General features: G+C 43.4%; 2 protein-coding genes across 3 annotated transcripts; both read left to right on the top strand.

Annotated features, from left to right (window-relative positions):
* The first annotated feature begins 19,571 nt into the window (after nucleotides 1–19,571).
* LOC100275003 (uncharacterized) lies at nucleotides 19,572–22,429 on the top strand. 2 transcript variants are annotated; one of them, XM_008657757.4, is made up of 4 exons: nucleotides 19,572–19,709; nucleotides 20,740–20,767; nucleotides 21,140–21,254; nucleotides 22,108–22,429. In XM_008657757.4, exons 1-4 carry the CDS (start codon nucleotides 19,582–19,584, stop codon nucleotides 22,176–22,178), a joined length of 342 nt encoding a protein of 113 aa, XP_008655979.1. In that variant the 5' UTR covers nucleotides 19,572–19,581; the 3' UTR covers nucleotides 22,179–22,429. The 2 variants fall into 2 exon arrangements, 1 of the variants encoding a protein (XP_008655979.1); XR_557263.4 differs by lacking the exon at nucleotides 20,740–20,767.
* A 2,986-nt stretch (nucleotides 22,430–25,415) lies between these two features.
* LOC103635264 (2-oxoglutarate and iron-dependent oxygenase JMJD4) lies at nucleotides 25,416–51,943 on the top strand. Its single transcript, XM_008657756.4, has 9 exons — nucleotides 25,416–25,777; nucleotides 25,859–26,017; nucleotides 48,242–48,404; nucleotides 48,544–48,661; nucleotides 48,931–48,997; nucleotides 49,068–49,148; nucleotides 50,996–51,052; nucleotides 51,137–51,248; nucleotides 51,338–51,943. Exons 1-9 carry the CDS (start codon nucleotides 25,550–25,552, stop codon nucleotides 51,820–51,822), a joined length of 1,470 nt encoding a protein of 489 aa, XP_008655978.1. The 5' UTR covers nucleotides 25,416–25,549; the 3' UTR covers nucleotides 51,823–51,943.
* The last annotated feature ends 20,146 nt before the right edge of the window (nucleotides 51,944–72,089 follow it).

A 72,089-nucleotide genomic window follows, 5' to 3' on the forward strand; every position in this document is an offset into this window, starting at 1 on the left:
TCTTATAGATCCATTTGCATTCTATGGGTCTAACACCATCAGGCGGGTCAACCAAGTTCCAAACTTGATTTTCTCCCATGGAATCTATCTTGGATTTCATGGCGACATGCCATTTCTCGGAATCTGGGTCCATCATCGCTTCTGAATATGTTGCAGGTTCGTCGTTGTCTAACAATAACACTTCCCCATTGCCCAACAATAGCACTTCTCCTCGTGCCTCGCGAAGCCTTGCTGACCTTCATGGTTGTGGTGGTGATTCTCTTGCCATAGACGTCTCAACTTGTTCTGTTACATTAGCATCACTTGTTGAATCTTGTCCCACTGGCTCATCCTGAACTTCTTCAAGATACACCTTTTGTTTACTTTTCTCTCTTTTGAGAAACTCTTTCTCTAAGAACACACCGTTCCGAGCGACAAACACTTTGCCCTCTGACCGGTGGTAAAAGTAATATCCTAAAGTTTCCTTTGGATATCCCACGAACATGCACTTGTCCGATTTTGGAGTGAGTTTATCCGACTGTAGTCGCTTGACGTAAACCTCACAACCCCAAATCTTCAGAAAAGACAAACTGGGAGTCTTCCCAGTCCACATCTCATATGGTGTCTTAACCACGGACTTAGACGGTACCCTATTTAGTGTGAAAGCTGCTGTTTCTAGAGCGTATCCCCAAAACGACAAAGGTAGGTCCGACTGGCTCATCATTGATCGAACCATATCCAATAAAGTCCGATTACGTCGCTCAGACACGCCATTCCTCTGAGGCGTTCCAGGCGGCGTAAGCTGTGGAACAATTCCACAACTCTTTAGATGATTGCTAAACTCATGACTCAAATATTCACCACCACGATCTGATCGCAGTGCTTTAATTTTCTTGCCACGCTGATTTTCTACTTCATTCTGAAACTCTTTGAACTTTTCTAAGGATTCAGACTTGTGTTTCATTAAGTAGACATACCCATATCTACTAAAATCATCAGTGAAGGTTATGAAGCATTGGAATCCTCCCCTAGCTGTCGTACTCATTGGTCCGCACACATCAGTATGTATGAGTTCCAATAAATCTAACGTCCTCTCCGGTAAACCCGTGAAAGGCGCCTTGGTCATCTTACCAAGTAAGCAAGCTTCACATGTCTCGTATGATTCAAAATCAAACGAAGCTAAAAGCCCATCAGAATGAAGCTTCTTCATGTGATTCTCACTTATATGACCCAAGCGACAGTGCCACATGTAGGTAGGACTTAAATCATTAGGCCGAGGCCTTTTAGCACTAATATTACAGATAGGTGCATCATCAAGATTTAAAATGAATAACCCATTCATAATGGATGCAAAAGCCACAAACATGCCATCCTTAGAGATCACACAACCATTGTTTTCACTCGCAAATGAATAACCATCCTTCATCAAACATGAAGGAGACATAATGTTTCGACTCATACTAGGAACTAGATAACAATTATTTAACTCCAAAATAAATCCTGATGGGAGGTGGAGTTGCATCGTCCCGACGGTCAACGCAGCAACTCTTGCATTATTGCCTACCCGGAAATCAACTTCTCCTCTTTTCACGCTTCTACTTCTTATCATTCCCTGCATCGAATTGCAAATATGGGCAACCGATCCGGTATCAAATACCCAAGAATTAATATAAGAATCAGCAAGAAAAATTTCTGTAATGTGAATAGCAAGTGTACCTGCTGCGGCTGTACCCTTACCACCGCGATCCTTAATAGAGGCCAAGTACTGCTTGCAATTCCTTTTCCAGTGACCAAGTTCTTTGCAATAAAAGCACTCTGCATCTACAGCTGGTCCAACCTTGGGCTTTTGATTTGGCTTGGATATTGTATCCTTTGCCTTGCCCTTCTTCTTTTGAGATTTACCCTTGGGTTTGTTTTGGACCGCCATCACATGGCCGCTGCTGCCAGCGCTTTTCTTTATGTCCCCCTCTGCTGTTTTCAGCATGCCACATAGTTCATTGAGGCCCCTCTCCGCCCCATGCATATGGTAGTTCGTGATGAAGTTTCCATAGCTGGGCGGAAGAGATGCCAAAATGAAGTCAGTGGCCAACTCTTGGCTTATTGGGAAGCCTAGCTTTTCCGACCTCTGACTGTAACCAACCATCTTGATTACGTGTGGCCCAACTGCTGCGCCTTCTGCTAGCTTGCATTCCAGAAAGGCTTTGGACACATTGAACCTTTCAGTCCTAGCCTGAGTCTGGAACATATCCTTGAGCGCCACGATCATATCGTGCACCTCATGGTTTGTCTCAAACTGCATCTGGAGCTCAGGCTCCATGCAAGCAAGCATTAGGCAACTCACTTCAAGATTAGCATCCATTGCTTTCTTGTAAGCGGTTTTAGCTGCAGCAGTTGCATTTTCACCAGGATCCTCTGGCAGTGGGGTGTCTAGAACGTCTTCCTTTTTTCAGCCATGAGAACAATTCTCAGGTTACGGATCCGATCCGTATAGTTTGTTCCATTTAACTTATCCTTTTCAAGAATTGATCGCAAAGTAAATGTTGGTGTGCTAGGTGCCATTTATCTACAACAAAATAATGCAAAATACTAAGACAAAAATATCCATGACAGAGTAAATCATATTAAACATTTAATAGTCTACTCCCACTAAAATCAATATCCCTCTATTGATACTTAGTGATTCAGAACCCACAACTAACAAGTCTACTAGTGAGCTTTAGCATCACCGCTAGAAGACAAGGTAGATCGGTAAGCAACTCCTTGCTAATCATATCATATATATGACTTCTGTTGTTGGGTGACATCTCTATGTCTCGGCTCCCAACCTTATGCCCCAAAGTCCTTAACCATTAAGCTGACTTTGTTTAAGTTAACCAACCCTTTCTGCAGTTCGTATCCGATACAAACCTATCTAGTCAAGGAAAACTGGTGGCACCCTAATTTCATAGACCCACCACCAATTGTACAAGACTTATGATAGTGCAAGGTTTGGAGAGGCATTAAAGCTTAAACATTTATGAGGGATCATCCTACTTATATCATCGCACGCAAGGACATATATGCAATATGAACAAGTAGAACATAAAGAATGGCATTCACACAACAGTTGTGATTCGGTATGGCTTGCTGTCACATGGTGATCCCCATCTCCAATAATCTGTCCATCACGATGATCTCCATATCCATGATATAGGTATGCCATCCTCCAGGTGATGAGTCCTTCAAGACTTATCTAACGTATGCTGGTAAACAAATTACATATACGCTTTGGATCATCACATGTTGACACGCAGGTCATTACATTAAATTTGGACAATACATGTGGCTCCAGCCGTATTGCCCTGGTCACGACACGCAGGTCATGAATAATTTATTAACATGCATCATATACACAATAGCCATATCGATCACAAGATGTCCTGCAAAAACAGGTTAGACAAACATGTTTCTATACGTTCGCCACTTCAGCAGATAGCCACGGCGGTCCCAAATCCGAGACTTTCGACCCGAAGAAGATTACACTCATGACGTTGATCTGTTACGTCAATCTGCTGGTTGTGTACGCAGTTAGCCCCGATGGTGATTCCAGCCGGTAGGGGCAAGTCGCGCACATAACAGAGAAGGACGAACTAATCTCTTCAGTCATATCCGATGTAATCTACTTCAACCCTTTATTACCAGTTGATCTAATCAAACCGTGCATCAAGTAGATCCATCACATGAACCTAGATCCAGACCTAAAACTACGCAGAACCTGCTCCGATACCACTGTTGGATTACGGGGAGGCTATGCTAGCGCAAAACAAAATTTTCAACCCCATAATACCAAGAACTACTGCGGTTATAGGTCATGGAATTACCACTAGACGCGTAGAGCAGCGGAAGACGTCTCGATGTAGACGAACGCGTCGAGCAGTGCCGTGCAGTCGTCGGCGTCCTTCACATCCTCGCATGGTTCGTCCCAGTGCTCCAAATGCAGCACCTCCGAGGTATCCACACGTACAGGGAGGAAGCGCCGCGTACCGAACTGCTAGGTTCGCGACGGTGGCTTGGCGAGGGCGAGAGGTGAGCGGCGGCTGCTCGTTTGCAGGTGGCAAATTAGGTTAAGCCTAACTGCGCCCCCGCCCCTCATTATATAGGCGTTATGGTGGGCTTCTGACACCGAGGCCCATCATTAACCCTAAAGCCCAGTCTAATTTCGGATCTAATCCGAATTAGGCTTCCTTCCCCTTAAGTGTGTGACCCTATAGGTTCACGTACAAATAGACATAGCCCGAGTACTCTTACTTGGCCCAATAATTGACAGCGGCCTCTAGCAAGACATGTCAACTCCTATGTGCACGTAAAGATCATATCAGACGAACCATTGCGACATTACGTACATGTTGTTCCCTTTGTCTCACGATATTTGGTCTAGCTCTAAGCTGACCTCTCTTTCTCGATACTGTGAATTGGAATCCTTTCAATGGTTAACTCTTAACCCTAGCACGGCCATGCATTTCTTGATCCAATCACTCGAGGGGCCCAGAGATATCTCTCTAACAAAGAGAGGGACAAATTCCATCTTGACTGACCATGCCTCACAGCATGCTTCCTAACAAACCCAAAACTACCTTTATAACTACCCAGTTACGGGATAGCGTTTGATAGTCCCTAAGTAAGTCAATTCACATCTTGAGAACATGCGACAATCTCAGGTCTAAGGATACAGTATTCATGTTGCAAGAAGAGAACTATATTACAATATCTCACGTTGGGTCAGTCCAGCCTCATGTCATACATGCGCCCACATTATTAGTTTAACATCTCCATGTTCATGACTTGTGAAATGTAGTCATCAACTAATACATGTGCTAGTCATCGACTCTGACTAGGGACATCATTTAGAATAACCATATAAGTAAAGAATCTCACAAACAATTCACATAATTGCTAATCAATACAAGGTGCCTTCCATGGATATTCAATTAAGCAATATATATATCATGGATACAAAGAAATATGCCCATCTCTATGATTATCTCTAGGGCATATTTCTAACACATCCCAGCCTTACTTCCGTGCTTCTTTATGAACATCAAATTGTAAGGGCGAGAAGCTCCAAGTTGTGGAGATTCCTCGCAAAAGGGATATAGTGAAACAAGCAAAACACTGTGGTATTCAAGTGGGTCTTTGGACCGCTTGAGAGGGGTTGATTGCAACCCTCGTCCGTTGGGACGCCACAACGTGGAGTAGGCAAGTGTTGGACTTGGCCGAACCATGGGATAAACTACTGTGCCTATCTGTGTTGATCCTCTTGTTGTTATCGTGTCTTGCAAGAACTCTTCTCTAGCCACTTGGCTTTATTGCACTAACTCCTAATCAAGTTTTGTGGCATTAAGTTTCAAGTTTTACAGGATCACCTATTCACCCCCCCCCCCCCTCTAGGTGCTCTCAGAAATCCAGTGACTACTATGACTTTGTGATCGTCGAAGTAGTGACGGAGCTTGCGTGCAGTTAGAAGTACTGCATACAATAGTTTCTGAACTTGAGGGTATTTCTTCTTCGAGGAACCTAGGACTTCACTGATGAAATAGACAGGATGTTGCACTGGGTACGCGTGTCCTTCTTCTGCTTGCTCGACTACTAACGCGGTGCTCACCACGTGAGTCGTGCAAGAGATGTATAACAGCAGATCTTCAGCCGGTTGAATCGGCGTGGCTCGGCGCAGCGGCTTTAGCACTGGCGGTGTTGTCAGGAATTTCTTCAGTGCGTCTAGAGCTTCCTAAGCCTCTGAAGTGCACTGGAATTTGTCTACCTTCTTGAGCAACTTATAGAACGGTAAGCCTTTTTCTCCCAGCCTTGATATGAACCTGCTTAGGGCTACCATGCATCCGGTAAGTCTTTGTACTTTCTTCTGTGATCGTGGTGCTTCTATTCTCATGATAGCTTCGATCTTTTCTAGATTGGCCTCAATTCCTCGGTGGCTAACAATAAACCCGAGCAATTTTCCTGCTGGTACTCCGAAGACGCATTTTTCAGGATTAAGCTTCCATCGATATCGTCGTAGACTGTTGAAGACTAGTTGTAAATCTTCAATGAAGTTTTCTGAGTTTTCTGTCTTGATCACCACATCATCCACATAAGCTTCCACATGCTTGCCCCAGTGGTCGGCTAAGCATGTCTGAATAGCCCTCTGGTAAGTCGCTCCAGCGTTTTTGAGGCCAAATGGCATGGAGGTATAGCAGAAGGCTCCGAACGGGGTGATGAATGTTGTTTTTTCCTCGTCTTCTTTTGCCAGGCTGATATGATGATACCCGGAGTAGCAATCCAAGAAAGACAACATAGAACATCCGGCGATCGAGTCTACCACCTGGTCTATTCTAGGAAGTCCGAAGGCATCCTTCGGACAGTGCTTGTTGAGATCCGTATAGTCGACGCACATACGCCAATCCACTTTATTCTTTTTTAGTACAAGAACAGGATTTGCTAACCACTCAGGGTGTAACACTTCTCTAATGAATCCGGCCGCGACCAAGCGAGTCAACTCTGCACGGATGGCTTCTCTCTTGTCGGGCGTGAAGCGACGTAATTTTTGTCGGATTGGCCTCGCCTGGGGGTAGACCTTCAATTTGTGCTCGGCCAGTTCTCTCGGGACTCCCGGTATATCCGCAGGTTGCCATGCGAATACGTCTCGGTTATCTTGCAGGAACTGGATGAGCGCGCCTTCCTATTTGTCATCCAGGCTAGAACTGATGATGGCAGTCTTGCGCTCATCGGCGAACCCGAGGTTGATTCTCTTGGTTTCTTCGGTCGGCCGCATAGAGGTCATGGCTTGAGCTTCATTCGCGGGTACCGCGAGGTCTTCCTCGGGCTTTGAGATTGCCTGCGCAGAAGAAGTCACCGACGGTTTGGTGGTGAGGGCCGCCTGAATGGCCACTCGGAAACATTCTACGGCGCCTTGGAAGTCAGCGCGCACAGTTATGATTCCTTGTGGTCCTGGCATCTTCAATATCATGTACGTATAATGTGGAATGGCCACGAACTTCGCCAATCCTGGCCTGCCGATGATGGCGTTATACCCGTAGTCGAAGTTTGCCACCTCGAACCTCAGGAACTCGGTTCTGTAGTTTTCCGGAGTTCCGAAGGTGACTAGCATGTAGATGTGTCCCAGTGGATATTCTCCTTCAGTCGACACGATGTCAAAGAAAGGAGTGTCCGACTCATGGAGCTCTTTGAGGGGGAACTCCCAAGCCTTGGAGCGTCCGGGGGAAGGTGACGTTGATGTTGCTTCCCCCGTCCACTAGTACCTTTTTTACCCTACTTTCTCGGATCACCGGATCGACGAGGAGCGGGTACTTGCCCGGGTGATCGAAGTTGAGCCACTGATCCACCCGAGTGAAGGTGATCGGGTGCTCGGACCATCGATACGGGGTGGGAGGTCAAACGGCCGCCACCAATATCTGACGGTCGTTGAGCTTTTGTTGCCTCTTGCTTTCTTGTGACCCATGTCCGCCGAAGATGACGTTGACTTCTCCATCGACGCGTGGGAAGGCTCCACCTCCTCCCCCTCCTGCTGCTGGGGTTGTCGAGGTTCTCCAGGTCCTCCTCGTGGTGGGGGAGGCGGCAGAGGTTGGAAGGGTCGGCCGTTCCCCACAGAATGCTTGAAGTCTCTGCAGTTCCGAAGGGTGTGGCGCATGTCCTTATGGTACGGGCACTGGGCGTCGAGGATGTCGTCCAGCGTGTGTTCGCCTCCACGAGGTCCTCCTCGGGCATGAGAGTCGGGTGGTCCGACGGCGTGGACTTCTTCACGAGGCCTCTTTTCCCAACGTTTGTCGGGTTGTTGGTTCGTGTCGCGTCGCAGTGCCGCCGGCGTAGGCTTTATTCCTCCGATGAGGTCCTGAGCTCGTTCGTCGGTGGTGATGTAGAGGTCGGCTTCCCGGAATAGCTGCTCGGAGGTAGTCGGCGCTTTCTGCAGTATGGCGCGGACGAAGGCTGAGTCATTAGATCCCCGGTAGAAGTCCTCGATCACTGCTGCTTCTGCGACCTCGAGGATACGATTCCTCATGGTCTGAAATCTTTTGAGGTATGATCGGAGAGTCTCATCCCCTCGGCGATTGATGGATTTGAGGTCCCATGGCTGCGTCGGTTTGTCGGAGAGAGATTGGAAGTTGGTGGTGAAGCGCCGACTGAAATCGCTCCAGTCGTCGATGCAGTGTCGGGGTAGGTGTCATAGCCATTGCAGTGCATCCTGCCCGAGAACGATAGGCAAGTATGCGGTCATCACGTCTTCGGTTGCCCCAGCGGCTCAGGCGGCGGTGGTGTAGACGGCCAGCCAGCCTCCCGGATCCTGCTTAGGCTTGTACTTGTCGACGTTGGAGACTTTAAAGTTAGGGGGGCATTGAATGGCCCTAAGGTGCGGAGTGAGTGCCGATACTCCACATGTGTCCTCCTGTCGTCGATGATGATGTCTGTCCTGGGGAGGGGAGTTGTTGTCGTAGTGCCTCGACTGTCCCCGGGTCGTGCCACCAGTCGAAGCCGTTGCCGACTCAGTTCTGGTGGCCTGACTCCGCGCAGGGATGCCGTGGTCCCGGTCATATTCTTCCCAGCGCCGGATCTCGTTCTCGTGTCGTCGTTCGCGCGAGGCGTTGATGGAGCTCCGCGCGTCTCGCTGACTGTTGATGGCATGTCGTAGGTCGCTCGGCGGATGAGCGAGAGGTAGAAGGTGGTTGGCCGCCCGAGTGAACAGGCGCCGATAGCCCTCGGTGTCTGGAGTCCGGGGGAGGCCATCAGCTATCCGACCCAATACTCCACCAACTTCGCTCGGTGTGTTCATGGCTCGGGCGAAGTCGGGGTTCAGGTTGCGTCCGAAAAGTGGATTTTATCAATGTTGCCTCGCTTCCTGCTCAGCCTGCTCTTGAGCTTGCCGACGGTCACGTCGTCGGGAATTCCTCCTTTCCCTGAAGACCCGTTCTTCTGGAGTTTCTCCTATCTCCGAGACCTCATCTCGTGATACGGGCTGCGCCGGGTCCCGCTATCTGGCCTCGTGATGTTGTCGAATATTTCGGCGTCGGTTCCTTGAGATGGTTCATCATCTCGCAAACATGCGTAACCCCGGGATTCCCGCTGAGGAGGTTCTTCCCCGGGCGTAGTTGGTTCATCGTCGGAGACGGGGGACGACTCCACTCTCCCGATGAAGAGGACGTCAGAGTAGAATTGAACTGCCGCTGTGACGAGCTTCTTTCTGTTCTCCTTTGAGGATGGAGGCACCGAAAGAGCAGTTTGGCAATACTTTACCTTGTTCACTTCTTTTTCCTTGTGATCTGTGTCCATTTTTTCGTCGGAGAGGTGGACAACGGAGTTCTCTAGGTAGACGAACCCTCGGCTCCTAGCTTGCTGAAGGTGGTCTTTGCTCAGAGCGCTGGAGGTTGCGCTTTTTCCTGTTTCGCTCCGATTTTCCCAGACATTTTTGAGGAAGATTTTCTCTCCGGCGGATCCGTGATGCGATGTAGAGTTCCTTCTTCATCTGCTACGGACGAAATGGTTCTGAAGCAGAACACGGACCCGGGGCGGAGGACGATCTTGTGTTGGAAAGTGATGGTCATTGAGCTAGCTTGCATTAATGACACACCCCCTACCTGGCGCGCCAGCTGTCGGTGTTTTGGGTCCTACCGCGCACCCGGGGTTACCCCTCGAGGTGCTTTTTGGAGTAGGACGGTGTTACCGACTGTAGCTCGATGGTTCGCGCTGGATGCACGAGAGACAGTGGATAGTTTTGTACAGGTTTGGGCCGCTTTGAGATGCGTAACACCCTACGTCCTATCGTGAGTACTTTATGTGGTGGATTACAAGGAGGCTCTCTAGTGTCGAGGATGTTAGAGAACCGAGTGGATGGCTAAGTAGTGAGATGATTTCGAGGGGGTGCCCCCTAGGCCTTATATACTCGACCGTGGGGCATTACATGTGGATATGATAACAACGCGAGCCTAAGTAATAGTAAACCGACTGAGTATATCTCCCTATAATTCAGCCGACCTACCCCTACTCTTTTCCGATGTATGAGGCCCCTGCGTGGGAAGGTCAGGTCTCTGTTGCGGTTGTAATTCAAGCTCGTCGGGCCGTCTGGGCCTGCGTCGATCTGGTCTTGTGTCAAACTGCTTCACTAGACGTTCCTCCCCAGGCCCACGAAGGAATGACCTTGCGAATTATTGGGCCCATGGGCCTTTCGTGAGGTCTTTTATCCTTCTGGTGGACCCGGGGGATATTCGTCCCCCACAGTGCCCAAACAAGCGTGTTTGACTTAGAGATAGCAAAATGAATTTGATTTGCAAAAACAAACCAAGTGGTGGCAAAGAATGATCCAAATATGTCAAATCTTGTGCAAAAATGATTTAGTCCTCATTTGCATTGATGTTGCACTTATTTTGGTTGCTTTTTGATGTGTTGGCATAAATCACCAAAAAGGGGGAGATTGAAAGGGAAATGTGCCATTGGGCAATTTCTATGATGTTTTGGTGATTAAGTGCCCAACACGTTTAATTAAGTACTTATGTGCTAAATGTGTGAAAGGTGCAAATCAAAGTAAAAGGTACGTTTCTAGACTTAGTACATTATTTTTGTTAACTAACATTTGTTGTCTAAGTGCTAGAAACAGTGCCGAAAAGAGAGGAATCGGATTGCAAAATACTTGGCTGTGAGCAGCCAAAGTTCAGCTCGGACTGGCACACCGGACTATCCGGTGGGGCACCGGACAGTGTCCGGTGCGCCAGGCTGGTCTCCGGTGAAAGTGCTGCTCTTGGGAATCGACGGCGGCGTACGGCTAAAAATCACCAGACTATCCGATGGTGCACCGAACTGTCCGGTGAGCCAACGGTTGCCAGCGCCAACAGTCGGCCGCGCAATCTTCGCGCGACACGTGGTCGCGCCAACGGTCGGCAGGGGGCACCGGACTGTCCGGTGTGCACCGAACAGTGTCCGGTGCACTAATGGGCCCGAAGCTGCAACGGTCGACTGTGCCCGATTTGGAAGGAAATCGAGCACCATACAGGCTACAATAGCTGTCTGGTGCACCACTCGACATAAGGAAAGGATGGTCTTCCAAGTTTGCCTCCAACGGCACCTAGCTGCCTTGGGGCTATAAAAGGGACCCCTAGGCATATGGAGGAGCCACCTAAGCATTCACTAAGCATTCTAAGACTCCCACACTCCGCCTCCGCGCATTTGATCAATTGTGTTAGTGATTTGAGCTCCGTTCGAGTTGTGAACTCTTTGTGCTACGTTTCGAGCTCAAGTCTTGGCTTGTGTGCGTGTGTGTGCTGCGGATTTGTGTGCTGTGTGTGTTGCTCTCCTAGCCTTACTCTTCTGCCTTCTTTGTGATCTTTATTGTAAGGGCGATAGGCTCCAACTTGTGGAGATTCCTCGCAAACGGGAGAAAGACTATAAGGAAGAAAGTCATGGTATTCAAGTTGATCATTGGATCGCTTGAAAGGGGTTGAGTGCAACCCTCGTCCATTGGGATGCCACAACGTGAAAGTAGGCAAGTGTTACTTGGCCGAACCACGGGATAAAAATCGCGTGTCTCTTGTGTTGCTCCTCTCTATGATTATTTGTGTTCGCAAGAGCTTGCCTCATAGACTTGATTAACTTGCGTTAATATCTCTTTAATCAAGCTTATTGGAATTTAGTGTTGAATTTTACAGGATCACCTATTCACCCCCCCCCTCTAGGTGCTCTCAATCACCCCAATATGCCTTAGTTGATGTTCTGTATGCAAGCAACAATGGATTTCCGAGGTATGTTTTCTCTAATATGATATGATTTCAGAAAATCATATATGTCATAGTTTACTCTCCGCACAACATCTAGGCTTAGTGGTTTAATATATATTTGGGCACCAACATTTGTGGGTGGATTGATACAAGATAATGACATAGCCGTTGAAGTATGTTCTATGTAGATTTGTGTACAAAATTACTCTCAATCCTTGGGAAATCATTAAGGGCAACTGAAGCACTTCGCTTTTTCACCATCATGCAGGTAGACCTTTTTTGTACAATTAAATAACAATTCAACTTGTTTCCACAAAAAAATAGAAAAACTAATGGCTTAACTTTTTATTTTTGTTCCATAATTTACATTAGGGAGATGCTCAGATATATCATGATATGTTTGCATACCATTGTATTGTTGTTACTCTTGGCTGAGCTGGTATTCTGAAGGAGTTAATCAAGATTATTGAGTATATGATATGAGACAGAAGCCCTCAAAATGAGTAATGAAGATGTGGCACAAGGATTGGGATCCTTCATTGGAGCCTGATGTACTTGTTTATAACTTGGTGAGGATTGCCTCTTGCCCTTTTATTTTTTTCTTTTTACCTAATTTCCTATTTGCAGTAATATTTTCCTTAAAATATATTTGTCTTGTCCCTTGATGTTGTTGGTGTTCAGTGCACATGTTCTGTCACAGCAGTGGAAAGGCGTATTTTGGGTGTTCTAGCAAATGAGAATTGGTGGTTTACCATCTGCAGCTACAGGAGCAACATTTGGGTTGGACATGGAAGTAAGCTTCATTTTTTGTAAACAAAAAACTACAAACCGACTAAAAGCTTTATGCTGCTTGCATTGCAGTCTTGCTGGGTTGTGTTGTTGCTACTTGTTGGAGCGATACTACATCTGCTAAGGAGGATGACAGAGTGTGGTGAAGTGCTGCCTGGAATACGCATGTAGTGTGGTGAGTGGAGACATGCTGTGTGCACTCTACGAAGCAGGGTTGTGCTGTATTTTTGAATCATTTAAATATTTGGTTCCTTTACTCTTATCTTTACAATTGTGTGCCTAGCATTGGAATGGACACAATATTTACCTTGGTGTATGATGTGTCAATTTTTGGCTTGCTATTTCTTTTGATGCTCTTTCTAGAGGTTTGACCATTGTCGCGTCTCATGGTCTCCAAGCCCCTCTACAACAGCCCCAGTCAACCCCTCCGCTTTCGTCCAGTTCAATTGACACTTTATTTAAAGTTGCATTGCCATATACATCCTCCTTTTCTATTGTACGGTGTCACACCATTTATCCTGTTCCATTTGTTATTTTCTCCACTTATTCAGGGCACTACTGTCAGGGTGGAGTATGGTGACGACGCAATTGCAACTGACTCGTCAGACGCTCATGTGATCAGCCATGTGTTCCCTCACACCTATGGGTAGCCCCTTGCACATTTCCTCAAGAAGACCGTTGTCGTGGTCAGGTACAATGCCTTGCTAAGGTCATATCTTAACACCTGGTGGTCAAGTACATCTTTCGTGTTCCTGTACATGAAAAATCTTTTGCCTCACAAAAATCATCTTTCTCAAAGATCTAATCCCTTATGTTCCAATTGCAGGGTTGGCATTGTCTTTATGGCAGGCAATCCCCAGGAGGACACAATGTTGTTTGGAGACTCTATGAGGATATCAAGGCCCACTACCAAAACATCAAACTCACTAGTTTCCTCGATGAGTAATTTGCTACTTTTCAGTAATCACCTAGGAGCATCATATTATCTACATTGTGTTCACTTGTTAATTCCATTTTCCCCCTGATTAGCACATGCTTCAACGCATGAGTCCTAATAAAAACTTAGTGTGTTTGATTGTCACTGAAATTTTGTAGCAATGGTTGTTGTTTTGGCTCATACAAATAACTTTGTTTGAATTAGATTAGCAGATATGTATTGTTTTGTGTTTAGTCATAAATGTGAATGGCAATTGAAAATACTCGACCCAACTTTCATGGGTTCATTTCATTCAAACTAGCAGCATATGCAGGCATTTATTAGGTTTGCAGTCCGAAGTAGATGGCATCACTGATATGCATATAGACACTAACATATTTGGCCTATGTTGAAACAGGTGGATCAGATGGTTTGGTAGCACAGAGAACCTTGGATATCACTAATGAAGTTATTGCTTCATATAAAAATCAAGCTGGATATGACATGCTTGGTCGGACAAAGGATCAGATTTTGTTTCTCACCCTTGTCTATCTGTTCCTGCAGAGGCTATCATGGAAATGATGGTGAAAATAAATTCAAGTTGTTGTTCTGTCCTTGAGAATCCCAGCTGAGTCAGAAAAGGATGGTGAATATTGTTCACCTGAGAAAACTAAGTTTTCGATGCAGTTGGAGAGGCTTTATTCAAAATGTTTGGGCATTAAAATTTGCTGAAGCCCACAGACAGACTCCATACCACCTTATCAGATATACTAGCTTCCCTTCATTATTTGCTTGATTGATGTTTGGACATTAATATGATCTCGAACATAGGTCTTTGACCATAATTTTTTCTAAGTTATACATATTGGAGTATATTGAAATACAGTAAGGACCAAACTGGTATAATCTTTTCCATATGGCAAATCTTCAATTTTTTTATGTGCATTAGTGGCCAATTGTCTGATTACATAGTCCCTAAGTTTCATCTATTTGAGAACTGATATTTTTACTTTTAACAGATAGACAAAGAACATGAGGGTGAACAGATTGATCGGGCTGTGTTGAAGAATGTCTTGGATATTTTTGTTGAAATCGGGTTGGGTCAAATGGAGTGTTATGAGAATGACTTTGAAGATTTCTTGCTCAAGGATACTACAGAGTACTACTTTGTCAAGGCTCAAAGCTGGATTTTTGAGGACTCATGCCAAAATTACATGATTAAGGTACCTAGAATCAAGAAGTTTTTGTCTGTTTGTATCTGTATTTACGTGTGGCTATTTCTTAACGTCCGATGCTTCTTTCAAACGGCTGAGGAATGTCTGAAGCGAATGAGGAGCAAGTTGGTCACTATTTGCATATTAGCAGTGAACAAAAGTTATTGGAGGTATCTGGAAACTTTCCTTTTCCAGTTTTGTAGTATTTCTCAATTAATATTTTATTTGCAGCAAGTATATCGGTTTTGAATTCAGAATGTTGCTATGTCTTTCTTAAATAGTGCTCAACATATTTCCCCATATGGCCCTTACATTGTTATAATCTTGAATTTCAACAGAAAGTGCAAAATGAATTGCTTTCTCAGTATGCAACCTGTTGTTAGAGGAGCATTCTAGATGTTCTGCTTTGCTTAGCGATGATAATGTTGGTTTTTAAACCTTATTATTATTATTTAATGAATGCATGGCTTCCTAACAATATTGAATATTCACTACATCCCTCTATTACTGTAGGTTGAGGATCTTTGTATGATGTACAGGCTCTTCTCCAAAATCTCCCATGGTCTGATGCCTATTTCAAACATGTTCAAAACGATATTAGTTTCCCTTGTAGGGTGCCTCAGTTCTCTTTAGCTCACTCATTTTATTCCTTTGAGCCATGATGTGCATTTTTTATTGAATTGTTTGTCTGCAGCATGTTACAAATGAGAGAACAACCTTGGTCAAGCAAGCATATGGCTGCCTCCAACCTCTCTATCAATAGTTGTTTCACGTCCTGTTCTGGCCCTATGTATTTCGTAGTGTTTATCTCTTGCAATGTCATGTAAAATAGCTCCACTTAGTATTTTTGTGCCACCATGTAATTTCTTGTCATGTAGGAGTGACTGCTTCGTTTTCTTCCTTGTATGTATTGGCTTTGTAAAAATGATGCTTTATAGTAGTGTATATTATGTTGTCAAAGAATTTACGAGATATTGAGCTCGATGATAATATATGTTGTTTGTTTTTATAATTATTTTACACTAACATATTATTAAATAATTTGTGTATCGTTGCTGTTGATTTTTTGCACAGGGTGGGCCTCACAGCCAGAGCTGGTCAATCTGGTATATTATTAAATAATTTGTGTACCGTTTCTAAGATGTGTAGAAAATACTGAGTGATTTGCATTGTATTCATGTATTGTCTCGTAGGGTGTATTCATGCATTGTAGAAAATACTGAATATAAGTGGAAAATTTTACTTTGTATTATTCTAAAAAGGGTAAGATACATTTTCTGTTTTAGTATGATATACATTTGAATTATTGCAATTGAAATATGTTCAATTATCTTCATGCGTAATATTAATATAAAGGTTTGGAACATATTTGAATAACTTACCTAAGTGATATAGAAACGTAGCAACGCACGGGCACACAAGTTATATAAAGATGTAATCGTTGCCTTTACATGAAGCGAAAGTAGATAAAGGTAACTACTATTAAATAGTCCAATTCTAAAATGTGTACTTATTTTGAAACAAAATGTCTATCTCTACTACTATGAAGAAGGTAAAGCGTAGGCTACCTCCCGTGGTTATGTCCCACCTGTTCTGTCCCCTAATGTCGTCTCCCAGCCCCTCCCCCGGCGTCGAGATCCAACACCCTCGGCGACGACGACGAGCGTCACACCCCCCTTGGCTAGATCCACGTCCCACGAGGACACCGCAGGTGAAGAAGCTCTTGGCGTGTCCCCACCCACCGACCCCCCCCCCCGCTTGGTGATGTGGCACCCAGATCCCACGCCCCACTCCACACCCACGATGAGGAATGAAAATGGGAATCAATCGGTGTCCTAACTTGTGGTAGAGAAGCAATGCCAGAAGAATGAATTTTTTCACCACCTAGGGATCTCAATCAGAATTTTAGGCTCATTCATACATTCACTACAATGCTTTCGAACTCGTGAACATTTATATGTGGCTCTATTGTGGTGGGTTACACAAATAGAGTTTTTGCATGATCTTCGTTTCATATGGTGACATACTTGTTACTGTGTGCGACATTGTTTGATGGAACCCTTGCGACATTGTATTGTATTGTATTGTTTGTTTGTTTTGTTCTATATAGTCTTAATATTTTATCAAATAATTTATGTATTGTCGCAACACACGTGTATTATACTATCGTATATAGAAGTCTGTATGGTACTAATGATTAAAAGGTAGTGATCCCGTTGCAATGCACGGGCACTCAGCTAGTAGAAAAGTATAGAAAAACAGGAAACGTGTCGGTTGAGATTGCTGGGCCGCACAAACTCCGGTGGCACACAGGCGCGGGGGAGGTCAGCGGCCCAACTCACTGCTCGTGCGGAAGCGGAACTGAAACAGACTTTGGCCTGTTCGGCTTGTCGCATTCATCCCCGGTGACTCCGCGGCTGCGCACACTGCCAACTACTAGGGATGAAAACGGTCAAAAACGATCGGTAGAAGGCTAAACCATTTTCACTTTCATTTTTTTTTCCGAAAACGGTAACGATACGATATTGTCGAAAATGATAGCGGCGTCGATATATCGATAATTTCGAAAGCGAGACTATTCGATCGAAAGCACATCGATTACGGTCGAAAATTATCAAATCGATATTTCAAAAATGAAAAACATATCAAACTATATAACTTCGCTAATAGCATAATATTATGATAGATATCATACACAAAGATAGAGATGACTACCTTCCTTGACACATACATCATAGTGGCATACACTAATAGACACATAGTCACTCACATTATAATATTACATAGACAGTAGAACCCATCTTAGAATCCAAGACAACCATACAGGTGACAGGCTCGTAGCCTCACATTATAGAACATTAGAACATTCAAAGATATGTTGATGATAGTTGACAATGCTTGTCCGCTTGAGGCTATTTGCTACAACCCCTAGATAATTTCGCTACCTACAGTTGAACCTCAGGCAAGTCATCATCTTCAGCACCCACGTTGTCACCTCCCACGTCCAAGAATGCATCCTGTAATTTGCATGATAAATATAGGTCGGTACACTATATACTAACAATCAATAATCCAAATAACAAAAGGAAATATAAAGAAAGAACCTCTAGTATCAGATTCTCCTTAATGACTTCCAGAATCTCAAGATCATTGGGCATAGAAGAAATATTCTTAGACCCTAAAAATATAAAAGGAAGCTATACGAGTAAGTATTGTTAATTTCTTTAACATATAAAACTAACTATGTGCTGAAATTTCACCTCTTTTAGATGCAATTATCCAGTCCTTTGTGCAAACAAGGGCTTCCACCATCTCAGGATCAAGGCAACTTCGATATGGATCGACAACACGACCACCAGCACTAAAAGCCGATTCAGATGCAACACTCGAAACTTGCATGGCCAACACATCACGAGCAAGCAAGTAGAGGGTAGGATATTCTTCCATCTGAGATTTCCACCATGCTAAAATATCAAATGTATTTGATTAGCTTTAGTAGCCTTCAAAGGTGGATCTGCTATGTACCTATCCAATTCACTCACTTCTCCATCATCATCAAATGACTCGTTTTCAAATAAGAAGTCAAGCTCAGTAACTACAGTATCCACAAATTGATCAGAAGATGTTACATGTGTGTTACTGCTCACTACAACACTTATGGCCTTCTATGACGAATAGTCAATGACAATAGAGTAATTCGTCATTAGGTCTCGTTGTTTATGACGATTTTCAGAAGATGGCTTAGTGTAGTGACGAAAATTTAACCTCCGTCATTAAAACCGTCATAATATACTCTAACATCAAGTTTATGACAATTTTATATGACAATATAGAAATAGTCATAAGAATAAATCATCATGACCTTTTCAACATAATAAATGTGATGATATTGTATGACAATGTGCATATATCATAGACATATGATGTATAAAAAAACTATTATCCATGTTTAGATACCATACATAGATTGTCAATGTTGTGGGAGCCTTGGATTGATCATCGTTTTCTCTTTTTAAGGGGGTGTTTGGTACTGCTCTGGGTTCCAGCTTCATCGTTAAGATGCGGTTTATAATATAAATTTAAACAATTTTAAAAAATATTTTAATCTAAATAAGAAACAAAAAGACTTATCTAAATGTTTTCCAAAAAAATTGCAACTTTAGTTTCAGAAAATCTCCTAATCTCCTAATGATATGCTTCATCAACTTTACCAAATTTTGTGAAGTTAAAGCAGTCCTAAAGAGGGCCTAAGTTGAATGAAAACTCCGCCTCTTTATTTAAATATTAATTAATATCTTTCATGCTTTAGCTCTGTTTTAGATTTTTTACGCATGATCATATCAAAAGATACTATAATCGTGTTTTTTATTTTTCTAAAACACAACATAAATAGTGTATACATGGTCTTCCTCGTGACAAATATAAAATACGTACTTTATTTATCTTATACTTATATATTTGTCATCGTTATAAAATAAAAAAAATCGTATTAGAAGATATTGTATTTATGTTTTAATTTTCAAAATAAAATAGCACAAATAATGTACACTGGTCTTCATTATATCTGTCTATTATATATCTATAATATAAAACATCTAGTTTTTTGGATTTATGACAGCCGTTAGATGTAAATTTTAATTAGAATCAGAGGATAAAAAATAGGGCAGGAACGCAGAAACGATTCTACCCGGCGTTGTCATCAACGGGGAGGCCTCACCCACCCCTGTCTCCTGCGATGCGAAACTACGCATCGGCGGCGGCGTGGGAGGGCCCGATGGCCGCAGAGCTCAAGACAACGGGGGTCGAGGTGATTGCCGACGGCGTGCATGTGAAGGGGTGGGTCATCTAGTCCCACAAAGGCCCCATCCTCAACGCCGCCTCTCTCAGACGGTGCGAGCCCCCGGCGTAGCCGTCGGTGGGCAAGCCTTATCGGCCCATGTGGTCCTGCCTCCTCACTGAGTTCTGCCATAGAGGTGGACACTGGTGGTGGTGTCCTCCTCCTTCTAGCTGTGGTTGCCTCCGCTCGTCGCCGTCGGGGGCGGTAGCTTCAGATCCCCAGCACAGGTACAACGTGGCACCCCTTTTCTTCTCCATTAGACTCTGAAGCCCCTTTGTTCGTCCTCTGTTCTGGCGGCCCCATCTCCCTATGATCCGGCGTCCCCTCCCCATATATTTTTATCATTCGCTGGTCATTGACGGTGGGTTGAGAACTTGAGATTAATTTAAATTCAAGTATAGAGCACATGATGCTGAAGTTGACTCCATGCCATGCCCACACATCACGATGTAATGTGGCTAGGGATGGTTTGGATTTGCCTCTGTATGCAATTGCACATGTGTGTGTATTGCATGTTCTTACAAGACTACCAACAAGACTTTAAGTTTTCATAAAATTCATATATCACTGCATATGTCATTCCCAAAAAAACTTTAAAAATAGAAAATATATTAGCTAATACATGTTTGATTTAAACTGGAGTTCTGAAATGGAAATGTTACCCTTTTATCTTGTGCTAAATGTTACCATGCAACAGAAAAAATGTATATAGCAAGGGTTTTAGATTTTTTGCTTTATTTTATTCATGCACACATTTTTTTTTCAATTTTCAAGTGGTGGGAGGTGATCCAATCCAATCAAGCTTGACCATGAATTGTTTATGCACATTCTATATTGTTCTCAGATATTGTCTACTTGTGTGGGCAACCGGTGCCCTTTGGAGGAGATAAAATCCATTACTGCCATCACTTTGTACTAATAATCCTTTCACTTCTTAATTCCACTAGTTGTACTAATGTACTCGAATAACATTAGAATAGAATTTAGTGATGTGCTATTTTTTTCTTCACGCGCGTGCCACGCGTGCATTTTACCTAGTATACTATAAAAGATCCAGTTTTCTTCTGTGCATCACCACCGGTAGATTTATTTTTCTATTAAGATTGTACGACAGTGGTAGGCTGTCACTAATTTCACCCGGAAAGCACTTAATTAATTGGAACACCTTCTCGTTCTACATTATGTGTTTTTTTTTGAATTTCTTCCTCCAAAAATCTAACCAAGTTTTAAATTTTTTTTGAACCGATTCTATTGCAGCGAGAATGACATTGAAGACATCCAAAAGGTTGCGATGTCACCTTATGCTTTATACTGTATGCTAGGCTGTAACAGATCAACTTACCTAGTTCATATATGTAGTTCCTAAAAGGCTTTATTTCCTGTTGTAGGAGATATATGTTTTGTCACAATGCTAGTGTATTATTACTGACTATTATGGTTCTTATCTCCAGCGGACTAAACTGTGGATAGTAATGGAATACATATGGCTGGTGGTTCTGTTGTTGAACTTGCATGTGTTGTATATCCTTACTCAGTTGATCCTCATAATGTTTAATACAATGCAGAAATTTTGAAGTTTAGTGTTCCATTCCGCCATCATTTGTCAAGCACCATTATAAATTGATAATTTATGGTATTCCATCATTTCTGTGTGCAGCTTCAAGCTGGCCCTCCCTTGGATGAAATGTCTATTCCATACATTCCGAGGAACTTGTTACACGCAATTGAGTATCTACATTCTGAGGGACTAGTTTGGAATCGAGGGCCACAAGGTAAAACAATTAACAATCGGGCCACCTATTTTCAACGAAATCTTCTGTTACTTTGCGGTCTGTTAGCGATAGTTCATGGAGCCATATAATTACTTTGGGGGGATTAAATTATAGTTTACTTCTGGTAGCAATCATGATGCATGGCTTGTTTGCCCCAAGCTGACGTTGCTGATCATATGTCGTGTTGTGCATCCTAATTTATATTTGTTCCACTTCCACTGATGATTTTGGGAGAGTTCTAGTGCTTTACTTGAAGAAATTTATTTGTTATTGTAGCTGACTTGCTTGAAAGGGCCCATAAAATCCTCTTCACATAGGCGGACAGTGTTTTCTGGAGAATTATCAAAATTCACGTTAAATCGATAGTTGTCTCTTTTAGCATTGCTTTGATTACCTTATTTGTGAGTACCCTCAAGTCGTTTTTTTTCTTTGCCTGAGTATTTTGGAGCTTTGTGTGGCATTGTAAAGCACTACATGTGTTGTTATGCCTATGAATTCTGGGAGCTGTTGTTCACTATAAAAATCTGTAGCTACAGATAAGGTAATTCACTGAGATTGTTCTAATTAAAATATTCTCAGACCATGTTCTGTACCACCTGTACCTACACCTTTTGTCGGTAAGTATGGTTGTTTTCCCTTGGCATTTACTTCATTGAGGTTGATTTAGGGTTTATAAACTGAATGCTAGAATGTTTAGTCCTTATATCTCCATATTTTTATATCGAGATTCTGTGTAGAATGTTTAGACCTTCGTTACTCCTTTATTTGTCCATTATATATCTATATTATGATGATGTTTTTTCTCTTCTTTTCCATGTACTTACTCATATGTGTTCTATGTTCTCTGATGTAGTTAAAGCATCAGGTCAATGGTCCCGCCAACAATTAAACCAGATGGCGGATTGGAGCTTGATGTTGGGATGATGCATGCACCTTTCAAGTTTCAGAATGTTGTCCTCAAATGCAGCTTGTGGTTGTTGAACCTATTCTACTTGTTTTTGGATTTAAGTTATAGTTTATTAAACATGTTTGATGTTTAATACTTGTGTCGGATGATTTATGCTTCAATTATGTGGATGCTAGAAAAAAATTGTATATACTCATGTTGTTTCATGAAATTGTATGCACGATTTGGTTTGAATTCAGTTGAATGCAGTTTTTTTGGTTTGAATTCAGATGAATGCAGTTTTTATAATTAATGATGAACTAAAAACATAACAAACCCATCATGTTAGCTGCCATGTCATCATACTTTATGACAAAATTATTTGTCACAATTTATTTGACATGTCATCTGCCATGTCAACTGCCACCTCATCCCACGTGTGACAAAATTAATTGGCACAATTCCTTTGTCACGGTAGCTATCATGTCAGCCTATTTATGACGAATATATTCGTGAAAAATTGTCACATATCAATGGTACAATGCTACACTCTGACGTTTTGGGCCTCGTTTATGACAAGTTAGAGCGTCATATATTTTATGACGAATATATTTTTGTCACTATATTTATGCCATTTTTTTGCCTTTCGTCACAAAAGGTCTTTTAACACGCACCTTCTATGACGATGACATTTTCGTCATGGAGTCGTCATAACAACAAATACTATGACAAAAATACCCTTATTTATGACATAATTAGAATGTCATAGAAGGTCACATGTGTTGTAGTGGCTCTTTGTAGATGGTGGAACTGAAAGATAGCACTGAAACATATTCCTTAGGACACCATTAAATTTGTCAAGTTCAGCTTGATAGGAATTTCTATGGAACCTTTTCAAGTAAAATTCCACAACTCTTCTTTTGAACCTAGGATCAAGAACATTTGCTACAGCCAGTGCAACATTAGACTTTCTCCAGTACTTATCGAACTTGACACTCATTGCATTTGCCATTTCACAAATGGTAGTATCACTACTATGACACCAATCTGATAGCAGTAACTTAATCTCACAAAAGCCACAGAAAAATATATTTGCTGTTGGATATGTAGTACCAGAAAATATCTCAGTGAGGTCAAAGAATTTTTTTAATAATGGAATCAGATTGTGCGCATTCTGCCAATCCTGGGGTGAAGGTGCAATACTGCCATATCTATGGCGTTCTATGGAAGTAAGTCTCTCAAAGGCCGCCTTGTAATATAAAGCATCCCTCAACATAAGATACGTTGAATTCCACCTTGTAGAAACATCAAGTGACAAAGAACGTTTTGTATCCAATCCACATTCAGTTGCACACTTTTGGAATTATTCCCACTGAATTGGAGACCCCTTAACAACAAGTACGGATGCTCTAATCTTTTGAGTTGCAGTGGAAATCACATGCATGCCATCTTTAACAACCAAATTAAGGATGTGATTGGCACATCTCACATGAAAAAACAGCCCATCACAAATCAAAGGACTATGTTTTTTTAGTTCTATGATTAGAACTTTAACAGCAACTTCATTTGCAGAAACATTATCCAAAGTCAAAGAAAACATCTTTTTCTCAACATACCATTTTAGAAGACAAGAACTCACGGTATAAGACAACTTCTCACCAGTATGGCGCCCTTCAACATGGAAGAAATTAATAATTCTCTTTTGAATTTTCCAATCCTCATCAACCCAATGAAGAGTGATACACATGTAGGCCTTGTTTTGGTTGGATGTCCACATATCCATGGTTGCACTAAAACGACATTGAATGGTTTTCAAGTATTCATATAACTTATTCTTTTTATCCAAATAATATTCCATTATCTCCTTTCTAACCGTGACACGAGACTTCATTGGGTAATTTGGACGCAAGGATTTTACCCAATCTTGAAATAATTCATGTTCCACCATATTGAAAGGATACTCATGAACAATCATTGCTTCATGGAACTTCTCCACGCTAGCTTCTTGATCATACTTGTATGGTTGAACAATGGCAATTCCCGCCTCATTTTTTTGGGTTGTGAGATGCTGCTGCCCTTTCTTTATGATGTGGTAATTAGCAAGATGAGTCCAAAAACCTGAAGTACCAAATTTTCCCTCAGCCCTATGTTTGCTTGTCTTGGTATTACACCCTTTGACCTTACACTTTGCCCAGATCTGCTTTTCCATCTTACCATTGACCTCCACTGTCACTGTATACTTTTCAAAGTGATCCCACACTTCTGATGTGGTCTTCTTTGGCCTCTTGATAGGACGCTCGCCATCCTTGCCATCATTTTCAGCATCAAAATTGGTTGGAGCATCAGTACCACTGCCAACAGCACTAGCACCAACACTTGGCAAAAGAATTCCATCAGATGCAGGTGTCAACGAAGATGCAGATTGACCAACAATATGACTTGCACCTTCACTTGCAACGAGAGCTAGTATTCCTATAAAAATGATTTTCTCTAAGTAACCAAATAAAGAAATAGCTAGAACAATTAAACATACATGGGCAATGGACATGTAGTGCTTACTAGATGAGTGCACAACATCTGTCGATGGCTGAGACTGAGAGCCAATGATGGCGATGTCACAATTTGGTGGTGGTGCTTGTGCGTCCATTGGTGACCGTCCGCAATCAGTAATAGAGAGATCAATGCTGCAATGCACACCACACAGGCACACAACGATATGAGCAGCAGCAGGCTGGCATGTCATAGAAAAAGATGACAAGAGAGGAGGGGAGACAAGGAGAGAAGAACTCACAGGGAAGCTGCGGATGACAAGAGAGGAGGGGAGACAAGGAGAGAAGAACTCACAGGGAAGCTGCGAGATAGACTCATCAGCTGACAAAGGCGAGGGAGACGCGGCGACACCACTCTTGGGCCAGAATGGCGAGGGCTCAAGACGATGAGATACGTTGGCTGATCGGCGGCAGGTCCTTGGAGTCTTGGAGACGAAGACTGCTGGCTGAGTGGGATTGTCTGTCTGGCTGCTAGGTTATCTGTCTGGCTGCTAGAGTGTTGGTTGGGCCATTTGGATGGCCGGATGGGCCAGTTGAAGCCGGTAATTATCGACGGTAAATTACCGATTAAATGTGGTAATTTTCGAAAACGGTCGGTAAAGCCTGAAACCGTTTTTGCTATCGTTTTTGATTTTTTTGCCGTTTTTTATTTAGAATTGTCGGATACCATTTCCATTTTCGTTTATCCCTAAATTCCGATAAAATATCAAAAACGATTCTCGATAATCGGCAATTATCGCTTTCACTTTCGTCCCTACCAACTACACAGCCGCCGCCTCAGCGAAGCTGTGGAAGACCAGCAGCAAGGGCCCCTTCAGCCTTCGCCGCCTCTGTCCCTTCTCTTCCTTCCGGTCGACCAGATGGCCTGCCGCGCGAAGGTGGTAGGACAGGTGGAGCGGGTCGACGGAGAGTCGCTATCCTACGCGGAGTTCGTCCGCCGCTTCATGGCGCCCAACCGCCCCGTCGTTCTCACGGGTCTCACCTCATCCTGGCGGGCCCACAAGGACTGGACTCTCTCCGGGTCTGGTGACCTTCGCCGCCCTAATCTCGGCTTCTTCACCCAAAACTTCCCTTCCTCTCTCGTTCAGGTATCTCCTCATCCATGCTGACGACCCGTGGTACTTGCTGCGCGAATGGAGGACCCCCTAAGCAGCGGTATCATTGCGCAGGTCGACGACTGCTCCTCGAGTGATTTCACGGACCAGAAGCGGCTTGAGATGTCCATGCAGGAGTTCATAGACCACTGGGTTGGGGGTCCTCATTGTGGTTCAAGTGATGGAGATCGTGATGGTTCTCTGTTGTATCTGAAAGACTGGCACTTCGTTAAGGTATGTTCCCACTTCCCAGTGCCCTGCGCAATAGCATTGCCTAGTATTCTTTGGTGCTTTGGCTGTCGCGTTCATTAGTTATGCAGATCAAATGATGCAGTGATTTAGTGTTGGCGCACTTGACTGGGTGCTACACTTGACAAACATGTAGATGCACAAATATTTGTAAAAAGAAGACCTGTGTTTGGCACCAAAATGCGCCTGCAGACGGTCCGACCCTGAGGCCGGACAGTCCGCGGTCTGGACAGTCCGCGCCTGTGGGTCGGACGGTCCGCGCGTGCGCAGAGTAGATTAGGGTTCCGAGTTTTGTGCTATGTTTGTTAGCTAGATTCGCGGAATTAGCTCGGAATTCAGTTGTGTAAAGGGTCCAGCCCCCCTCCTTTATAAATAGAGAGGTATACGGCCGATTTGGAATCATCAATCGAATCAATACAACTTTTATTTCACATTTATTTCTAGTACAATTAGGAGTAGTTTTAGTCTAGTTCTAGTTTAGCCTCTCGATCCCCAAATTCTTCGCCTCTCTTCGACTCTACGCCGATTAGAGGAGTCTAGGTCGGCCGGCCCGAGCCTAGACAACTTCTAGGATCTCTCCTCCCGACGGGGTCCCTCCCGGGAGCGAGATCCAGGCGCCGCCCCTGCGCACGCGCGGACCGTCCGGCCCAAGGGTGCGGACCGTCCGGCCGTCAGGCAGGAGCCCTAGCCTTGCACCAGGCCACGGACCGTCCGCCCCTGTGCAGAGATCACCGCCGTGCCTCGCACCAGGCCGCGGACCGTCCGCCCCTGTGCAGAGGGCATCACCACGGTTCTTGTTGAGTGTTTGGCGCTCCAAAAAGGCGCCAACATACTTTTTGACGACTCCGTTGAGGAAAACACATCTAGACCTATCAAATCGGCTCTCAATGGCCGGTTCAAGAGATAGTTCTGAAGTCTCCTCCAGCAACATTATAGAGCCGACTTGAGAAACCTTGCCGGCCGACGAACAGCTCCAGTTCGAGGAGCACAAGGAGCAGCTGATACAGGAGGCGAAAGCAAAGTTCTTGGCCAACTTCAAAGTGGATAGGAACAACAAGGTCGTCCGACAACGGGCAACGGATCCGGCTTCGCTTCAACCCACACTAGATATCCCCAATGTAAGTAATACAAACGAGCTGCAATCTCTTAAGAATTATGTAGATGAACAGCGAGAACAAATGCAAAGTATCATAGGGGGTATGCAAAACGACTATAGGAGACTAGCACGTGCATTTGATAAATCTAGCATTGCAAATTTTCCTTCGCACGAGGTTGAGTTAGGGGGTAACACACGTAATACATCGGCTATAGGTTGTCACGACCAACCCCTTTATGGGATGCCGATGGACACGTACCCTGAACAACCACAAATCGGCAGTAAATCGGCCGATCTGCACATGTCCGGACTGTCCGCCCGTGATCGCGGACCGTCCGGGCTAGCCACAGCCGGGCCCATTTTTAATGAGTTACCCAGACATGCACCCGAGCCACCACATATGGCACAGAATCTGAGCTACCCAATCGGACTGTCCGCGTACAACGATGGACGGTCCGCACATAATCACGGACGGTCCGGGCCAATATCCGGACAGTCCGCACATGACATTTTTGAGAAGGATTGTTACCTGAATCCTCACCCGTCCCAGCAACACTTCCCATCACACTATACAATGCATCAACCCATTAATTTAAGATCCCGAGCCCAGGAAAGCTTTCCGGCCCCACCTAAAAGGCCGGAAAGGAACGATCAAACCTATGAACCATATAGGGCAAGTGACAATGCACCACATAACCAGTGGGGGGGGGGGAAGACAACACGCTAATTTTCAGCCAACCCCACCTATGTTTGACCAGAAAGCCGGTGGTCTTCTACCGGCTGCCATTGATATAGTAAGGGAAGAAATAGCCGGGGCGTTCCGAGATAAGCTCGGAGTAAGCATGGTACCTGTGGGGCAATCATATTGTAAACCTTATGACAGTCGATTTGATCACCACCCATACCCCCAGGGAACCAGGATACCCGAATTTGCAAAATTTTCGGGTGACCAAGGAAAAAACACGCGCGAACATATAGGCCAGTTTTTAGCACGTTTATTTTCATTATCTTTGACAGGAACCGCGTTCGCATGGTACGCTACTTTACCTCCTAATTCTATTTCATCATGGGGGGATTTAGAACAAAAATTTCATGACCACTTTTTCTCCGGTGATTATGAGTTAGATTTGGTAGATTTAGTGGCCCTGCGGCAGGGGAAGGACGAATTGGTTAATGAATATATCCGGAGGTTCCGAGATACAAGAAACTGGTGCTTCCAAATACATTTAGCAGAAAACAGCTAGCAGGATTAGCCTTTAATGGACTGCGATATTATTTAAAAGAAAAATTAGAAGGCATCCAATTTTTCACATTAGCACAATTACACCAGAAAGCTTTGGCCTGTGAAAGCCGAAGCAAAGAGACTGCCAAAACCATTCGTCACAATGTCCATATAGTAGAGTGCGATCAAAGTAGCTCGGACGACGAATCAACAGAAATATATGCTGCTGAAATGGTTTGGCCAAAGCAGACCAAATCTTCGGCCTGTTCTTCCTTACAGCCGGTTCAAAAGAAACGGCAAGAGAAGGTCAAGTTTACATTTAATGTTGGTAAATGTGATAAAATATTTGATGAGTTACTCAAAAATGACAATATTAAAATAAATCACACTGTTCCATCCGCCGACGGGCTAAAACGTCGTGCATACTGCAAGTGGCATAACTCATTTTCTCATGCCACTAATGATTGTAATGTATTCCGTCGACAGATTCAATCGGCCATTAACGAAGGACGATTGAAATTTCAGGAAATGCAGGTGGACACGAAGCCCTTTCCGATGAACATGATCGACTTTGAGGGCAAGAAAGTCCTGACTCGGCCAAACACAGCCGATGAAGGCAAAGGCAAAGAAATAGTCATCGACAATGCAAGAGAGGCCGGTGGGAATCATAAAATTTCTTGTTGGAAAGTGGTGGCCAAGAAGACTCCTGACGGAGGGGAGACCCTTAAGGTGACCATCACAGCCTCTGGCACTGGGGGGCAAACACAGACAGGGAGACAGGCGCAAGAACCCATTCTGCGCATCGCGGACGGTCCGCCATCCAGACGCGGACGGTCCGAATCTTCTCCGGACGGTCCGAAGACTGCTGACGGACGGTCCGGCCACACTCAGGACCCGCAACAACCACGTACATTCAAACCGCGACGACCAGAGATAGGTACGTGGAAAACAAATACATTTAAAGCAGCTGGTCGGCTGGTCAAATCCAGCCCGACCTTCGATCAATTATTGTCCAAATATGTGAAAAAGAAGGCCAGCCCCAGTGACCGGCCAGCAAAGCGACCCCGCTCACCCATTCGTGAGCAACGTCAGGTCAGGCCGATTGGGTCACCCCACCAATCGGAAGAAATGAAAGGTCATACTGTACAAGTGAGACCTAACATACCTACATGGACACCTCCACCCCCTTATCCGCATATGCCATATCCATACACATATTTACTTCCACCATATGTCCCAAATCAAATGTGGGGCATGCCACCATATCCATTTGGGATGCCACAATACCCTGCTTGGGGGGCACCCCAAACATCTGTATTCGACATGTTGGCACCTCCAGTACAAGACCGATTGAGCGCCGCTCAATCCGGTCACCAGGCACATGCCCAACAAGATTGCCGGACTACTCGGCCTCCAAGGCCGACCAATCCGGCAGGGGGGCATATGCCTGCAGCAACTGGAAGAACGACAAAAAAAGACATTATCAAAATAGGTACTGCAGATGTTGTCATACAAGAAGATAATAAAGGGCCGATGACTTTTGGTGAGTCGGCCAACACAACCAAAAAAGAAGATACGGCTACCATTAAAACAGCCGATCCAAAATACTCCATGCCTTGATGGTGCCCAACGGGATTGACACGGTCCCAAAAGCGGAAATTACAGCGCCTAAGAGCAAAGGAGAGCCAAGAGAAGGAGGCGGAAAAGATATTCAATGACACACATCCACAGTACCCGCCACCGCAAAAGAAATGGAGACCAAATGCCGTTGAGGAAAAACAAACGGCCACAAAAATAGAAAATCAAACAACACTTGTGCAGCACCTTGCAGGTATGGCAGATAGCTCGGCCAGCAAGGCTGGACAATCTGCACCAGGTACGGACCGTCCGGCCCCTGCGCGCGGACCGTCCGTCCTTCACCAAGAAGCCTCTGGACAACCTGCACCAGGCGCGGACCGTCCGGCCCCTGAGCGCGGACCGTCCGCCGTTCACCAGGAAGCCTCCGACGACACTGATAGTCGCCTAGAGGGGGGGGGGGGGTGAATAGGGCGAAACTGAAATTTATAAATATAAACACAACTACAAGCCGGGTTAGCGTTAGAAATATAAACGAGTCTACGAGAGAGGGTGAAAAACAAATCCCAAGCGAATAAGCAAGTGAGACACGGAGATTTGTTTTACCGAGGTTCGGTTTTCGCAAACCTACTCCCCGTTGAGGAGGCCACAAAGGCCGGGTCTCTTTCAACCCTTCCCTCTCTCAAACGGTCCCTCGGACCGAGTGAGCTTTCTTTTCTCAATCACTTGGAACACAAAGTTCCTACAAGGATCACCACAAGATTGGTGTCTCTTGCCTCAATTACAAGTGAGTTTGATCGCAATGAAAGAATCAAGAAAGCACGATTAAAAAGCCAAGCAACAAGAGCGACAAATGACACACGGACCACTTTCTCTCTCAAGCCACTAATCACTAATGATCTCTTTTCTCAATTGTGAAACTTGGAGAGATGGAGGCTTTGAATGTGTCTTGGAATGGATTGCTAGCTCTTGTATTGAATGTTGAAGGTTGGAATGCTTGGATGGAGTGAATGGAGGTGGTTGGGGTTGTATTTATAGCCACCAACCACTTCCTAGCCGTTGGGCCTTTCTGCTGAGCGCGGACGGTCCGCCCTCCTGGTGCGGACGGTCCGCCCCTGTAGATCAACGGCTGAAGATGCAACGGTCAGCAGTAACGGCTATATCAACGGCTATATTGCATTTAATGCGACGTCAGATGTCAGACAGAGCCAGTCGCGGACGGTCCGCCCGCCTGGCCCGGACGGTCCGCGAGGCCGCTAAAATTCATTTCTCCGAACCCGTCACCTTCGGGTTTTTCGGTTTCTTACCGACCGGACGGTCCGCGCCGGAGGCCGGACGGTCCGCGCGAGGGCTCGGACGATCTTTGCTTTTCCTCCGGACAGTCTGTAGTGGAAACTTGTGTTTTTGCATTGGTTCTGTCCGAGGGTCATCCTTGTGTCGCGGACGGTCTGCCGCAAGGGCCCGGACGGTCCGCGCTTGGCCTGTTTTTCCAAAAGGCTTCTCCTGTCCGGAATAATCTACGGTATTCCGGACAGTCGATTTAGCATAGTTATAGATGAACTTTTGGCACCTGTAAAACATATAATCTAGAGCAAACTAGTTAGTCCAATTGTTTGTGTTGGGCGATTCAACCACCAAAACTATTTAGGAACTAGGTGTAAGCCTAATTCCCTTTCAATCTCCCCCTTTTTGGTGATTGATGCCAACACAAACCAAAGCAAATATAGAAGTGCATAATTGAACTAGTTTGCATAATATAAGTGCATAATTGAACTAGTTTGCATAATATAAGTGCAAAGGTTGCTTGGAATTTAGCCAATATAAATACTTGCAAGATATGCATGGATTGTTTCTTTCTTATATAACATTTTGGACCACGCTTGCACCACATGTTTTGTTTTTGCAAACACTTTTGTAAATCCTTTTCAAAGTTCTTTTGCAAATAGTCAAAGGCAAATGAATAAGATTTTGAGAAGCATTTTCAAGATTTGAAATTTTCTCCCCCTGTTTCAAATGCTTTTCCTTTAACTAAACAAAACTCCCCCTAAATGAGATCCTCCTCTTAGTGTTCAAGAGGGTTTTTGATATGTCATTTTGAAATACTACTTTCTCCCCCTTTTGAACACAATAGGATATCAATTGAAAAATATTCAACACTTAAGTTTTTTTTTTGAAATTGGTGGTGGTGCGGTCCTTTTGCTTTGGGCTCTTACTTTCTCCCCCTTTGGCATGAATCGCCAAAAACGGAAGCATTAGAGCCCTCGAAGTGTTTCCTTCCCCTTGGATCATAAATAAATGAGTTAAGATTATACCAAAGACGAAGTCCTTTTGCTTGGTGGTCATGATTTCTTCCCCTAGAATGGAGAGTTGCTTGGAGCGACGGCGAAGGATGAGTTACGTAGTGGAAGCCTTTGTCTTCGCCGAAGACTCCAATTCCCTTTCAATACACCTATGACTTGGTTTGAGATAGACTTGAAAACACATTAGTCATAGCATATAAAGAGATATGATCAAAGGTATATAAATGTGCTATGTGTGCAATCTAGCAAAAGAAATTGCGGGAATCAAGAATATTGAGCTCATGCCTAAGTTTGGTAAAAGATTGTTCATCAAGCGGCTTGGTAAAGATATCGGCTAATTGATCTTTAGTATTAATGTATGAAATCTCGATATCTCCCTTTTGTTGGTGATCCCTAAGAAAATGATACCGAATGGCTATGTGCTTAGTGCGGCTATGCTCGACGGGATTGTCGGCCATTTTGATTGCACTCTCATTATCACATAGCAAAGGGACTTTGGTTAATTTGTAACCGTAGTCCCGCAGGGTTTGCCTCATCCAAAGCAATTGCGCGCAACAATGGCCTGCGGCAATGTACTCGGCTTCGGCGGTGGAAAGAGCGACTGAATTTTGCTTCTTTGAAGCCCAAGACACCAAGGATCTTCCCAAGAACTGGCAAGTCCCCGATGTGCTCTTCCTATTGATTTTGCACCCCGCCCAATCGGCATCCGAATAACCAATCAAATCAAATGTGGATCCCCGAGGGTACCAAAGCCCAAACTTAGGTGTATAAGCCAAATATCTCAAGATTCGTTTTACGGCCGTAAGGTGTGATTCCTTAGGGTCGGATTGGAATCTTGCACACATGCAAACGGAAAGCATAATGTCCGGTCGAGATGCACAAAGATAAAGTAATGAACCTATCATCGACCGATATACCTTTTGATCCACGGACTTACCTCCCGTGTCGAGGTCGAGATGCCCATTAGTTCCCATGGGTGTCTTGATGGGTTTGGCATCCTTCATCCCAAACTTAGCAAGAATGTCTTGAGTGTACTTCGTTTGGCTAATGAAGGTGCCCTCTTGGAGTTGCTTGACTTGGAATCCTAGAAAATACTTCAACTCCCCCATCATCGACATCTCGAATTTCTGTGTCATGATCCTACTAAACTCTTCACATGTGGACTCGTTAGTAGACCCAAATATAATATCATCAACATAAATTTGGCATACAAACAAGTCATTCTTAAGAGTTTTAGTAAAGAGTGTAGGATCGGCCTTGCCGACTTTGAAGCCATTTGCAATAAGGAAATCTCTAAGGCATTCATACCATGCTCTTGGGGCTTGCTTGAGCCCATAAAGCGCCTTAGAGAGCTTATAGACATGGTTAGGATACTCACTGTCTTCAAAGCCGGGAGGTTGCTCAACATAGACCTCTTCCTTGATTGGTCCGTTGAGGAAGGCACTTTTCACGTCCATTTGATAGAGCTTAAAGCCATGGTAAGTAGCATAGGCTAATAATATGCGAATTGACTCAAGCCTAGCTACGGGTGCATAGGTTTCACCAAAATCCAAACCTTCGACTTGTGAATACCCTTTGGCCACGAGTCGAGCTTTGTTCCTTGTCACCACACCATGCTCATCTTGCTTGTTGCGGAAGACCCATTTGGTTCCTACAACATTTTGGTTAGGACGTGGAACTAAATGCCAGACCTCATTCCTCGTGAAATTGTTGAGCTCCTCTTGCATCGCCACCACCCAATCGGAATCTTGGAGAGCTTCCTCTACCCTGTGTGGCTCAATAGAGGAAACAAAAGAGTAATGTTCACAAAAATGAGCAACCCGAGATCGAGTAGTTACCCCCTTATGAATGTCGCCGAGGATGGTGTCGACGGGGTGATCTCGTTGGATTGCTTGGTGGACTCTTGGGTGTGGCGGTCTTGGTTCTTCCTCATCCTCCTTTTCTTGATCAATTGTATCTCCCTCTTGATCATTGCTATTATCTTGAGGTGGCTCGTCTTCTTGATTTTGCTCTTCATCATTTTGAGCCTTATCCTCATTTTGAGTTGGTGGAGATGCTTGCATGGAGGAGGATGGTTGATCTTGTGTACTTGGAGGCTCTTCGGATTCCTTAGGACACACATCCCCGATGGACATGTTCCTTAGCGCGATGCATGGAGCCTGTTCTTCACCTATCTCATCAAGATCAACTTGCTCTACTTGAGAGCCGTTAGTTTCATCAAACACAACGTCACAAGAGACTTCAACTAGTCCAGTGGACTTGTTAAAGACCCTATATGCCCTTGTGTTTGAGTCATAACCAAGTAAAAAGCCTTCTACAGTTTTAGGAGCAAATTTAGATTTTCTACCTCTTTTAATAAGAATGAAGCATTTGCTACCAAAAACTCTAAAATATGAAATGTTGGGCTTTTTACTGGTTAGGAGTTCATATGATGTCTTCTTGAGGATTCGGTGAAGATATAACCGGTTGATGGCGTAGCAGGCGGTGTTGACCGCTTCGGCCCAAAACCGGTCCGGTGTCTTGTACTCATCAAGCATGGTTCTTGCCATGTCCAATAGAGTTCGATTCTTTCTCTCCACTACACCATTTTGTTGTGGCGTGTAGGGAGAGGAGAACTCATGCTTGATGCCCTCCTCCTCAAGGAAGCCTTCAATTTGAGAGTTCTTGAACTCCGTCCCGTTGTCGCTTCTTATTTTCTTGATCCTTAAGCCGAACTCATTTTGAGCTCGTCTCAAGAATCCCTTTAAGGTCTCTTGGGTTTGAGATTTTTCCTGTAAAAAGAATACCCAAGTGAAGCGAGAATAATCATCCACAATAACAAGACAATACTTACTCCCGCCGATGCTTATGTAAGCAATCGGGCCGAATAGATCCATGTGGAGTAGCTCAAGCGGCCTGTCGGTCGTCATGATGTTCTTGTGTGGATGATGGACTCCAACTTGCTTCCCTGCTTGACATGCGCTACAAATCCTGTCTTTCTCAAAATGAACATTTGTTAATCCTAAAATGTGTTCTCCCTTTAGAAGCTTATGAAGATTCTTCATCCCAACATGGGCTAGTCGGCGGTGCCAGAGCCAACCCATGTTAGTCTTAGCAATTAAGCATGTGTCGAGCTCAGCTCTATTAAAATCTACTAAGTATAGCTGACCCTCTAACACACCCTTAAATGCTATTGAATCATCACTTCTTCTAAAGACAGTGACACCTACATCAGTGAATAGACAGTTGTAGCCCATTTGACATAATTGAGAAACAGAAAGCAAGTTGTAATCTAAAGAATCTACAAGAAAAACATTGGAAATAGAATGATCAGGAGATATAGCAATTTTACCCAATCCTTTGACCAAACCTTGATTTCCATCCCCGAATGTGATAGCTCGTTGGGGATCTTGATTTTTCTCATATGAGGAGAACATCCTTTTCTCCCCGGTCATGTGGTTTGTGCACCCGCTGTCGAGTATCCAACTTGAGCCTCCGGATGCATAAACCTACAAAACAAATTTAGTTCTTGACTTTAGGTACCCAAACGGTTTTGGGTCCTTTGGCATTAGAAACAAGAACTTTGGGTACCCAAACACAAGTCTTGGAACCCTTGTGCTTGCCCCCAACAAACTTGGCAACAACCTTGCCGGATTTGTTAGTCAAAACATAAGAAGCATCAAAAGTCTTAAATGAAATGCTATGTTCATTTGATGCATTAGAAATTTTCTTTCTAGGCAACTTGGCACGGGTTGGTTGCCTAGAGCTAGATGTCTCACCCTTATACATAAAAGCATGATTGGGGCCAGAGTGAGACTTCTTAGAATGAATTTTCCTAATTTTGCTCTCGGGATAACCGGCAGGATACAAAATGTAACCCTCGTTATCCTGAGGCATGGGAGATTTGCCCTTAACAAAGTTAGACAAATTTTTAGGAGGGGCATTAAGTTTGACATTGTCTCCCCTTTGGAAGCCAATGCCATCCTTAATGCCAGGGCGTCTCCCATTATAAAGCATACTACGAGCAAATTTAAATTTCTCATTCTCTAGGTTGTGCTCGGCAATTTTAGCATCAAGTTTAGCTATATGATCATTTTGTTGCTTAATTAAGATCATGTGATCATGAATAGCATTAACATCAATATCTCTACATCTAGCACAAATAGTGACATGCTCAACATTAGATGTAGAGGGTTTGCAAGATTTAAGTTCTACAACCTTAGCATGCAACATTTCATTCTTAGTTCTAAGGTCGGAAATGGTAGTATTGCAAACATCAAAATCTTTAGCCTTAGCAATTAAATTTTTATTCTCTAATCTAAGGCTAGCAAGAGATGCATTCAATTCATCAATTTTAGCAAGCAAGTCAATGTTATCATCTCTAAGATTGGGAATTGAAACATTACAAACATGTGAATCAACCTTAGCATTTAAAATAGCATTTTCATTTCTAAGGTTGTCAATCATCTCACGGCATGTGCTTAGCTCACTAGACAATTTTTCACATTTTTCTACTTCTAGAGCATAAGCCTTTTTAACCTTAACATGTTTCTTGTTTTCTTTAATTAGACAATCCTCTTGGGAGTTCAAAAGATCATCCTTTTCATGAATAGCACTAATCAATTCATTTAGTTTTTCTTTTTGCTCCATGTTAAGATTGACAAAAAGAATGCGCAAGTTATCCTCCTCATTTTTATCATCATCCTCATCACTAGATGTTTCATATTTAGTGGAGGACCTTGATTTTACCTTCTTTTTGCCGTCCTTGGCCATGAGACACTTGTGGCCGACGTTGGGGAAGAGAAGGCCCTTGGTGACGGCGATGTTGGCGGCGTCCTCGTCGTCGGAGGAGTCGCTTGAGCTTTCGTCGGAGTCCCACTCCCGACAAACATGGGCATCGCCGCCCTTCTTCTTGTAGTATTTCTTCTTCTCCTTTCTTCTTCCCTTCTTGTCGTCGCCCCTGTCACTGTCACTAGACATAGGACATTTTGCAATGAAGTGACCGGGCTTACCACACTTGTAGCAAACCTTCTTGGAACGAGGTTTGTAGTCCTTCCCCTTCCGTTGCTTGAGGATTTGCCTAAAGCTTTTGATGATTAGGGCCATCTCCTCATTGTCGAGCTTGGAGGCGTCAATTGGTTGTCTACTTGGTGTAGACTCCTCCTTCTTCTCCTCCGTTGCCTTGAAGGCCACCGGTTGCGCCTCGGAGGTGGAAGGCTCGTCAAGCTCGTTGATCTTCTTGGAGCCCTTAATCATGCATTCAAAACTCACAAAATTCCCGATAACTTCCTCGGGGGTCATTAGTGGATATCTAGGATTCCCACGAATTAATTGTACTTGAGTGGGGTTAAGGAAAATAAGAGCTCTTAGAATAACCTTAACCACTTCGTGGTCATCCCATTTTGTGCTCCCGAGGTTGCGCACTTGGTTCACCAAGGTCTTGAGCCGGTTGTACATGTCTTGTGGCTCCTCCCCTTGGCGAAGACGGAAGCGACCGAGCTCCCCCTCGATCGTTTCCCGCTTGGTGATCTTGGTGAGTTCATCACCCTCGTGCGCCGTCTTGAGTAGGTCCCAAATCTCCTTGGCGTTCTTCAATCCTTGTACTTTGTTGTATTCCTCCTTGCTTAGGGAGGCAAGGAGGATGGTTGCGGCTTGGGAGTTGAAGTGCTCGATTTGGGCCACTTCGTCCGTGTCATAGTCCTCATCCCCTATTGATGGTACCTGTACACCATACTCAACAACATCCCATATTCTTTTGTGGAGAGAGGTTAGATGAAATCGCATCAAATTACTCCACATAGCATAATCTTCACCATTAAAAGTTGGTGGTTTGCCTAATGGGACGGAAAGTAAAGGTGTATGTTTAGGAATGCGAGGGTAGCGTAGGGGGATCTTACTATACTTCTTGCGCTCTTGGCGCTTAGAAGTGACGGAGGGCGCATCGGAGTCGGAGGTCGATGTTGATGAAGTGTCGGTCTCGTAGTAGACCACCTTCCTCATCCTCTTGTGCTTGTCGCCTTTCCGATGCGGCTTGTGGGAAGAAGATTTTTCCTTCTTCTCTTTGTGGTGAGAAGAAGATTTCTTCTCCTTCCCTTTGTTGGAGGAGCTCTTCTTCTTCTCCCTCCTTTTGGTGCGGGACTCTTCCGATGAAGTGCTCCCGTAGCTTGTAGTGGGCTTTTCGCCGGTCTCCATCTCCTTCTTGGCGTGATCTCCCGACATCACTTCGAGCGGTTAGGCTCTAATGAAGCACCGGGCTCTGATACCAATTGATAGTCGCCTAGAGGGGGGGGGGGGTGAATAGGGCGAAACTGAAATTTATAAATATAAACACAACTACAAGCCGGGTTAGCGTTAGAAATATAAACGAGTCTACGAGAGAGGGTGAAAAACAAATCCCAAGCGAATAAGCAAGTGAGACACGGAGATTTGTTTTACCGAGGTTCGGTTTTCGCAAACCTACTCCCCGTTGAGGAGGCCACAAAGGCCGGGTCTCTTTCAACCCTTCCCTCTCTCAAACGGTCCCTCGGACCGAGTGAGCTTTCTTTTCTCAATCACTTGGAACACAAAGTTCCTACAAGGATCACCACAAGATTGGTGTCTCTTGCCTCAATTACAAGTGAGTTTGATCGCAATGAAAGAATCAAGAAAGCACGATTAAAAAGCCAAGCAACAAGAGCGACAAATGACACACGGACCACTTTCTCTCTCAAGCCACTAATCACTAATGATCTCTTTTCTCAATTGTGAAACTTGGAGAGATGGAGGCTTTGAATGTGTCTTGGAATGGATTGCTAGCTCTTGTATTGAATGTTGAAGGTTGGAATGCTTGGATGGAGTGAATGGAGGTGGTTGGGGTTGTATTTATAGCCACCAACCACTTCCTAGCCGTTGGGCCTTTCTGCTGAGCGCGGACGGTCCGCCCTCCTGGTGCGGACGGTCCGCCCCTGTAGATCAACGGCTGAAGATGCAACGGTCAGCAGTAACGGCTATATCAACGGCTATATTGCATTTAATGCGACGTCAGATGTCAGACAGAGCCAGTCGCGGACGGTCCGCCCGCCTGGCCCGGACGGTCCGCGAGGCCGCTAAAATTCATTTCTCCGAACCCGTCACCTTCGGGTTTTTCGGTTTCTTACCGACCGGACGGTCCGCGCCGGAGGCCGGACGGTCCGCGCGAGGGCTCGGACGGTCTTTGCTTTTCCTCCGGACAGTCTGTAGTGGAAACTTGTGTTTTTGCATTGGTTCTGTCCGAGGGTCATCCTTGTGTCGCGGACGGTCTGCCGCAAGGGCCCGGACGGTCCGCGCTTGGCCTGTTTTTCCAAAAGGCTTATCCTGTCCGGAATAATCTACGGTATTCCGGACAGTCGATTTAGCATAGTTATAGATGAACTTTTGGCACCTGTAAAACATATAATCTAGAGCAAACTAGTTAGTCCAATTGTTTGTGTTGGGCGATTCAACCACCAAAACTATTTAGGAACTAGGTGTAAGCCTAATTCCCTTTCAGACACGCCGACATCAATGGAAAAAGACGACCTACTTGGAGAAGACCTGGTCGACTACGAGGCTTCTCCAGAGCGCCCAGGTATGGACGTAAATATTATTACATTTTCCGCCGATTGTACTATTGTCGGCGACGATGAACCTGTTATGGCCCAGTTTGATTTTGGTCCTAAAGAAGCCGCCTTTACTAAACCAAAGGAATCGGTAAATCATTTAAAGCCGCTCTTCGTGCGCGGTCACATTGATGGGATAACGATTGCTAAAATGTTGGTAGATGGAGGGGCGACTGTAAATCTAATGCCTTATTCGTTATACAGAAAATTAGGTAAACAAGATGACGAACTTGTCAAGACCAACATGACCCTCAGCGGTGTTGGAACTGATAGTTCGATCAAAGCTAGGGGAGTCACGTCCGTTGAATTAACCATCGGGACTAAGACCCTTGCTGCTGCATTCTTCGTCGCTGATGTAGAAGGAAATTACAGTTTAATCCTAGGTAGAGATTGGATTCATGCCAATCAATGTATACCTTCTACATTACATCAAATGTTAATACAATGGGTAGGCGATGATGTAGAACAAGTACATGTTGATGTATCGGCCTGTATCGCTGTGGCCGATGTCCCTGTACTCTAGACTTATGAGACTGCTACATGTCTCACATGAGTAGATTTTTCTGATTATCAGTTCATAAGTATAGATAAGAAGGGTTTCATTCGTGTAATGCTAGAGCCGATGGAGAATCGACTAAATCCTAAATAAAGTTTAAATGATGAGTACACACAAAGATCATGAGTCTTTGATCACGGACAGTTCGGCTTCTAAGGCCGGATGGTCTGGTCTTTCACAAAACAGTTCGGACTTTAAGACCGAACATCTACCGCAGCGTAAAGACAGTGTCACGGATGATCCGGTCCCCGAGACCGGAAAGCCCGCCATCACGCAAAGATCATCTGATCCCTCTGTGGTAGACATGATAGAGGAATTCAGAGATCTTGATAAACTAGGACAGGGGTTTACATCGGCTGATCCTTTGGAGGAGATTGACATAGGAGATGGCAAAACTCCAAGGCCGACTTTTGTAAACAAGACCCTGGAGACCGATCCTAAAAATGAGATGATCAGTCTATTAAAGGAATATTCAGATTGCTTTGCTTGGAATTATACTGAGATGCCTGGATTAAGCCGAGAGATTGTAGAGCATCGGCTGCCTATTAAGTCCGGTTTCAGACCTTTCAAGCAGAAAGCTAGAACATTTCGTCCAGACCTTCTCCCACGGATCAACGACGAAATCCACCGGTTGCTAAAAGCTGATTTTATTAGACCTTGCAAATATGCAGAATGGGTCTCCAATATTGTGCCGTTGGTGAAGAAAGAGTCATGTAAGCTGAGTATGCATTGATTTTCGCAATTTAAATAGAGCAACTACTAAAGATGAGTATACCATGCCCATAGCCGACACATTAATCAATAATGCATCAGGAAATAGAATTATTAGCTTTCTTGATTGTAATGCCGGATATAATCAGATTTTTATGGTCGAAGAGGATGCGTCTAAAACGGCCTTTATATGTCCAGGCTCATTGGTTTATTTGAATGAGTTGTCATGACATTTGGTCTTAAAAATGCTGGTGCTACTTATCAGAGGGCTATGAATTTGATCTTCCATGAGTTGTTAGGAAACACCGTGGAAATCTACATTGATGATATTGTAGTCAAATCGGCTGAGTTTAGTTCTCATATAGCAGATTTGCGCAAAGCCTTTGATAAAATGCGTCGTTATGGTTTGAAAATGAACCCACGTAAATGTGCTTTTGGAGTGTCGGCTGGTAAGTTTTTAGAATTTATCATCCATGAACATGGTATAGAAATAGACCCTGACCGAATCAAGTCTATTCGGAATGTGGGACCTCCGACCTGTAAGGTCGAAGTGCAGAAGTTTTTCGGCAAGGTGAATTATTTACGAAGGTTTATTTCCAACCTAGCCGGGAAAATTGATGCCTTCACCCCTATCCTTCGACTTAAGAATGATGCCGAATTCGCTTGGGGGACAGAGCAGCAGGAAGCATTTGATCTCATTAAAAAATACTTGTCTTCGGCTCCCGTATTAAAAGCACCACGAGCAGGAGTACCATTCCAATTATACATTGCAGCTGAAGATAAGGTCGTTGGGGCTGTTCTGACACAAGAAACTGAAGGAAAGGAACATGTGGTGACATATCTGAGTCGGAGGTTGGTGGATGCTGAAACGAGATACACTTTTATTGAGAAGTTATGCTTATGCTTGTTTTATGCATGCACCAAGTGTAGATGTTATTTACTTTTTTTTTCTCGAAAGCGCAGGGGAAATGCGCCTTAAAATATATTAAGAAGAGGAAAAAGGTCTAAAATAGACCATGGTTACAACATTAAGCTCCTTACGGAGGCCAGTACCTCACATAAGTGAAAGAGTCCAATGAAGCCAGACTCAAAAAACTACTAAAATAGAAACAGTAGGATTCAGCCATTTGTCAAAGAAGCTGCCAAAAAAGAGAGACCCTTGGCCCCAGCTAATGCCCACAGTCTTCTCTCATCATCAGCCTGCCGAAGGATAGAGGGGAGACTGGGAGTTTGTCCATCAAAAACGCATCTGTTACGGTGGTTCCAGATCATCCAGGCCCCCAAGGAGATCAGTGAATTCAGACTTTTCTTGACCATTCCCTGAACAGTTTCAAAAACCATCTCCCACCATTCTAGGAAGGAAGTCAGGCCCGGCTGGGGAGCCAAGATATCCAACCGAACTTTCTGAGCAGATTATACCAGAAAATCCTTGCAAACACACATGAGACCAGCAGGTGATTAATAGTTTCAGGTTCCTGATCACACAATGGACAACTGCTAGGATGATTGAGCCCCCTTTTTGCTAATCTGTCAGCAGTCCAGCACCTGTTATGGGCCACCAGCCAGAGGAAGAAACGACATTTTGATGGAGCCCAAGTTTTCCAAACCCTCTTGTAGTGTCCAAATGCACATGATCCCAGGAAGAGACCCTTGTAAGCTGCCTTCGCTGAATATTTTCCATCTGGGGCTATGCTAAAGATGTGTCTGTCTTCAATGAGGGGGTGCAGCTCCAAACCAGAGAGACAGTCCCAGAGCTTAAAATAATCTGCCAGAACTCCCACAGTTAGACCACCTCTAATATCATAAATCCATCTGTTGTTTAATATGGCCTCATGAACCGTTCTACTTTTTGCTATCTTCTTTGGGATTACAGAAAATAGGCTCGGGGAAATGATCGAGATGCTTTTTCCCTGCAACCAGTTATCGGACCAGAAGAGGGTACTATGTCCATTACCTACCATCGAGATAAGGACTTTACTGAAGAACGCTCTGGCTTTACTTGGAACCTGAATAGGAAGCCCTGTCCAAGGTCTTCTAGAGTCGGTTTTTTGTAGCCACAGCCATCGCATCCGGAGGGCCCATCCAAGTTCCGGTAGACTAGAGATACCCAGTCCACCAAGCTGAAGTGGGCGACACACCTTGCCCCAAGCCACCAAACAATGTCCCCCTTTAGCTTCTTTTCTTCCTCTCCAAAGAAAGCCCTTTCTTATTTTATCTATAGCATCAACTGCCCAGTGGGGTATATCAATTGCCATTGCCAGATACACAGTCATACCTGTGAGTACATGTTGCACTAGTATTCTCCTGCCTGCTCTGGTCATCAAATCAGCTTTCCAATTAGGTAGTTGATCAGCAAATTTATCAACATACGGCTGGAACTGTTGCTTGGACAACTTGTGCAAGGATAGAGGAAGTCCCAAGTACTTGCAAGGAAAAACTGCGATCTCACACGGTAGCAGACTTTGGACTTCCAAGAGAGTTTCTTCTGAACACTGTATGGGGTAGACATTGGATTTTTGCACATTAGTTTTGAGACCAGAGGCACTGCCAAAAAGCTGCAAGATATCAAGAGTGATGGAGATTTCATCCACCGTAGGGTGTAAGAAGAGGGCTACATCATCTGCATAAATGGATACTCTGTCTAGTCATTGTACTGTTTCTGGTCAAGCCGATGTAATTAAACACATGTTGCATAACCCAATTATGAGTGGTAGAGTTGGTAAGTGGGCTTATGCACTCATAGAATATGACTTGGCCTATGAACCATTGAAATCTATGAGAGGCCAGGTCGTAGCAGATTTTATTGTAGAACATCGGATTAATGATACTCATAAACTAGACATGTCATGCCTCACTATTACTCCTTGGACTTTATATTTTGATGGATCGGTTTGCAATAAAGGGCAAGGGATTGGCATTGTGCTTGTTTCACCAAGTAATGTCTCCTTTGATTTCTCTAGCCGATTGAAAACTTATTGCACTAACAATCAAGCCGAATATGAAGCCCTTTTGTTCGGTTTAGAACTTTTAAATTGTATGGGAGTAAACATGTAAAGGCATTTGGTGATTCTCAGCTAGTCGTCCAACAGGTATTAGAAGAATATCAATGTTTTGATGGTACTCTAAATAGTTACCTTGAAAAATGTTGGAGCATAATCCATTCTTTTGACGAATTCAGTATTCGGCATATCTCTAGAATTGAGAATCATAGAGCTAACGTTTTGGCACAAGATGCATCAGGTTATCGGATAAAGAGAGAGAAATTTTACAATATTGAAAATCTGATAACCAGTGCAGGGCCAAATCCCCAGGTCGCGGACCGTCCGCGTGAAGACGTCGGACAGTCCGGGGTTACCAGGAAAGTTCTCCTAATCGATTCGGCTGATAATGAGACCGATGCAAGTGATTGGAGGACACTCATAACTAATTATTTACGAAATCCCAATGTTAGGACAGATAAGAACATTCGGCGTACAACTTTCAAGTATGTTTTGATGAGTGATGAACTCTACCGCCGAGCAGTCAACGATGTCCTGGTTAAGTGCTTGGGCCCAGATGATGCTATATTAGCCATGGCCGAAGTGCATGAAGGAATTTGTGGTACCCATCAATCGGCTCCAAAGATGAAGTGGCTGTTGCGAAGGTCTGGTTTTTATTGGCCTAATATGATAGCTGATTGTTTCAAGTAGTACAAGGGTTGCCAAGTGTGTCAAAAATTCGGCGACCTACAGTTGGTCCCTGCAGCCGAATTACATCCTATCATCAAGCCTTGGCCTTTCAGAGGATGGGGATTAGACTTTATTGGGGAAATTCATCCTTCATCATCAAAGGGGCATCGGTTCGTGTTAGTTGCCACTGATTATTTTACCAAATAGACTGAAGCCGTTGCTCTGAAGAATATGACACACAAGGAGGTAATTGAGTTCATAACTGAGCATATCATTCATTGATTCGGCATTCCCCAGACCTTGACTACGGATCAAGGGACTTCTTTTATGTCAAAGGAGGTACGTGAATTTACTGAATTATATAGAATTAAGTTGCTTAATTCATCTCCATATTATGCTCAGGCCAATGGACAGGCCGAGTCTAGTAATAGGACATTGATTAACTTGATAAAAAAGAAAATATCTGATAATCCTAAGCACTGGCATAAGATCTTGTCCGAAGCTTTATGGGCTCATAGAATATCTAAACATAGTGCTACTAAAGTGTTTCCTTTTGAGCTTGTCTATGGGCAGGAAGCAGTGTTGCCTGTGGAAATAAGTTTGAATGCTGTCAGGTTCGCCAAACAAAATGATCTAACTCTCACTGATTATTACAATGCAATGATGGATAATATTGATGAGGTGACCGACAAGAGAGTGATAGCTTTGGGATCAATAGAAAAGGACAAGATCATGGTAGCCAGGGCCTACAACAAGAAGGTCAAAGCAAAGTCATTCCAAGTAGGGGACCTGGTGTGGAAGACCATCCTGCCTCTAAGGAATAAAGACCGGAAGTTTGGAAAATGGTCGCCAAGCTGGGAGGGTCCTTATAAAGTAAAACAGGTAATATCTGGTAACGCCTATTTACTACAAACATTACAAGGCAAGGATTTACCCAAAGCTTTGAATGGGCGTTTCCTCAAGCAGTATCATCCTAGTATGTGGCAAGATGCTTAAGAAAACCGATATGATCACATCGAGTTAAGATGCTTTTGATTTGCCCAGCTCCACCAAAAGGCAGGGGGCATATGTTTGGCACCAAAATGAGCCTGCGGACGGTCCGGCCCTGAGTCCGGACAGTCCACGGTCCGGACAGTCCGCGCCTGTGGGCCGGACGGTCCGCGCGTGCGCAGAGTAGATTAGGGTTTCGAGTTTTGTGCTATGTTTGTTAGCTAGATTTGCGGAATTAGCTCGGAATTCAGTTGTGTAAAGGGTCCAGCCCCCCTCCTCTATAAATAGAGAGGTATACGGCCGATTTGGAATCATCAATCGAATCAATACAACTTTTATTTCGCATTTATTTCTAGTACAATTAGGAGTAGTTTTAGTCTAGTTCTAGTTTAGCCTCTCGATCCCCAAATTCTTCGCCTCTCTTCGACTCTACGCCGATTAGAGGAGTCTAGGTCGGCCGGTCCGAGTCTAGACAACTCTTAGGATCTCTCCTCCCCGACGGGGTCCCTCCCGGGAGCGAGATCCAGGCGCCGCCGGCGATCTTCCGCCGCCCCTGCGCACGCGCGGACCGTCCGGCCCCAGGGTGCGGACTGTCCGGCCGTCAGGCAGGAGCCCTAGCCTTGCACCAGGCCGCGGACCGTCCGGCCCCCTGCGCGCGGACCGTCCGCCCCTGTGCAGAGAGCACCGCCGCGCCTCGCACCAGGCCGCGGACCGTCCGGCCCTAGGTCGCGGACCGTCCGCCCCTGTGCAGAGGGCACCACCACGGTTCTTGTTGAGCATTTGACGCTCCAAAAAGGCGCCAACAACCTGTAATTTGTTACCTTCTCTACTATTATAAAGCACCAATTTTTCTGGTTTCATGGCCCACGGTCCAAACATCTCCTTCTCGTTTTATGCAAAATTAAGATAATCTCTATCTCTACTAATATAAAGCACCAGTTTTTTTGGGTTTTCACCATCGTCTCTTTTACAAAAAAGTCCTTATGCTTCTTTCTAATTTAACCCGCGGTCTAAACATATCCTTGTTTTATGCAAAAATAAGGTAAAATTGTGCACTAGTGATTTGAACCTTGGTTGTTGACTTCATATTCACAGTCACCTTACCAACAGGACACATACATTTTTGTGTTTTATTTACACAAAATCTACTTATATATAGAAGCTGCAGCAATGTACGTGCATTTGACTAGTTTCTTTATATTTTTAGCTGGGACCTGAATTTACATTCTTAGGTTCATGTTAAATTGAAACAAACAGCAAGTCACTTTATTGCATCTTCTAATTTTTGCTAAATCGTAGGGAGTATCATGGCAATAATATAGTATTCTACCATGATCATTGTGATATTTTTTGTATATACTGTGCTTATGTGAAGCTGGAAATCTGACAGAGATGGTGTAACTTATTACTTTATAAACTAACATATCTTCAATATTATTTTGAGTTGGAGGAAAATTGTGGTGTTGAGTCAGTTCCACCAAGCAGCACAGCCACAGCCCTGTTGCAAGTTGTATGCTTACTGATTTTATTTCTTCTTTTTTGGCATTAGCTCTAACTTATTAATTGGTATAAGTATAATTGGCTAGCTACAAGGTTTTGTTTCAACATTGGTGTTATGGCTGGCATCCCATACCGCCGTTTGTTAATTTGCTTAGTTTGTTAGATCTAATAGAGTTTGTTGGATCGGATAGAGTTTGTTAGGATCAGGTTGTTAGTCTTGGATAGAGTTTGAGGCTGCTATCTCAGCCATATATATAGCCCCATCTTGCCAGTGCTCCCCCAACTCATATATTGTTCATCCGTGTGCTGTTCATCCGAGATACTATTCATTGGCGATGCTGTTTATCAGTATTACTATTCACCACGTGCACTGTTCACCCACGATATTGTTCACCGATGATACTGTTCATCACTTAGTAACCAGGTTCCTGGATCGATGGGATCGAGGAACGAGAACGTGATACGCGATACACTACTAAAACTAGGATTTAACACTACTGGAACGAGATTGTTCCCACGTTCCTAGAACAGAACGAACGTTCCCGGAACGAGGAACATGGCCAAGTTCCCATTTCCCGGTTACTAAGGTTCATCAACATTACTGTTCACCACGGCTATTGTTCACGCGTGAACAGCCACACCTCCCCAAACCAACAGCTCGATGGCGTCCAAGCACCGGGGTCCTAGTCCTAGACCCAAACCTGCCACTCGTACTTCCTCCGTAACCCTAGTTCCAACAATTGGCAACATTGTCTTAATCCACATATGAGTACTAAGGACCAAGTTGTTCTTATTTGATTTTTTAGTCCTGGAGTCCTGGATTATATATGGATTTCATCATAAGTTCTGCGTATGCTTACAAAGCTACAAGATTGAGTAAGCCTTGGATAGCACAATATTATTACGCAGATGACCTTTCTTTTTGCAATTGATATGCCACTTTCGTGCTGTAACAGCAACATGGTTGTAGTTACCTTTTTTAACTAATTTTTCCAGGAGTACCCTGATTATATTGCATATACCACACCAACCTTCTTTGTTGATGATTGGCTCAACATGTATCTTGACAGTCACCCTATACATAGAGATTCTGACATTGCCAATCATAAAAATGAAATAAACTGTTCTGATTATCGGTTTGTTTACATGGGGGCAAAAGGTATGTTCTGTTTTATGATGTATCTTTCCTTTCCGTTTTATATGTCTAGCATTGTGGAATTCTGTGGTTGTACACGCAGGTTGCCATGCTACATGATAATTAACTCTACACACGATTATGGTTGATCTTTGGTCTGTAGGAACCTGGACTCCTCTGCATGCTGATGTTTTTAGGTCATACAGCTGGTCAGCAAATGTTTGTGGGCAAAAACAGTGGTTGTTTCTACCACCATCACAAAGTCATTGTATATTTGATAGGTACAGTTTGGTCTTAGCATTTCTTATTTATACATTTTATATTGTTATGTAAAAATGAGTTTAGTACCATTAGTTGATCTAGAACGGATTAATGAGAACATGACAAGTCAGCCTGTTAGGTGCTAATGGGAAGTAACCATCAAAGCATTGTCACAATTGAGCTTTTGCATTTTTCAAAAGAAACATAATACATTGTGGAATGATGTTCAATATATATTTTTGTACTTTTTATTGTTACATGATCAGTGCTTGTTGATTATGCCATGTAGGAACATGAGATCTTCGGTCTATAACTTACATGATGTTTCTGAAAAGCAGTTTCCTGAGTTTAGTAAGGTCTCCTCCCTCCCTTCCTCTCTCTTAGTTTCATTTTTTGAAAGTTAATATTATGAAGTTTCTTTTGTAGACAGAATGGCTAGAATGCATTCAAGAGCAGAATGAAATCATATTTGTTCCCAGTGGATGGTATCACCAAGTCCATAACCTGGTAAATATCATTTGTTATTTGAGATATAATGTACCGGTTGGGTGTATGCATTCTACATTGGATTAAATAGGGACGTCATAGGATAATGTGAACTATCCATCATGACCTTTGCATCAGATTTGGTTGATACACTAAATGTTTCAGTTTACTGGACAGTTCTAAAATATCTTCCACCTAACAGTGACCAAGTGGCATGTGTAATCTGCTTGATCAAAATTTGTCCTGGAGTTATCATCCTCTTTAGACTGAGGGTAGTGTCTATTAGATACACACTTTGTTCTACTGAAACAAATATACGGGTTTGTCGTACTGTGCTGTTCCAATTCGGCCTTGTTCGGTTTCATGGGGATCAGAGAGGATTAGGAGCTAGTTCGGAAACTCAAATTCTCTTGAGATCCCTGTCTTTTCCTAGGGTGAGCAATCTTAAGGGGTGTCATTTGAATAAGACATTTAGTTATTTATGGGAGGTTTTCTTCCCTGGGTTTGGCTCTTTTGCTTCCAAACTAGCCCTAAGGGGGATTAAATCCATTTCTATTCAATTTTGACAGGGGATTTAATCTCCTCCGACCCCCTTCAATCCACTCCTAAGTCCTAACCGAAGAAGCCCTTCATGGGGTTTGAAACTGTCTTAAATCTATAACAAGTAAATATCATATTGAAGAGGGACAGGTGGGGCTTTATGGGCTGAGACACTAGAGCAGAGAGAGGCTGACAATATATGAGGGAAGGCCACTGATGTGGAGGAAGACTTCAGAAGAGGGGAAGACAGTTCATTCCTATTGGTTACACATGAACAGATGAACTCGTAAATGGTGCTATCCTATCCTTGTATGGATGGAGTGTTACTTGATCGCTACTCCATTCCAAATTAGTTCACTTTAGCATTGTCCTAAATCAGACTTCTCTAACTTTTTGACCAAGTTTTTAGAAAATTATATTAACATCTACTAGTTTAGATAAACAGACTATCAAGACATTTTATGGAAAATTTAAGGAACCTAATTTGATATTGTAGATGTTGGTGCATTTTTCTAGTAACTTGGTTAAAGGTAGATATATGTTTGACTATAACAAAACTTGAGTGAAATATAATATGGCACGGCGGAGGTAAGAAACTAATCATGATAATTTGCTAAATAGGAGGTATCCGTCAACTTTTGAATTATGAAATGATCTTCGAAACAACTGAGACAACACATCTTTATGCATTTTGCACTTCCATGCTGTGGTAGCTGCTGGGCCCATGTCTATGGAAGTACAAATCATTTCCCTTGGCATTTTAACTGATGCAGTGGTTAATCAATTCGAATACCATTTTACTTCTAATAACTAAAGTGCAGTTAGTGAGATTATGTTGATTTTTTAAGAAACCAATATGGACGACCCAAAAGAGAAAAAAACAACTAATCATGATAGATTGCCAAATTATGAGATATGTTTGGAACTTTTTGATTACGAGATGATATTCGAAACAACCGAGGCAACACATCTTTGTGCATTCTGCACTCCCATGCTGTCGTGGTTTATGAGCTCTTGTCCTTGGAAGAACATTGAATAATTTCCCTTGGCATTTAAATAATGCAATGGTTAGTCAATATAAAAAACATTTTTCTCCCAACAACTAAACTTTAGTTAGTGAAACTATGTTAAAAGTATTTATTTATCAGTTAATATTATTATTGCAGATCAGTCTGAAGGATATTTCAAATGGCAGTGTATTCATTTATGTTTTGATGTCTTTGGGGTCTTCCTTGTACAATATTTGTTTAGAGAATGGTGCCAGTTACTATTAGTGTACTACTAGCTGCTAAACTCATGTGTTCTTCTATTTGTGGTAATTAATACAGGAGGACACTATATCTATAAATCATAATTGGTGTAATGCCTACAACCTACACTGGGTGGTGCGTATTTGCGTTTTTATCAAGTTAAGTTGTAGAATAAGTGAATAACAAGATTTCATTCGTGCTAATACTCTCCTCATTTAGTGGAACTTGCTTTATGAAGACTACAAAGTTGCAAAAGAATATATTGAAGACATTCGAGATATATGTGATGATTTTGAAGGACTTTGTCAACGGAATTTGGCAGCTAATACAGGTAATATTCCAATATCTGGAATAATCACATGAACAACAAGAAAATGCCTTGTCTACCTTCTCATACCATCCTGTTGTAACTGTTTTCAGGCATGAACTTCTATGATTTCTTTGTTTTCATAGTGAGGTTTGCCTTAGCCAATGTAGTTGAGCTTTACCATCTTCAGCAGCCAGAGGTTGCAACCTTGTCAACAGAAACCGCACACCATTTGGTCTATAATCTGATGTCAATTCGTAATGTTGCATCAAAAATGACAACTACAGAGGCTTTTACTACTGAGAATCGTCTTTGTAGTGTCTCGGAAGATAACCGCAGTGCTTTCTCTAATATCAAACAAATATTAGAAGAGGAGAGTTTCAGAAGGCTATCGATGACACTGTCAAAGGCATATGACCACATAGACAGAGGGCAAAGAAGTCTCAAATCTTCGATCTCGTATCGGAAGGGCTGTTCGTCAGTGATCTGCTTGAAATCTGATTGCAATGTTGTTGACTACATTACTTCTTTGGTTGATGAAATTTGTGGACCCGAGGATTTGACGAGACTAATTGATAGTGCTCTCTCTCATGGATAATTTTAGTGTATCTAGCATTGTAAACCTATGCTTGCATGAATCCTTATTCATCAGATATGATGGGATACTTAGGTAGTGTTTGGTTTTAGAGTATGGTTTTATGGAGCCATTTCGTTTTCAATTTGTTATTGTTTGAATTGGTTTTACATAGGATGAAATGACTTAAAAAAGAAAAAAATATGTTCAAATGGTGAACCATTCGGCTCTCCAATCTTCAGGACAAAGCCGCTCCCTAGTATAGGATCCGCTCTACCCTAATTGGCTCTCGAACCAAACATTACCTTAATAACTGTGTATTGCATCACCGTTGTCTTCGCAGTGCTTACCCTCGGTGATAGAACCTACAACCTTGCATCGCAATCGGACTGTTAAAAGTCTGCCTTGTAAAAGAAGCTGTCACGAACGAATCATCCGTCAAATCTGTCACCTTTCTGAGATCTGCATCGAGTTGGATGGCCAAACTGGAAACTGTTTATATATTCAGACGATTTCAAAAACCGACCATTAATTTCTTTTAAAATATGACATCAACAAATATAAAATAACTGTATACCATACATACATTAAAACAACTGTTTTTTTTTCTAAATTATTAGTCAAACTTTTAAAACATTGACTTTCCTATAAACATATAAACATGTACGTCTTATTTTATGGGATGGAGGGAATATTTTACTATATTTATCTCTATCTCTCTGTTTTGAGATGTGACACGCAAACCCTAAATTAAATAATTTTTTACTATTTTCTAAAAAATAAGATTTAGCTAGTTTGTGGTTAATCCAGAGAGTAAATCGTGTTTTATATAAAAAAATAAGTTAATGTAATCTGTTAGCTTACGGCACTCTCACACTACTATGGTTTCTACATAAGCAAGTTGATGCGGCAAAAGAGTTATTGAGGGAGGAACACTACTGTAGTTTCGATATAAGCAATTTGATGTGGCAAAAGAGATTGAGGGGATAGAGAGAGAAAGAGAGGAAACATAGAAATCGTTTCTAGATTAGATTAGGCTAGTCGATGAGTTTCGTACCATAGCGTTGTTTTTTAGAGCATAGCGTTGTGGCTTGTTTTTTTAACAACGCATAATATCTATTTTTAACGAAGGTGTAAGGAAAATAGGTCAGAGTCCATTTAATTAACGGATTTTAGTGTTTGATGATTAATATATCTATTTGGACTAATGTTGTTTGCCAGTTAATAAATAAAGTACAATTCAAATAGATGCAAGTGACTAGGCAAAATAACAGTTTAAATTATCAACATCTTAAGCAAGCCATTATAAGTCATGATGAAGATCTATTGGACATTCAAAGAGTTAAATACACCAAGAAGTAGAAGTTCATATGCAAAGACACAAACAAAAGTGAAATCACCAAAGTTGACACAAAGAGGCGACTGAATTGAAAGTCTCATGATTTTGGTTCTATTCAAATTAACATGGCTTCAACTCTAAACTGAAGATCTTTTCATTAGCTTTCTAAAAAGTCAAGATCATCAAAATTGGAGTTCAGAGCTAAAAATCATGTTCAAAATATGAAAATTGGTCATGCTGAAAAACAACAGCTATCATGTCTAGTGCTATATCTGGTGAGCAAATCTAATCAAATTGATATGACTTCAACTCTGGGTGTAGAGTTTTTATTAGCTTTCCAAAAATTCCGAGATCATCAAAATCAGAGTTCAAAACTAAAACTTATGCCCAAAATACAAAAATGGATTGTGCTGAGCATCGAAACATCCGATGCTATATCTTGTGCACACAAAACATTACGGTGACCCACATTGTAGCAACAAACATGTTTGGTGCTCCTATTTGATATATGTAGAATGGATTTTGAGTTTAAAATTCAAGTTCAAATGCAAATAAATTCAAATAAATTTGAAACTTGGTCAAATATATATATACGACAGCACTAAAATGCACCTGGGTGCATTCTCTATATTGAATGCACCCAGGAGTAATATATAAATACACCCCGATCAAGCCTCAGCGCGCCCTCGGCCGTCCTGTTCCCGCGCCTCCCTGCCCCCCGCCGCCGCCGCGCGCCTCCCTGACCCCGCGCCACCCTCTCCCCCGCAGCCGCCGAGCGCCTCCCTGTCACCGCGCCGCCGCCGTCTCCTCCTTCCTCCGATCCTCTAACCCTAGATCCATGGCCCCACCGTCGCTGCCGCACCTTGAATCGCCTCGATGCTCCTCCCCTAATTCCTTGGCGATTGTTGTGGCTGGAGGTGCTGATCCGATATTGCCGTCTCCGATTGCGACAACGGGAGCGGGTGTACGCGGCGGATCAGGTGATCCCTTGCATCACAAGACGTTGCTGACGCCACCGCCTTCAATTCCACCTGGATCGCTGGTCACTCCCGATGCAGCCCAGTTGTTCCATCCGGTAAGAAAAAAAACAATCAAAAATTGTTGCTCCACCGTCATTTGTTCAATATTGGTTGCAATTAATGATTGCAACTGCGTGGTTTGTTGATTTTCTGTTGCATTGTTTGTTGATTGCAACTAGGTGTATCCTCTAATTACAAACTTGAGTATCTGTTTTTACTCATTGATTACCATTACATGGTGTGTTTGTGCTCCAGTTGCAACGTTTGTTGCTTGTTGATTGCAACTAGGTGTATCCTCTAATTGCAAACTTGAGTCTCTGTTTTTACTCATTGATTACCATTGCATGGTGTGTTTGTGCTCCAGTTGCAACGTTTGTTGCTTGTTGATTGCAACTAGGTGTATCCTCTAATTGCAAACTTGAGTCTCTGTTTTTACTCATTGATTACCATTGCATGGTGTGTTTGTGCTCCAGTTGCAACGTTTGTTGCTTGTTGATTGCAACTAGGTGTATCCTCTAATTGCAAACTTGAGTCTCTGTTTTTACTCATTGATTACCATTGCATGGTGTGTTTGTGCTCCAGTTGCAACGTTTGTTGCTTGTTGATTGCAACTAGGTGTATCCTTTAATTGCAAAACTCATGATTGCGTGTTGTTCTGCAGGATGCAAACATACTTGATGTGTTTGTCCCCAGGGTGCAGCAAACATTTGATACAAAGGAAGAAGCCTACCTCTTTTACCTTGACTATGCAAAGTTGGCTGGTTTTAGTGTCAGGACAAAAAGGACTAGTAAAGAAACCAGACACTGGGTTTGCAACCGTGAGGGGTTTCTGAAGCCAGGTCAAGAGAATGAGGAGCCTATGACAAATAAGACATTGATGAGAATTGGTTGCCCTGCTTATGTGAAGGTGAAGGAGGACAAGAAGCGCAATATTTGGTATTTTCATCATGTTCAGGAAGCACACAATCACAAACTTGAACCCTCACCAAGGATGGTGAGATATATGCATTCTCATAAGCAGAGGGAGGCATCGTTGGATGACCTGTTTGCAATCATGTCAAAGAGTGGTGTGCCAACACAGGCAGCAATGAATGTAATGTCAGAATTATTTGGAGGCCGTCAAAACTGGTCGTTCACAGAGAAAGATGTCCATAACAAGTAGGTCATAAAAAACTGACATCATATCTTTGTGTGATATATTGACAACAGCATATTTACTTGTTTTTTCTTTTATGGTACATGAAAGCTGAGCAAGCAAGGGAGGAGAGGGATGGGGACATGGATAAACTGTTCCAATTTTTCAGGGAGTGCAAAGAACACAATGAATACTTTTACTGGGATGTGGATTTTGAACCAAAAACAAATGTGCTTCGGAGCATTTTTTGGTGTCATGCAAGTCAGCGTGCAGAATACAAGGATTTTGGGGATGTAGTCACATTTGACACAACACACAAGACTAACAACAAGCATATGCCGTTGGCCATGTTTGTGGGTTGCAGCAATAATTTGAAAAATGTGTCCTTTGGCCAAGCACTTCTTCGGGATGAAACAATAGACACATTCAGGTGGCTTTTTGAGACCTTTAAAAGTTGCATGGGTGGTCAGCAGCCTTTTGTGATTCTTACAGGTATGCTTTGGCTACAAAAAATAATTGTCACATAATTACTGCTGTGTTGTTGCAACTGTATCTTTGAAGATGATTGCAATATTTTAAACTGCTTGATTGCAAACCTATTGGGGGTTTTTTTGCTGATTTTTATTTTTGACACACAGATGAAGATGCAGCGATGAAGGAAGCAATAAGGATTGTGTTTAACAAGACACAACACCGAAATTGCCGATGGCACATAACCAGAACATGGGATTACAAGCTCGAGGAGCTGTACAAATTGCACAATGATAATAATCTAAAGGAGAAACTGCAGTCCCTGATAAACTATCCTCTGGGGCCCACACAATTTGAGGTGGAGTGGAATAAGCTGGTGGATGAATGTGGCATAAGAGAACACCCTGCAATTGTTGCATTGTGGCAGAAAAGGAAGAGATGGATATCAACATATTTCAAAGGCATGTACTGTGGGCGAATGACTTCCACCCAGAGATCTGAGAGCCAAAACAGGGTTTTGAAAGATGGTTATGTTAACAATGTGACAAGCCTGCATATATTTGCAAAGAGGGTGCTTGACTCGATTCAGCACACAGACCACATGGATGCTGGGGAGTCACACTACTCACAGGTATTTGCCCACACCCCTGAATTTTTTGGTCTGATTGTAAAAAAACTGTTAAACATAAATGATTCCAACTGCTGGTGTGGTGTGATTGCAACCCCACATTAGGTGTGATTGCAACTACTGTATAATTCTACCCAAATATCTGTTAAAAAATGTAAACAAAATGATTGCAACTGCTGGTGTGTTGTAATTGCAACTGCTGGTGTGGTGTGGATGCAAGCACTGAATAACTCTGGGGAATTTTGTTAAACAAACAATGATTACAACTGCTGTCTGGTGTAATTGCAACTGATGGTCTGGTGTGATTGCAACTTCTATATAACTATGCCCAAAAATCTGTTAAACAAACAATGATTACAACTGCTGTCTGGTGTAATTGCAACTGCTGACTGATGTGATTGCAACTGCTGGTCTTGATGCAGACTGAAGTTGTCAGAGCCTGCAAATCAAGATTTGATGAGCAACTCAGCAGGGTGTACACCAGGGCTGTGTACAATGAATACAAGAGGGAATATATTAACAACACAACTTTTGTGATAGAGCCTGATCCGGGAGTGGAATGCGGTTACTTGGTGAAACATGAGAAAGGCGATGTGACATTTTGCTGGGCACAACACGCATTCAAGGTGGTGGCTGACAAAGCAGCAGGCGTGTATAAATGCGAATGCATGCAGTGGGAGCATACAGGTGAGATTAATTGCAACCTCGTTACATTAAAAAAATTAAACATTGATGTTCCTGCATATTTACATCCAAATTGCAACAAAAAAATGCAGGTCTGTTCTGCATGCACATAATAAAGGCATTCACCCACCTCCAAGTCCATAACATACCTGAAAAGTACATTCTGAAGCGATATACACGTAATGCAAGATCTGTGAATCCGTGGGACCGGCACGATGTGAGTGTTGGTGGTCAAAATGAGACAGAGCAGTCAAGGTTGTCGAAGCTGCTGCCAAAGTTAATGCGACTGTGAAGAGCGGGAAGCAAATCTGATAGAGCATACACTGAAACTATCAGGCACATCGACATGATAACTCCTGAGATTGAGCTTCTACGAACAGTGGAGATTGGTCCGATTGGTCCGGACGAAGCAACAAATACTGAGTTGCAGCAAGATGCAGAAGGACGGCGGAATATTGGTCCCATTGCACCAACACAACAAAGTTCTGACAACAATATAGAACCTGTTGTGATGCCAACTGGACCTACACCACCACCAGAATCGGGCCTCAATCCAGATTCTGCAAACTGCCTCACTGATCTAAGATTGACTGAACCGCCAGTGTCGCGCACGAAGGGTAGGAAGTCTGCCAGTGGGGCTAAATGTGCTAAAAATAGTGTGGAACCTGCTAATCCATACAACACATATAGTGGGGGTCAGGGCATAAGAGAGTGCCAAACCTGCCATGTTAGGGGGCACTATAGCACAACATGCCCTCAGAACCCAAACAGAAGCAGAGCGGTCGAGAACAAGGACAAAAAGAGAAGTGCGAAAACTGTAGGTTGGACTCCAAGAAAAAGAGGTCGCCCAACAATAAAAAAAGGACTAGATGGGAATCAAGACGAGGCGCAGAGTGAGGGGGATGAGACACAGCAATCTGGTTGCACTATGGCCGTGGAGGAGTCAGCAGCACACGCGGTGATTGCAAGAATTAGGAGGGCGACAACTTGCCATGTTAATTACCAGGATGAAAGTGATTAAGAATGACTATGAATCTGACTGAATCTCCAATGTAATATTTCAATTTTATCTTATTTTATAACTCTGTGTAAGTTAAACTCAATAATGACTGTGTGACTGTTCGGAAAACAGTGGACACACATGACCAACCAATTGCAACATCGTAGTTGCGCTGATTGCAACTGTATGTATACACTGAATAATACATGTGAAAGGGAATTAGGCTTACACCTAGTCCTAAATAATTTTGGTGATTGAATTGCCCAACATAAATCTTTGGACTAACTAGTTTGCTCAAGTGTATAGATTATACAGGTGTAAAAGGTTCACACTCAGCCAATAAAAAGACCAAGTTTTGGATTCAACAAAGGAGCAAAGGGGCAACCGAAGGCACCCCTGGTCTGGCGCACCGGACTGTCCGGTGTGCTACCGGACATGTCCGGTGCACCAAGGGGACTCAGACTCAAACTCGCCACCTTCGGGAATTTCCAGAGGCACTCGCGCTATAATTCACCGGACTGTCCGGTGTACACCGGACAGTGTCCGGTGCGCCAAGGGAGGTCGGCCTCAGGAACTCGCTTGCTTCGGGAAACGCCAACGGCTAGTCCGCTAAAAATCACCGGACTGTCCGGTGTGCACCGGACTGTCCGGTGCGACTCCGGAGCAACGGCTATCTCCGCGCCAACGGCTCTCTGCCGCGCATTTAATGCGCGCTCTGCGCGCGCAGATGGCAGGCTCGCCCATGCTGGCACACCGGACAGCAAACAGTACCTGTCCGGTGTGCACCGGACACCCAGGCGGGCCCACAAGTCAGAAGCTCCAACGGTCAGAATCCAACGGCAGTGATGACGTGGCAGGGGGCACCGGACTGTCCGGTGTGCACCGGACTGTCCGGTGCGACATCGAACAGGCAGCCTTCCAACGGCCACTTTTGGTGGTTGGGGCTATAAATACCCCAACCACCCCACCATTCATTGCATCCAAGTTTTCCACTTCTCAACTACTACAAGAGCTCTAGCATTCAATTCTAGACACACTAAAGAGATCAAATCCTCTCCAATTCCACACAAAGCCCTAGTGACTAGTGAGAGTGATTTGCCGTGTTCATTTGAGCTCTTGCGCTTGGATTGCTTCTTTTCTTTCTCACTTGTTCTTGAGACCACAACTCCATTGTAATCAAGGCAAGAGGCACCAATTGTGTGGTGGCCCTTGCGGGGAAGTTTTGTTCCCGGCTTTGATTTGAGAAGAGAAGCTCACTCGGTCCGAGGGACCGTTTGAGAGAGGGAAGGGTTGAAAGAGACCCGGCCTTTGTGGCCTCCTCAACGGGGAGTAGGTTTGCAAGAACCGAACCTCGGTAAAACAAATCTCCGTGTCTCACTTGCTTATTCGCTTGGGATTTGTTTTGCGCCCTCTCTCTCGGACTCGTTTATATTTCTAACGCTAACCCGGCTTGTAGTTGTGTTTATATTTGTAAATTTCAGTTTCGCCCTATTCACCCCCCCTCTAGGCGACTATCAATTGGTATCAGAGCCCGGTGCTTCATTAGAGCCTAACCGCTCGAAGTGATGTCGGGAGATCACGCCAAGAAGGAGATGGAGACCGGCGAAAAGCCCACTACAAGCCATGGGAGCACTTCATCGGAAGAGTCCCGCACCAAGAGGAAGGAGAAGAAGAAGGACTCCTCCAAACGGAAGGAGAAAAAGGCCTCCTCTTCTCACCACCAAGAGAAGAAGGAAAAATCTTCTTCCCACAAGCCGCATCGGAAAGGCGACAAGCATAAGAGGATGAGGAAGGTGGTCTACTACGAGACCGACACTTCATCAACTTCTACCTCCGACTCCGATGCGCCCTCCGTCACTTCTAAGCGCCAAGAGCGCAAGAAGTATAGTAAGATCCCCCTACGCTACCCTCGCATTTCCAAACATACACCTTTACTTTCCGTCCCATTAGGCAAACCACCAACTTTTGATGGTGAAGATTACGCTAGGTGGAGCGATTTAATGCGATTTCATCTAACCTCGCTCCACAAAAGCATATGGGATGTTGTTGAGTTTGGTGCGCAGGTACCATCCGTAGGGGATGAGAACTATGATGAGGATGAGGTGGCCCAAATCGAGCACTTCAACTCTCAAGCAACAACAATACTCCTAGCCTCTTTGAGTAGAGAGGAGTATAACAAAGTTCAAGGGTTGAAGAACGCAAAGGAGATTTGGGATTTACTCAAAACCGCGCATGAAGGTGATGAGCTCACCAAGATCACCAAGCGGGAAACGATTGAGGGGGAGCTCGGTCGGTTCCGGCTTCGCAAAGGGGAGGAGCCACAACACATGTACAATCGGCTCAAGACTTTGGTGAACCAAGCGCGCAACCTCGGGAGCGTAAAGTGGGATGACCACGAGGTGGTTAAGGTTATTCTAAGATCACTCATTTTCCTTAACCCTACTCAAGTTCAATTAATTCGTGGTAATCCTAGATATACTAAAATGACCCCCGAGGAAGTTATCGGGAATTTTGTAAGTTTTGAGTGCATGATCGAAGGCTCGAGAAAGATCAACGAGCTTGACGAACCCACCACATCCGAAGCTCAACCCGTCGCATTCAAGGCGACGGAAGAAAAGAAGGAGGAGGCTACACCAAGTCGACAACCAATAGACGCCTCCAAGCTCGACAATGAGGAAATGGCGCTCGTCATCAAGAGCTTCCGCCAAATCCTCAAGCAAAGGAGGGGGAAAGACTACAAGTCCCGCTCCAAGAAGGTTTGCTACAAGTGTGGTAAGCCCGGTCATTTTATTGCTAAATGTCCTATATCTAGTGACAGTGACCGAGGCGACGACAAGAAGGGGAGAAGAAAGGAGAAGAAGAGGTATTACAAGAAGAAGGGCGGCGATGCCCATGTTTGTCGCGAGTGGGACTCCGACGAGAGCTCAAGCGACTCCTCCGACGACGAGGACGCCGCCAACATCGCCGTCACCAAGGGACTTCTCTTCCCCAACGTCGGCCACAAGTGCCTCATGGCAAAGGACGGCAAAAAGAAAAAGGTTAAATCTAACTCCTCCACTAAATATGAATCTTCTAGTGATGATAATGCTAGTAATGAGGAGGATAGTTTGCGTTCCCTTTTTGCCAACCTTAACATAGCTCAAAAGGAAAAATTAAATGAATTAGTCAGTGCTATTCATGAAAAGGATGATCTTTTGGATTCTCAAGAGGATTGTCTAATTAAAGAAAACAAGAAACATGTTAAGGTTAAAAAGGCTTATGCTCTTGAGATAGAGAAATGTGAAAAATTATCTAATGAGCTAAGCACTTGCCGTGAGATGATTGACAACCTTAGACATGAAAATGCTAGTTTAAATGCTAAGGTTGATTCACATGTTTGTAATGTTTCAATTCCCAATTCTAGAGATAATAATGATGATTTGCTTGCTAGGATTGAAGAATTGAACATTTCTCTTACTAGCCTTAGAATTGAGAATGAAAAATTGCTTGCTAAGGCTAAGGATTTTGATGTTTGCAATACTACCATTTCCGACCTTAGAACTAAGAATGATATCTTGCATGCTAAGGTTGTAGAATTAAAATCTTGCAAACCCTCTACATCTATTGTTGAGCATGTATCTATTTGTACTAGATGTAGAGATGTTGATGTTAATGCTATTCATGATCATATGGCTTTAATTAAACAACAAAATGATCATATAGCAAAACTAGATACTAAAATTGCCGAGCACAACTTAGAAAATGAGAAATTTAAATTTGCTCGTAGCATGCTTTATAATGGGAGACGCCCGGGCATCAAGGATGGCATTGGCTTCCAAAGGGGAGACAATGTCAAAATTAGTGCCCCTCCTAAAAGATTGTCTAATTTTGTTAAGGGCAAGGCTCCCATGCCTCAGGATAACGAGGGTTACATTTTATACCCTGCCGGTTATCCTGAGAGCAAAATTAGGAGAATTCATTCTAGGAAGTCTCACTCTGGCCCTAATCATGCATTTTTGTATAAGGGTGAGACATCTAGCTCTAGGCAACCAACCCGTGCTAAGTTGCCTAAAAGGAAAACTCCTAGTGCATCAAATGAGCATGACATTTCATTTAAAACTTTTGATGCATCTTATGTTTTGACTAACAAATCCGGCAAAGTAGTTGCCAAGTTTGTTGGGGGCAAACACAAGGGCTCCAAGACTTGTGTTTGGGTACCCAAAGTTCTTGTTTCTAATGCCAAAGGACCCAAAACAGTTTGGGTACCTAAAGTCAAGAACTAAATTTGTTTTGTAGGTTTATGCATCCGGGGGCTCAAGTTGGATACTCGACAGCGGGTGCACAAACCACATGACCGGGGAGAAAAGGATGTTCTCCTCATATGAGAAAAACCAAGATCCCCAACGAGCTATCACATTCGGGGATGGAAATCAAGGTTTGGTCAAAGGACTGGGTAAAATTGCTATATCTCCTGACCATTCTATTTCCAATGTTTTTCTTGTAGATTCTTTAGATTACAACTTGCTTTTTGTTTCACAATTATGTCAAATGGGCTACAACTGTCTTTTTACTGATGTAGGTGTCACTGTCTTTAGAAGAAGTGATGATTCAATAGCATTTAAGGGTGTGTTAGAGGGTCAGCTATACTTAGTAGATTTTGATAGAGCTGAGCTCGACACATGCTTAATTGCTAAGACTAACATGGGTTGGCTCTGGCACCGCCGACTAGCCCATGTTGGGATGAAGAATCTTCATAAGCTTCTAAAGGGAGAGCACATTTTAGGATTAACAAATGTTCATTTTGAGAAAGACAGGATTTGTAGCGCATGCCAGGCAGGGAAGCAAGTTGGAGTCCATCATCCACACAAGAACATTATGACAACCGACAGGCCGCTTGAGCTACTCCACATGGATCTATTCGGCCCGATTGCTTACATAAGCATCGGCGGGAGTAAGTATTGTCTTGTAATAGTGGATGATTATTCTCGCTTCACTTGGGTATTCTTCTTACAGGAAAAATCTCAAACCCAAGAGACCTTAAAGGGATTCTTGAGACGGGCTCAAAATGAGTTCGGCTTAAGGATCAAGAAAATAAGAAGCGACAATGGGACGGAGTTCAAGAACTCTCAAATTGAAGGCTTCCTTGAGGAGGAGGGCATCAAGCATGAGTTCTCCTCTCCCTACACGCCACAACAAAATGGTGTAGTGGAGAGGAAGAATCGAACTCTTTTGGACATGGCAAGAACCATGCTTGATGAGTACAAGACACCGGACCGGTTTTGGGCCGAAGCGGTCAACACCGCCTGCTACGCCATCAATCGGTTATATCTTCACCGAATCCTCAAGAAGACATCATATGAACTCCTAACCGGTAAAAAACCCAACATTTCATATTTTAGAGTTTTTGGTAGCAAATGCTTTATTCTTGTTAAAAGAGGTAGAAAATCTAAATTTGCTCCTAAAACTGTAGAAGGTTTTTTACTTGGTTATGACTCAAACACAAGGGCATATAGGGTCTTTAACAAGTCCACTGGACTAGTTGAAGTCTCATGTGACGTTGTGTTTGATGAAACTAACGGCTCTCAAGTAGAGCAAGTTGATCTTGATGAAATAGGTAATGAAGAGGCTCCGTGCATCGCGCTAAGGAACATGTCCATTGGGGATGTGTGTCCTAGGGAATCCGAAAAGCCTCCAAGTGCACAAGATCAACCATCCTCCTCCATGCAAGCATCTCCACCAACTCAAAATGAGGATGAAGCTCAAGTTGATGAAGGGCAAAATCAAGAAGATGAGCCACCTCAAGATGATGGCAATGATCAAGGGGGAGATGCAATTGATCAAGAAAAGGAGGATGAGGAAGAACCAAGGCCGCCACACCCAAGAGTCCACCAAGCAATCCAACGAGATCACCCCGTCGACACCATCCTCGGCGATATTCATAAGGGGGTAACCACTAGATCTCGTGTTGCTCATTTTTGTGAACATTACTCTTTTGTTTCCTCTATTGAGCCACACAGGGTAGAGGAAGCACTTCAAGATTCGGATTGGGTGGTGGCGATGCAAGAGGAGCTCAACAACTTCACTAGAAATGAGGTATGGCATTTAGTTCCACGTCCTAACCAAAATGTTGTAGAACCAAATGGGTCTTCCGCAACAAGCAAGATGAGCATGGTGTGGTGACAAGGAACAAAGCTCGACTTGTGGCCAAAGGATACTCCCAAGTCGAAGGCTTGGATTTCGGTGAAACCTATGCACCCGTAGCTAGGCTTGAGTCAATTCGCATATTATTAGCCTATGCTACTTACCATGGCTTTAAGCTTTATCAAATGGACGTGAAAAGTGCCTTCCTCAATGGACCAATCAAGGAAGAGGTCTATGTTGAGCAACCTCCCGGCTTTGAAGACAGTGAGTATCCTAACCATGTTTATAGGCTCTCTAAGGCGCTTTATGGGCTCAAGCAAGCCCCAAGAGCATGGTATGAATGCCTAAGAGATTTCCTTATTGCTAATGGCTTCAAAGTCGGCAAGGCCGATCCTACACTCTTTACTAAAACTCTTGAAAATGACTTGTTTGTATGCCAAATTTATGTTGATGATATTATATTTGGGTCTACTAACGAGTCTACATGTGAAGAGTTTAGTAGGATCATGACACAGAAATTCGAGATGTCGATGATGGGGGAGTTGAAGTATTTTCTAGGATTCCAAGTCAAGCAACTCCAAGAGGGCACCTTCATTAGCCAAACGAAGTACACTCAAGACATTCTAACCAAGTTTGGGATGAAGGATGCCAAACCCATCAAGACACCCATGGGAACTAATGGGCATCTCGACCTCGACACGGGAGGTAAGTCCGTGGATCAAAAGGTATACCGGTCGATGATTGGTTCATTACTTTATTTATGTGCATCTCGACCGGACATTATGCTTTCCGTTTGCATGTGTGCAAGATTCCAATCCGACCCTAAGGAATCCCACCTTACGGCCGTAAAACGAATCTTGAGATATTTGGCTTATACTCCTAAGTTTGGGCTTTGGTACCCTCGGGGATCCACTTTTGACTTGATTGGTTATTCGGATGCCGATTGGGCGGGGTGCAAAATTAATAGAAAGAGCACATCGGGGACTTGCCAGTTCTTGGGAAGATCCTTGGTGTCTTGGGCTTCAAAGAAGCAAAATTCGGTCGCTCTTTCTACCGCCGAAGCCGAGTACATTGCCGCAGGTCATTGTTGCGCGCAATTGCTTTGGATGAGGCAAACCCTGCGGGACTATGGTTACAAATTAACCAAAGTCCCTTTGCTATGTGATAATGAGAGTGCAATCAAAATGGCCGACAATCCCGTCGAGCATAGCCGCACTAAGCACATAGCCATTCGGTATCATTTTCTTAGGGATCACCAACAAAAGGGAGATATCGAGATTTCTTACATTAACACTAAAGATCAATTAGCCGATATCTTTACCAAGCCTCTTGATGAACAATCTTTTACCAGACTTAGGCATGAGCTCAATATTCTTGATTCTAGAAATTTCTTTTGCTAGCTTGCACACATAGCTCATTTGAATACCTTTGATCATATCTCTTTTATATGCTATAACTAATGTGTTTTCAAGTCTATTTCAAACCAAGTCACAGGTATATTGAAAGGGAATTGGAGTCTTCGGCGAAGACAAAGGCTTCCACTCCGTAACTCATCCTTCGCCATCGCTCCAAGAAAAGGACCTTGTCTTTGGGGGAGAACGTAAAAGCCCAAAGCAAAAGGACCGGATTTCGTCTTTGGTATAATCTTAACTCATTTACTTATGACCAAAGGGGAAGAAATCACTTCGAGGGCTCTAATGATTCCGTTTTTGGCGATTCATGCCAAAAAGGGGGAGAAATGAGCCCAAAGCAAAAGGACCGCACCACCACCAATTTCAAAACTTAGTGTTTTCCAAGAAGTATTTATCAATTGAGATCCTGTTGTGTTCAAAAGGGGGAGAAAGTAGTATTTCAAAATGGTATATCAAAACCCTCTTGAACACTAAGAGGTGGATCTCTTTTAGGGGGAGTTTTGTTTAGTCAAAGGAAAAGCATTTGAAACAGGGGGAGAAAATTTCAAATCTTGAGAATGCTTTGCAAATCTTATTAATGTACCTTTGACTATTTGCAAAAGAACTTTGAAAAGGATTTACAAAAGAATTTGCAAAAACAAAACTCGTGGTGCAAACGTGGTCCAAAATGTTACATAAGAAAGAAACATTCCATGCATATCTTGTAAGTAGTTATATTGGCTAAATTCCAAGCAACCTTTACACTTACATTATGCAAACTAGTTCAATTATGCACTTCTATATTTGCTTTGGTTTGTGTTGGCATCAATCACCAAAAAGGGGGAGATTGAAAGGGAATTAGGCTTACACCTAGTCCTAAATAATTTTGGTGATTGAATTGCCCAACATAAATCTTTGGACTAACTAGTTTGCTCAAGTGTATAGATTATACAGGTGTAAAAGGTTCACACTCAGCCAATAAAAAGACCAAGTTTTGGATTCAACAAAGGAGCAAAGGGGCAACCGAAGGCACCCCTGGTCTGGCGCACCGGATTGTCCGGTGTGCTACCGGACATGTCCGGTGCACCAAGGGGACTCAGACTCAAACTCGCCACCTTCGGGAATTTCCAGAGGCACTCGCGCTATAATTCACCGGACTGTCCGGTGTACACCGGACAGTGTCCGGTGCGCCAAGGGAGGTCGGCCTCAGGAACTCGCTTGCTTCGGGAAACGCCAACGGCTAGTCCGCTAAAAATCACCGGACTGTCCGGTGTGCACCGGACTGTCCGGTGCGACTCCGGAGCAACGGCTATCTCCGCGCCAACGGCTCTCTGCCGCGCATTTAATGCGCGCTCTGCGCGCGCAGATGGCAGGCTCGCCCATGCTGGCACACCGGACAGCAAACAGTACCTGTCCGGTGTGCACCGGACACCCAGACGGGCCCACAAGTCAGAAGCTCCAACGGTCAGAATCCAACGGCAGTGATGACGTGGCAGGGGGCACTGGACTGTCCGGTGTGCACCGGACTGTCCGGTGCGACATCGAACAGGCAGCCTTCCAACGGCCACTTTTGGTGGTTGGGGCTATAAATACCCCAACCACCCCACCATTCATTGCATCCAAGTTTTCCACTTCTCAACTACTACAAGAGCTCTAGCATTCAATTCTAGACACACTAAAGAGATCAAATCCTCTCCAATTCCACACAAAGCCCTAGTGACTAGTGAGAGTGATTTACCGTGTTCATTTGAGCTCTTGCGCTTGGATTGCTTCTTTTCTTTCTCACTTGTTCTTGAGATCACAACTCCATTGTAATCAAGGCAAGAGGCACCAATTGTGTGGTGGCCCTTGCGGGGAAGTTTTGTTCCCGGCTTTGATTTGAGAAGAGAAGCTCACTCGGTCCGAGGGACCGTTTGAGAGAGGGAAGGGTTGAAAGAGACCCGGCCTTTGTGGCCTCCTCAACGGGGAGTAGGTTTGCAAGAACCGAACCTCGGTAAAACAAATCTCCGTGTCTCACTTGCTTATTCGCTTGGGATTTGTTTTGCGCCCTCTCTCTCGGACTCGTTTATATTTCTAACGCTAACCCGGCTTGTAGTTGTGTTTATATTTGTAAATTTCAGTTTCGCCCTATTCACCCCCCCTCTAGGCGACTATCAACATGAATCTGTGTTATCTATTTACGTCTCGACATATAATTAAAATATATCTTGTTTTATTATCATATAACAGTTGCTACTACTCATAAACAGGTTTGCAAAGTTTGCCATCATGCTGGTTACAAAACATAGAAATAAAAAGGAGTGGTCATGGTCAGTTGCAACTACGATTACAATTTCAGTTGCAACTGTAACATATACGTTGGATGCAACTGCCTCATATGGAAGGGCTCCACCTCGCCGGTGGGTACAGAACACAAACATATACACTGGTTGCAACTGCAAAACCATACACTGTTTTGCAACTACGATTAATCCAGTTGGAACTCTAAAACATACACTGGTTGCAACTGCAATGGCTGGGATTTTTCAAACAATATTGGAAACTGCAGTTTAGAGTACGATAACAACTAGATGAATAGACCAGTTGCAAATGGAACCAGTGCGCTGGTTGCAACCTAAACAACATTACTGTATTGTTTCTGGAGATAACATAACACAACTGATTATTTCTGGCTACTGCATAACACAACAGATTGTTTTTGCATGAATCTAATTGTTCGACTGACTACTATCCCATTCAATTGGCAACGGACGACCACCAATTCTAAACTTATCAAGCGATCCAGGAATTTCAGCTTGGTTCAAAGGGTGGAAGATCTCGTAATGCAACAGCTCACATCTATATATCGGGCCCTTGAACTGCAATGGCATAAAAACATCATAATGGTCAGTGACTATATTATGATGCACACATAGAAAACACACAAAAAAAGCACCAAAACAGATAGAAAATCAGTTGACAGCATGGCTAACCGGATTGATTTCCTTGGTCATTTTGTCCCCATCATAATATTCCATGTACTTCCATACAAAAAAAAGACAATCGCTTTGACCTGCTTGCTTTGACACATCAATAAAAGGCCGCCTCCACTTGCTAACTCTGGGTAACTTGAGGTTGGAAACTTTCTGGAAGGCTGCATCAATGATTGGGATTTTGGCAAAGACAGCCTTGTGCCGTTCTTCCTGATTAGAACAATTTAGGAAGTAGTCGTTCGAGTCCAGCACATCAATAAGCTTATGGATAAAATTGAAGCAATATACAAAATAGTGAGCACCATCTTTGATAGGGACAAAAACCTGGTGCAAGGAAGGAGTAGAAAACTAATTACTAAAAATGGAAAACATATATGAAAAAAAGTTGCAAGAAAAAAGTATAGACAGTTGCAAAGTATGTGTCCTGGTGATTGCAACTGTAAATGATGGAAAGTTAAAAATTGTAGGTATGAAAAAAGTGGGTTGGGGAAAAGGTCTGCTAACCAATTTTGCTCTTGACAAATCATAATTTTCGCACTCAGACATCAGATGATTCCATACATATATGAAGTCTTCTGTCTCAGATTTATCAGCGTTGAGTACTGCTTCACACGTTGATACATTGAACTGTATGTGTTTTCCAGTTTGGAGAATAAATAAAAAAGAGAAATGATAAATGATTAAATTAGTTTAAACACATAAATGCAAGACAATATACAAAAAATACATGGTTTTGGAGAAGAAACTTACATAAAAACCAGTGGTCAGAAACACTCTGTATCCACAAGAATCAACCTTGTGCACAATATCATCATGTCGCATGCAGTGCACGAAAAAGTCTATGATTCCTGACTCACCAAGGGTGTCAATAGAAAAAGATGTTAAAATTTCCTCGCCAGTGAGTCTAACAAGAAGGCCAAACTCCAACAAAATTCTCCTGCATCAACAAAAAAAAAGAAAAAACATATGGATTAGTGAGAAGAACAGGAGGATGTGCAACTGCTGGTGTGCTGTGATTGCAACTGTTGGTCTAGTGTGATTACAAAGTACTGAATAACTATGGGAAATTCTGTTACACAAATATGATTGCAAACTACTGGTGTGGTATAATTGCAACTAGTGTGTTGTGATTGCATGTACTATATAACTCTGGGAAATTCTTTTAAATAAAAATGATTGCAACTTCTGTTATGGTGTGATTGCAACCACGCATTAGGTGCGATTGCTACTGCTATATATAAGTAACTAACTGTTCAAGAAAAATAATTGCTACTTGGTTAGAATTGCAAAATAAAAAGTAAATAGCAGTTGCAACTTGGGAAAACAAAAAAAACCTTTTCAACTCAGGATCAGATGCGATCTTCCGCCTAAGTGCAACAGCCTTGGCCAGGGGTATCTCAGGTCGATTACGAGGGATCTTGAACGGGGATATGTACTCCCTAGGCTTCTTCAGCACTCTATCACCTAGGCGCTTGAATATCATCCTTTGAAACTCACTGAAATCAGCCTGGCCTACGGAGACTTCGTCTTGAGAAAGTCGGATTGGTTGGGTCAAATTGTTGATATCATCATCAGACTCCGCCGGGAACTGGATATCATCAAATGATGAGCTGGGTCCTGCCTGGCCATCAATGCTCTTCTCCAAACTGTCAATCTTAGCTTTGGCCTCCTGATGAAGCATGTTCAACCTATCCTCGTACTGTTGGCGCTGCTCAGCATATTGTTTTGACATTTGTAACTGGAACATCTTCTTTAACTTGGCAGCGGGCACCGGCTTTTTCAAAGCTTTGATGTTGTCCTTCAGCTGTTTCTGGATTGCAACCTGTATCCTTTTCTCCTCCGCTTCAACCTTCTTCTCGGCATCAGCCTTCTTCTTCACAACTTCTAGCTGCAGCCTTTCTCTTAATCTCAGCTTCTTCGGCCTCAGCCTTTCTCTTAATCTCAGCTTCTTCGACCTCAGCCTTTCTCTTATCCTCAGCTTCTTCTTCCTTCTTCTTCTCAGCTTCTTCAGCTGCAGCCTTTCTCTTGATCTCAGCTACTTCGGCCTCAGCCTTTCTCTTATTCTCAGCTTCTTCTGCCTTCTTCTTATCAGCTTGTTCGGCTTCAGCCTTTCTCTTCTCAGCCTCCTCAGCTTCAGCATTCTTCATCTCAATCTCAACCTTCTTCTTCTCAGCCTCTGCCTTCTGTGTGTTGGCAACTTGAATGGACCTATCGCTCCTCTTTGAGTAAGTTATATGATCCTGGTGCAGTTGAGTAGAATAGCCAAATTAACATATTTGTATTATGAAAGTGAATCATTTATATTATAAAAAAAGACACGAATTGCATGAACATACCTGGGCAGTAGGATGCTGCATCCCAGTGTCCCTGCTCAGAGGCTCCTCTTCTATCTCAGGTGCTCCCTGTTCAGAATATATGATTAATTTCAAGTTGGTATAGGCTATGATTACTACAATAGGTGGGGGCCGATTGCAACTATGGTCTGCTTTCACTTGGGTATCAGATGATCTTACCACATGCCGTTGATCATTGCCAGGGGGGTTTGAGGAAGCCTTCCTCTTGCGAACAGTAATTCGTGGTGCACGAGTCGGCTGGCTATTGGGAGGGGACTGTAATTGTAGAAAAAGGGAAAAAATCATAATATTAATCAAAAAAAGGAGTTGATGGTAATAAAAAACACAATAAACTAACTTCGCCATCAATGCTTGCAAAGTGCTGTGGGGAATACATCATTTGCAATATATCATCAAGACTTCGGATTGCCCCACGTAAATCAGGAGGTGCTGCCTGGGGGAAGAATAAAAAATATAAATGAAAAAAAGGAATAATCAAGATGAGAGAAAACATTTTTTAAGCATGGAAGACATAGGTAGGCTTACTTCTATTCAAATTTCCCTCTTCCAGATCAATGTCATCACCACACGATGGGGTTCTCATAAAATCTAAGCTGTCATCAAGATCTCCACCACTGCAATCCAACTGTATTTCTTCACTATCACCTCCTCCAGATTGGTCTTCCGGTACATTTGAAGTAGTTCCTGATCCTCCATACAAATTTAAAAAAGTGATTGAAAGCACAAAGTGATGTATATGGGCAAAATTGCAACTTGTATGGTGGGTGGTTGCAACAATAATATTATACTGTATGCAATAAAAAATACCTGCTCCTGCTCTAGTGTCAATTGCAACGGGACTCCACATAATTTCTTCACCATCACCTCCTCTAGATTGGTCCTCCGGTGCAATTGAACTAGTTCCTGCTCCTGCATACAAATTTAAAAAATGATTGTAAACACATATTGATGTGTCTGGGCAAATTGCAACTTGTATGGTGGGTGCTTGCAAACAATAATATTATGCTATATGCAACAAAAAATACCTGCTCCTGCTCTGGGGTCGTTCTTCACCTTCCTCCTGCGCTCTTTGGCAGCTCGCTTCTCAACGATAGCGTCAGCGATAAGCTTCTGAATGCCAGTGTAACACTCGTGGTGAGCTTTTGCCATAAGGTCGCGAGATATTGTTGAATACTTCG

Source organism: Zea mays, chromosome 8 (assembly GCF_902167145.1).
Source record: "Zea mays cultivar B73 chromosome 8, Zm-B73-REFERENCE-NAM-5.0, whole genome shotgun sequence".
Classification (NCBI taxonomy): Eukaryota; Viridiplantae; Streptophyta; class Magnoliopsida; order Poales; family Poaceae; genus Zea; species Zea mays.

Bases quoted from the DNA above. Each gene is read 5' to 3' on its own strand.
- LOC100275003 (XM_008657757.4), top strand. From the start codon at position 19,582: ATGTGGTCCTGCCTCCTCACTGAGTTCTGCCATAGAGGTGGACACTGG. The intron at 19,710-20,739 runs GTACAACGTGGC...ATTCTATTGCAG, and splicing joins GCTTCAGATCCCCAGCACAG to CGAGAATGACATTGAAGACA. The intron at 20,768-21,139 runs GTTGCGATGTCA...TTCTGTGTGCAG, and splicing joins ACATTGAAGACATCCAAAAG to CTTCAAGCTGGCCCTCCCTT.
- LOC103635264 (XM_008657756.4), top strand. From the start codon at position 25,550: ATGGCCTGCCGCGCGAAGGTGGTAGGACAGGTGGAGCGGGTCGACGGA. The intron at 25,778-25,858 runs GTATCTCCTCAT...ATCATTGCGCAG, and splicing joins TCCCTTCCTCTCTCGTTCAG to GTCGACGACTGCTCCTCGAG. The intron at 48,405-48,543 runs GTATGTTCTGTT...TTTGGTCTGTAG, and splicing joins TGTTTACATGGGGGCAAAAG to GAACCTGGACTCCTCTGCAT.